The 71624-nt window shown below is 49.3% G+C and overlaps 2 protein-coding genes across 2 annotated transcripts; one reads left to right on the top strand and one right to left on the bottom strand.

Moving 5' to 3' along the window:
- The first annotated feature begins 50180 nt into the window (after nt 1–50180).
- On the top strand, nt 50181–52848 carry LOC136049800 (olfactory receptor 14C36-like). Its single transcript, XM_065738294.1, has 2 exons — nt 50181–50762; nt 52651–52848. Exons 1-2 carry the CDS (start codon nt 50181–50183, stop codon nt 52846–52848), a joined length of 780 nt encoding a protein of 259 aa, XP_065594366.1.
- Nucleotides 52849–60757: 7909 nt separating this feature from the next.
- LOC136049799 (olfactory receptor 14C36-like) lies at nt 60758–61336 on the bottom strand (the record flags this gene model as incomplete). Its single annotated transcript, XM_065738293.1, has 1 exon — nt 60758–61336. A coding segment is annotated over exon 1 (579 nt), but the record flags the coding sequence as incomplete, so codon positions are not given.
- Between the last annotated feature and the right edge of the window lie 10288 nt (nt 61337–71624).

Here is a 71624-nt window from a genome sequence, read left to right as displayed (position 1 = left end):
CCCGTTGCGCACCTCTGGTGGAGTGGAGACTCCCAGCCGCCCAGCGCTGTTTTGCTCATTTCTTGCTTGCTCAATAAATCTTTTCCTGTTGGTAACGATTGGTGTGTATTTTTCTTCACACCTATAACAATTTGGTGCCGTGACTCGGATCCAGGCGACTCTGCTGTGGAATTCCCACTCCAGGGGGGGCGCCCCGTCTTTGGATGGCCCCTGGGCTTGGTAATTCCTGTGCAGAGACCTATAGCTCCGAAATCTAAATTCGGTAAGCAAATGAAAGAAACTGCAGTACCCCATAATTTTTGTTCACAAAGTCCCGAAGGAAGACTCAGGATTGAGTAAGTATTTGCGTGAAGCCGTTCAGTTGGGGTTGGTATCCCAGAGCATGCCTGACTGAGACGTCCTGTAGGGGTGAAGCGAGTGTGGACCCCCTAGTAGTGCAGTTCCCATTGCCCGCAAAGGTGTGGGTCACGACTGAGGGGCGCAAGTGTGTGTGTGTGTGTGTGTGTGTGTGTGTGTGTGTGTGTGTGTGTGTGCTTCAGAAGATGGAACAGAGGCAGAGTAAGCCCTCTGAACCCATGGGTGGCTTGCAGGTGAAGCTACCAGGCATACCACTAGAAAGTCCCCTAGGTTTATGTTAAAACACTGGGGTGATTCTCCCTCTAGACGAGGAAAGAGTAAGGTAAAATGGTATATTATTGTATAGGGATATGAGGAGGAAAGCAGATAGGGGCAGATCAGCTATTCTGACCAGTATTTGGGTCCTTTGAGGATCGAATCTACCAGGCTCTAAATACTTATGTGAATGATACACTATCTCCCACCCCCCCCTTGTGCTCCCCCTGAACAGAATCCAGCAACTCCTCTGGAGCAAGCTGAATCTGACTCAGGAGACGAACCTGAACCCCTAGACCTCCCTAGGAAAAGGATCACTAGAAGGCAAACTAGGCAGGAGAGGGGTCAAGGAAGAAACCTTCTCCCTTTAAGAGAAATACCTGTAAAAGGAAATGGGGAATTTGATAAAGGATCCTTTAGGGGTCTCCAAGAGGCTAGATCAATTTTTAGGTCCCACTCTTTATACCTGAGATGAAATAAAGGCAATTTTGGGCGTACTATTTACAGCAGAAGAGGGATATGATCAGGAAGGCAGGTATGCAAATTTGGGATCAGCAACACCAGGCTGGTCCAGGAGCAGATATAAAGTGGCCTTTACAGCGGCCCAATTGGGATAATCAGAACCAGGAACATCACTCACATGGCAGATTTGCGAGTTATTATTATTCAAGAGAATAGAGAATCTGTCCTTCGGTGACAGAATGTTGATAAGGCTTCTAGCAAGTAAAAAAAAAGATGAAACTCCTACTGAGTGGTTAGAGAGACTATGCAAAAAGTTAGTTATATTCAGGATTAGATCCTGCTACCCCCCTGGGGCAAGCTCTCCTGAAAACGCAGTTTGTAGCTAGATCCTGAATATTCAAAGGAAACTAGAGAAATTGGGAGATTGGCAGGAGAGAGGATTAGATGAATTACTAAGAGAGGCTCAGAAAGTATACGTACGGAGAGAGGAGGAGACTCAGAAGAAGCAAGCAAAAAAATTCTGATAGCCGTGGTAAAAGAGGGAATATTCCTCGGTCAGAGAACGCGCTTTAACCTAACCAGATGAGACCCAGAGATATAAGGACAGTAGAATGCTTCTACTGTCAGAAAAAGGGACACGTGAAGAAAGACTGTAGAAAGAGAATTCAGAATGAGAGAATGTTTAAGAAGGACTGAGGGGGTAAGGGGTTTTATGTGCTGGGGACCCGGGAAAGAAAAGAGCCCGTGACGAAATTGAAATTGGGTCCTCAGAGTCAGGAAGTGGAATTTTTGGTAGACCCTGGTGCAGAAAGATCAACTGTTCAATATTTACCTCGAGGATGTTCTGTATCCTCGGAAAAGCTACTAGTAATCAGAGCAAAAGGGAACCTTTTATGGTACCTGATATAAAGCAGGTAGAAATAGAATTACCTAGCACCTATGGAATTGGGTCTTTTTATTGGTACCTGAAGCAGAATATAATTTGCTAGGGAGAGATTTAATTGTGGAGTTAAGAATAAATTTGGAAGTAAAAGATTAATTGTTAATCTATGTACTCTAACGATAGAAGATGAGGCTAGAATTAACCCAGAAGTTTGGTATACTCCAGAATCAGTAGGGAAATTAGACATAGAACCGTCTGAAGTGACTATAAAGGAACAAGAGATCCCGGATAGGATAAAACAATACCCCATTTCACAGGAAGGTAAATTAGGGCTACAACCTGAAATTGAGAGATTAATATCCAAAGGGCTATTAGAACCCTGTATATCTTCCTATAATACTCCTATACTCCCTGTAAAGAAACCTGATGGCACATACAGATTGGTCCATGATTTAAGAGAAATTAACAAGAGAACAATAACCCATTTCCCAGTAGTGGCAAACCCCTATACCCTGCTTAGTCAATTAAAACCAGAATTTAAATGGTATAGTATGATTGATTTAAAAGATGCTTTTTGGACCTGCCCTCTGAAGGTAGAATGTAGAGATTACTTCGCCTTTGAGTGGGAAGATCCAAACACCCATAGAAAACAACAACTTAGATGGACAGTACTTCCACACGGATTCACAGAAGCCCCTAACTTGTTTGGGCAAGCCCTTGAGCAGGTGTTAAAAACTTACGAATCAAACCCACAGGTGACCTTAGCAAAATACGTAGATGACTTACTATTAGCTGGAACAGATGAGGAGGCGGGTAGACAGGAGAGCATTAAACTATTAAATTTCTTAGATTCAAAAGGGTTGAAAGTTTCAAAGGCAAAGTTACAATTTACAGAAAAGGAAGTGAGATATCTGGGACACTGGTTAAGCAAGGGGAATAAGAAATTAGATCCAGAACGAGTAAATGGGATTTTATTTTTAAAGGCCCCAAGAAGTAAGAGGCAGGTGAGGCAGATCTTAGGGTTGCTAGGATATTGTCGGCAGTGGATCGAGAATTATAGTAGTAAGTGTAAAAGACAGAAACTGTTTTCCTTTGTCTCAAAGTTTGCTTCGAAAGGCCTTTTCTGGTGACAAGACTCTGACTGATAACTGCCGGTTATCTGGATGGGTGTTATGGTGCCATTGTCTCTGCTTATGGTTGTAAAGATAAGCAGAAATAGGTGCAAATAGTCTTTTCCTTGGGGGTACGGCTTGGAGAAGCTGACCACCACAAAGACAATGCTCCTGCATGGCAATGAAAGTGACATCCGCTGCTGGCTTATCTGTTGGGCCAGACATGTCACACAAAGAGAAAAGGAAAAAACATCAGAGAAATGAGGGATAAAAGGCCTTCACTGAACTAAGGATTTTGTGGTCAGCGCAGAGCTGTGAATTATATGCAGTCCTTAGAGCCCTACAGACGTTAAAAGGAAAATTGGAACCATCTATACAGATTGCATATATGCGTATGGGGTAGTCCATACCTTTGGAAAATATGGGAGGAAAGAGGATCAGTAAACTCACACGGGAAAGGGTTAATTCACGAGTTGTTAATAAGACAAACTAAGGGCAATAAAAGAACCAGAGAAAATTGCAGTAGTACATGTTGGCTCAAATTAGGAGAAATAATTTAGCAGCCTTATTGATCCTAAAGGAAATACAAGCTGATAGTCCCTGAAAAAATTTAAAAAAAAGAGGCTAAAAGCTTTACTATACAAGAGAAAGAAAGGACCAGTGGTACAACAGACACCACTAGATATGGCAATACACCAAATCAGTCCAGGAAATAAGGTTTTAGTTAAAACATGGAAAGAGTCATCTCTAACTCCTAGATGGGCGGAACCTTTTCTTGTTTTATTAACAACAGAAACAGCGATCCGGACAGCTGAGCATGGATGGACCCATACGAGCCGAGTGAAAGGATCAATCCATGCCACAGAACCCCAGTGGAAGGTGTCCAAGACTTTGGATGATCTAAAAATCACTCTAAGAAAAATGTAAAACTGTTGTTTTTCCTTTAAAAGATAACTCAGTCATTTCATCGCATGCTTTATATGTCTATTGTATATGTATTGTGCATTGTATATGATGAATATTGGTGAACTCACTCTTCCTATGAATACCTTTTAAGATAATTGGGAGATAGTTGTGTGAGCAATCAAGAGGCTAAAATTTAAAAAGGAATTATAGATAGAAAATGGGGAGACTTATAAGGCAAGGAAAAAGGAGGATCCCCTGAAGAATACGACTGCTGCCGAGAAGATCATACACCCCGCTGCTCTAAGCAAAAGAGTAGGCGAGGGAGGCAGAGGCGTACAGCGGTGGGGCTATGAGAATGACCTCCGAGGTGAAATCACCTTGACCTTTGTCTCCTAATCTGGAAGGCCACACGAAGCCATACTGAAAATGCTCACTGTATTCAGACTGTAACTGCTCACTGGATTCAGAACGTTCTCACTTAATTCAGATTGGCTATGGAAAAAAAAATATATATACATATATATATTAAAAAAAAAAAAAGGAGGAGAAAAAGGGGGGCTAAGAAAGAACTTGAAGATATTCATTCTGGAAAATGAGTACGCCAACAATACTGAATAAGATAATTGCAGCAATGTAAAACTGCTGGAACAATTGAAAGGAAAAGTACATATTTTACATCAAAATGCAGTGATATGGTCTGATGAACAAAATGAGAGAAAAGGGGGGATTGTGATAAAAATGAGTCCTGTATTTGTTAATCAAACCGACTCGAGACAGAAGTGTCAGTGTTTTTCGGTGTTTTGCTCTCTGAAAACTATGTCGTTTGTTGAAGTCTCAAAATAGGTGTATAAATGTTTTGTCTAAGAACTTTGGAATTTGTGCAAATTGGAGCCACAGCACTTAGTTCTAACAACTGGACAATGAACAACAGATAGCAGTGACCTTCTAAGAAACTGAAAAAAGAAAAATAAGTGGAAATCTCCTCTTAAGTGCACATGATCGAAGTTGAAGAGGCCTACGGCCCTGTACATCTCAATCACCAGGTGGCAGAGAACGACCCCACATAACAGCCAGTGCAGCCCAGGAAGGGAAAGATATGAATATATGAATATGCGAATGCAGAGATAAAAGACAATAAAAAGTGGGATCGGGAGGGCCCCGTTGCGCACTTCTGGTGGAGCAGAGACTCCCACAGCGCTGTTTCGCACTTTTATTGCTTGCTCAATAAATCTTTTACTGCTGGTAACGATTGGTGTGTATTGTTCTTCACAAGTATCACAATCCTGAAGGTGAGCCATCTTCTCTTTTGTATTATTTGTATACTATCTATATAGGAAAACTCAAAATAGACCATCCTCTATACTATTTCTTTGTGAAGAACTGTCCTTGGGAGTTATATATCTGACACTAACCCTAACCCTAACTCAAGCCCTAACCCTAACAAATACAGTAAATCTAAAACTACAAACCTAACACTAACCCTAAACCTAAACTTAACGCTAACAGAAACCGTAACCTTAACCCTAAACCTAACCCTAACCCTATCCCAAACCCAAACCAAACCCAAAATTTAACCCTCACCCTAACCCTAATCCTAACCCTAACCTATAACATAACCATACCCTTTATAAACAACCCCAAACCTATCCCCTAACCCCTACAACTAACCCTAACCCTAACAATAATCTAACCCTAAAATGTTACTTTAACCCTAACTGGAACCCTAATCCTAACACTAAACCGAAACTAACCCTACTCCTACCACTACCCCTTACTCCAAAACCAAACAGAACCACAAGCCCTATCCCTAACCCTAACACAAACTCCAACACCAACCACAAACGCAACAACAAACACAACCCCAACCCTAAAACCTAACCCCAAACCTAATATTAACCTTAACACTAAACCTAACCCTAACACTAACCTTAAACTTAATACTAACCCTAACACTAACCTTCACCCTAACCCTAATCTATAACCCTGAACTATAACCCTAACCCTGACCCTAGAACTTTCTAGAAATTATTATACTGGTTATTTAACTCTTTCAAATCTTTTCAAATAACCAGGTCTGAATGGAGGGCGAAAGTCTGGCTGTAATCGCTCATAACCGTGGAATAAGTTTGAAAAAATTTGTGTCTTCTACAGTTAAAAGGCAGAAAGCTTAATCAGCCGGCTGCCTTGCGCTGTAAAGCGGCTTAACTCCACTGCCAGATGAGGTCTAATTCCAAAAGTATAACGGAGGTTAAGAGACGGGCATCTCCGTTCATCTCCGTTCATCTCCGTTCATCTCCGTTCATCTCCGTTCATCTCCGTTCATTCCGCAGTTTACTCTTATAAGAGACTCCGTTCATGGTGTTTTTAGAAAAGATGGGCTTCCCGCCTAACATTAGTGAGGGGGAATTTTCTGTTCTCTGCCATCTCAGCAAGCATTTGCAAAGAATGATAGCATCAGACCTTCATTTCAGTACACATTTTCACAGTTTTTCTTTAACATTTCTTGATGACCTTCTAGATTCCTCAGAAACACAACTTCACTCAATTTTTCCTTTTCATACACATGGACATTACTGATTTCTTCCCCAAAACTGTATGCTCTTCTGAGGTTAGAAAAGGTGAATTGTGAGTGAAGCTGGCTTTTCTCGCAGATTCTGCTGTATGCAAGAGTGGATCGAATATTTCCCCAAAAAACTTCATCACCGGAGCATCGAAGATGAGTACGTACGAAACAGCCGAATCGGCAACGAACGTCACACTCGAATCGCTCTTAACCGCGGATTCCGCTTGAAACGCATCAACCGCGGTTTCTGCTGCTTGAGCCGCTGAAGAAAGACGCGAATCAGCGTGCCGCCGTTCGCTGAAGAGCGGCTTTAAGCCGCAGCGTGCTGCAGTCTGATTCCAACATATCAGTGATTACCTGTATGACAGACTCCGCTCCTGGCGTTGTCGATAGAGTTGGGGAGGACACTGAAGTTAGTGAGGGAGAAAGATTCTGTTCCCTTTCTGCTACGAAAGGTGAACATAGGATCCTGGACGTAGTTGTGTCACAGTGCAAACTGTTGCCATTCACAATAAGTCTCCCTCCAGCCCTGACGAAGTAGCAGTATTGAAGGTCAGTGTGCCGGGCTGGCAGCATAGTCTTGTGGCTTTTTATTTATATTGTTTTTTGTTTTTTTCAATTGGTTGATAATAGAAATGCTGAGGGACAGACAGACTGACTCTGTTCTTTCCCCTGCCATCAGAATGGTTCCAAAGAATGTTTATCAATCAGGTGATAGGCGCTTAATATATAAAAATATAAATATATATATTAAAAAAAATATTTTATTTTAAAATATATCCCTCAGCTCCAGTTCTGCTTACCAAAAGTGGCCCACTGAGCGCTCCCTTTCCACGGCCCGGCTCCACGCCAACGAGAACAGCGTCTTACCCATTTAAAGTTTGAGAATAGATTGAGATCGTTTCGAACCCTCTAATCATTCTCTTTACAGGGTAAAACTGCCCTTGCACAGAGAACACCAGCTATCCTGAGGGAAATTTCGGAGGGAACAAGTTACTAGATGGTACGATTAGTCTTTCACCCCTATACCCGGGTCGGACGACAGATTTGCACGTCAAGACCGTTACGGATCTCCACCAGAGTTTCTTCTGGCTTCACCTTGCCCAGGCATAGTCCACCGTCTGCAGTGTATGTCTGCATCAGACGACCCTTACCGTCCACGTATTCATACTTTTTCACTGAAATTTCTTGATGTCATTTTCTTTCACAACTGAATCATAGTCTCTCCCCGTTTATTTTTCAATCAACGAAAATTACTGATTCCTTCCCGATAATTGTATGCTCTTATTTTCTTAGCAATGTAGATGCGAAATTTGAGTGAAGCTGGCTCCTCTCGCAGATTCTCATTTCTGTCTAAGCGGATCAAATATTATCCAACAAACTTCAACAAAGGAGCATCTCAGATGAGCCCGTACGAAACTGAGCCGAGTCGGCAACGAACGTCACACTCGCATCGCTCTTAGCCTCGGATTCCGCTTGAAACGCATCAACCGCGGTTTCTGCTGTTTGAGCCGCTGAAGAAAGACGCGAATCAGCCTGCTGCCGAGCAATGAAGAGCGGCTTTAAAACGCAGCCTGCTGCGGTCTGACTCCAACTTAACAGTGATTACCCTAATAACAGAATCCGTTCCTGGCATTGTCGATAGAGTTGGTTAGGACCCCGATGTTAGTGTGGGGGAACGATTCTGTTCCCTTTCTGCTTTGCTACCGTCTGCAATATATGTCTGCTGATATCAGACGATCCTTTCCGTCCTCGTTTTCATAACTTTTTTCTGAAATTTAGTGATGTCCTTTTCTTTCACCATTCGAATAACCATCGTCTTTCCCCGTTTATTATTCAATCAACGAAAATTACTGATTCCTTCCCGATAATTATATTCTCTTATTTTCTTAGCAATGTAGAGGCGAAGTTTGAGTGAAGATGGCTCCTCTCGCAGATTCTGATTTCTGTCGAAGCGGATCAAATATAATCCAACAAACTTCATCAAAGGAGCATCTCAGATGAGCCCGTACGAAACTGAGCCGAGTCGGCAACGAACGTCACACTCGAATCGCTCTTAGCCTCGGATTCCGCTTGAAACGCATCAACCGCGGTTTCTGCTGCTTGAGCCGCTGAAGAAAGACGCGAATCAGCCTGCTGCCGAGCAATGAAGAGCGGCTTTAAAACGCAGCCTGCTGCGGTCTGACTCCAACTTAACAGTGATTACCCTAATAACAGAATCCGATCCTGGCATAGTCCATAGAGTTGGTTAGGACCCCGATGTTAGTGTGGGGGAACGATTCTGTTCCCTTTCTGCTTTGCTACCGTCTGCAATATATGTCTGCTGATATCAGACGATCCTTTCCGTCCTCGTTTTCATAACTTTTTTCTGAAATTTACTAATGTCTTTTTCTTTCACCATTCGAATCCTCATCTTTCCCCGTTTATTATTCAATCACACGAAAATTACTGATTCCTTCCCGATAATTATATGCTCTTATTTTCTTAGCAATGTAGAGGCGAAGTTTGAGTGAGGCTGGCTTTTCTCGCAGATTCTGGTGTCTGTCGAACCGGAACGAATATAATCCAACAAACTTCATCAAAGGAGCATCTCAGATGAGCCCGTACGAAACTGAGCCGAGTCGGCAACGAACGTCACACTCGAATCGCTCTTAGCCTCGGATTCCGCTTGAAACGCATCAACCGCGGTTTCTGCTGCTTGAGCCGCTGAAGAAAGACGCGAATCAACCTGCTGCCGAGCGGCGTTAAAACGCAGCCTGCTGCGGTCTGACTCCAACTTAACAGTGATTACCCTAATAACAGAATTCGGTCCTGGCATTGTCGATAGAGTTGGTTAGGACCCCGATGTTAGTGTGGTGGAAAGATTCTGTTCCCTTTCTGCTTTGCTACCGTCTGCAATATATGTCTGCTGGTATCAGACGATCCTTTCCGTCCTCGTTTTCGTAACTTTTTTCTGAAATTTACTAATGTCTTTTTCTTTCACCATTCGAATAACCATCGTCTTTCCCCGCTTATTTTTCAATCAACGAAAATTACTGATTCCTTCCCGATAATCATATGCTCTTATCTTAGCAATGTAGAGGCGAAGTTTGAGTGAAGATGGCTCCTCTAGCAGATTCTGGTGTCTGTCGAACCGGAACGAATATTTTTCCACAAACTTCATCAAAGGAGCATCTCAGATGAGCCCGTACGAAATTGAGCCGAGTCGGCAACAAACGTCACACTCGCATCGCTCTTAGCCTCGAATTCCGCTTGAAACGCATCAACCGCGGTTTCTGCTGTTTGAGCCGCTGAAGAAAGACGCGAATCAGCCTGCTGCCGAGCACTGAAGAGCGGCGTTAAAACGCAGCCTGCTGCGGTCTGACTCCAACTTAACAGTGATTACCCTAATAACAGAATCCGTTCCTGGCATAGTCCATAGAGTTGGTTAGGACCCCGATGTTAGTGTGGGAGAACGATTCTGTTCCCTTTCTGCTTTGCTACCGTCTGCAATATATGTCTGCTGATATCAGACGATCCTTTCCGTCCACTTTTTCTTAACTTTTTTCTGAAATTTACTGTTGTCTTTTTCTTTCACCATTCGTATCCTCATCTTTCCCCGTTTATTTTTCAATCACACAAAAATTACTGATTCCTTTCCCGAAACTGTATGCTTTATTTCTTAGCAATGTAGATGCGAAGTTTGAGTGAAGCTGGCTCCTCTCGCAGATTCTGGTGTCTGTCGAACCGGAACGAATATGATCCAACAAACTTCATCAAAGGAGCATCTCAGATGAGCCCGTACGAAACTGAGCCGAGTCGGCAACGAACGTCACACTCGAATCACTCTTAGCCCCGAATTCCGATTGAAACGCATTAACCGCTGTTTCTGGTGTTTGAGCCGCTGAAGAAAGACGCGAATCAGCCTGCTGCCGTGCACTGAAGAGCGGCGTTAAAACGCAGCCTGCTGCGGTCTGACTCCAACTTAACAGTGATTACCCTAATAACAGAATCCGTTCCTGGCATTGTCGATAGAGTTTGGGAGGACCCCGATGTTAGTGTGGGGGAAAGATTCTGTTCCCTTTCTGCTCTGCTACCGTGTTCAGTGTTTGTGTACATCAGACGTTCCTTTCCGTCCATGTTTTCATACTTCTTTTCTAACCTTTTTTATATGTATTTCTTTTCTCCCTAAAACATCGTCTCTCCCTGTTTATTTTTCATTCATAACTTATCATTTTATCAATATACTTATTATTTCCGTCATTACTTATTTTTTTCTAATATTGTATGCGCGAGAGCTCAGCAATGTATAAGCGAATTGTGAGCAAATCTGTCCCATCTCGCAGATTCTCGTGTCTGTCTCATCGGATCGAATATTTCCCTTATAATATTAATCACCCGAGCATCGATGGTGAGCCCGTACGAAACTGAGCCGAATCGGCAACGAACGTCACACTCGACTCGCTCTTAACCGCGGATTCCGCTCCAAACGCTTCAACCGCGGTTTCTGCTGCTTGAGCTGCTGAAGAAAGACGCGAATCAGCCTGCTGCCGTGCACTGTAGCCGATTCTGACATGCATAGCTAAAGAAATTAGACAAGATTGTATACCACTCTAAAAACATCTATAAACGTTGCGGAATATTATTTTTCATTTTTATTTAATTTTGAAAGTTTTAAAATTTGTCAGTACTTCTTTGTAATGTAGACTAAAGTTGAAATATGTTTTAAATTCGTTGTCAGGATCTTTTACATTCCAGATAGCATTTTTCTTTGACTGATCGTGTGACATTTTTAAAACAAGAGAAATGAGTACAGTCACAGATTAATTGTGTGTTTAATGAACAACACTTATGCGGAGCTTAATCTCAAGTGGAACAAAATGTCATGTTCTATAATATGCCGATTTGAAGCTCAGTATTTGCCCACACCCAAAATTGTTTTTAACAATAACAATAACATTCCAACTAATCCCAATCCAAAATCTATTCATAAAATGCAACAAACTCTGTCACTTACGCAAATATTAAATCAAATCCTAACCCTAACATAAAATCTATCCCAAACCCTAACCCTTACCATAAACGTAACCGTAACTTTAACCATAACACTAACACCCTAACCCAAACACTACAAGAAACCAAAACTCTAAACTGAGCACTATAGCAGATCATACCCCTATCCCTTACTCTAGGACTAAAAATTAACTAAAATCAAAGTCTCTCCCTATGACAAATACAAGCACTAAACGTGTCCAAAAAACAATTCCTTTTTTTGAACCTTAACCAATCACAGAACAAATAGAGGTCTTAACCCCTCTTTCACACTAACGCTCAAACTTACCGTACACTAAACAAGAAATTTAACACTACCTCTATTCTCAAAACCTAGCACTAACCCTATAACAAAAAACTACCCTAAAAATTAACCTAAACCTAAGCCCAAATCTAATGCTAACCCTGACCCTAACCCTAACATTAACCCTGAACCTAACACTAACCCAAACCCTAACCCTGACCCTAACCCAGACCTAAACAATAATGCTAGACCTAAACCAAACCCTAATCCAAACATTAACACTAACCCAAAATCAAAACTTTCTTCCTAACCCAAACCCTAACCCTAAAGCTAACGCCAAACCTAATCCTTACCCTAACCCTAATCCTAACCCTAACCCTAACCCTAACCCAACGCCAACAACTATCCCAACTCCAATCCCAACCCCAAACACCAGTCCCAACCCTATCCCTAACACCAATAACAACCCCAACCCAAACAATAACATCTAAAACCTAACGCTAACACTAACACTAACCCTAACCCCATCCCTAAACAAAACCCGAACCCAAATCCCAACCCCAAACCCAACCCTAATCCTAACCCTAACCGTAAACCGAAACCTAACCCTAAGCCTAAGACTAACACTAACTCAAGCCATAACCCTAACCCTAACCTTATACTAACCCTATCTCTAACCCTAACCCTAATCCGAACAACCCTAATCCCAAACCCAAACCCTAACCCTCACTCTAACACTAAAGCTTTGACTAACCCTAATCCCATACCTTAACCTTAACACTTACGCTAACCCCACAGTGGTCTGCACCCTAACCCTAAACCCTAAGCCTTACACTTACCCTAAACCCAACCCAAGCGCTAACCCATAACCCTAAACCTAACCCTAAACCAAACCCATACCCTGATCCTAATTCAAAAAGTAACCCAAACCCAAACACTACCATAAACCTAACCAAACTCCAACTGCAACCCCAACCCCAAACCCAACACCAAAAACACCTAATCCCTAAACATAAACCTAACCCACACCCTAAACTTAACACTCACCTATACCCTAACCCTAAACCTACCCCTATTCCTACCCTAACCCTATACCAAACCCTAACACTACACCTAACCCTGAACCTAACCCTAACATTAACCCTGAATTTAACACTAACACTAAACCTTACACTAACCAAAACCCTAACCCTGACCCTAACCCAGACCCAAACACTAATGCTAAGCCTAAACCAAACCCTAATCCAAACAACACTAGCCCTAACGCTAAATCAAAACCTAACCCTAACCCAACACTGACCCTAACCCTATACCTTAACCCTAACCCTAACGCTAACCCCAACCCTAATCCTTACCCTAACCCTAACCCTAAGCCAAAATCTTACCCCAACACAAATCCAAATTCTAAACATAAAAATATTACTAAAGCCAATCTGCACCGAAGCCACTAAAATTACCTAAATCCTTCCCTAACGCTGTAAGACTAATTCTTCAACCCTAACACTTACCCTAACCTTAACACTAAATCCAATTGTACACCCAACCCTATACAATAACATAAAACTTACTTTAAAACTAAATCTGTAAAACATCTGGAATCTGTAAACACTAACCCTAACAATAATCCTAACACTAATCCTAACCCCTAACCTAACCCTAACCCTACCCTATCCCAAAACATCTTGTTGTGGTTTGGTGGTTTTGATGCTGGTATTCCACATCAGAGCATCATGCAGCAGTTAAGGAGTTAATGCTGGGGGAGCAGCAGAGGGGAGGGGCGGAGCTCCGCACCGGATGCCAGGCGGCGCTGGGTCTGGGCGCGTTGTTCTGGACTGCCGTGGAGGTTCAGCACGTGTGCTTCCCCTGCAGGTCCTCCTTAACGTAAGCTCACAGCTTTTGGTGTGGAAATTTTTATCTCTCTCTCATTTGTTCAATTTTATTAGATTTAGTAAAGTTACCGTTCCTTCTCAGATCGTGCCGTTGTTTTCTTGTAGACCCATCTCTTCCCGCTGTTTCCCCCTCCCCCTCCCGGAGAACGGCTCTGCTCGGGCGGCCGCGCGGCCACTGACGCAGTTTCTTTTTCTCTCCCCTCTCCCTTCTCGGTTTCCCTTGGGTCACTGTCACGGACAACACCGTGACAATTATTGGTGGAGGATGCGGGCAATGAAGTATTTGTACTCAATTGTAAATCTGGTGCTAAGTGGACTAAGGTTTTTCATGTACCTTATAGCATGCTGGCGTTTTTTTAAGCTCTTCGTGCTCAGCACCGGAGTAATGTATGTATACAGCTACTTTAGTGTGCTGAGGGGGTTACATGCCTCCTGCATAAACTCCCTGGCTAACGTGACAGATTATGCGGCATTTGGAATGGTTTCCAGTTACTCTTTTCAGGTCTTTACTTATATTCAGGATGTCAGCCTGGCAACTGTGTTATCTGTTTTTCTGAATGCACTCTTGGCAACAGTAATTTACATCATGTGGAGGAAGCTTTCCTCAAAACCAGAGAGTGTTGAATGGCAGGGAAGGTGGAAAAAAATTAGGAAAGAAATTAGAAGCATGGGGACCCCCGGTGTTACGCAATTTTGATCTTGAGCACCTGTGGAATCCTGAGAAATTCAGTGAGTGTTTAGGTAAGGAGTCATGTGACTCAGGACGGTCTGAGAAGGAATGTATCGTTTGGGGTCTGGCTTGTGCTTATCGAGCTATAATTGATATTCTGGAGAGAAATGGTTTCCAAACCAAGGTCCAAAGCAAAAATGAAGACCTCCAAGTTAGACCTGACCAATCACAGGAAGCACCGGTATCAGTGTCGGTTGCCCCTGTGGAAGGCCAGAAATGGACACGGCCGTCCTCGCGCCTAGAACGGAAAGAAGAAGAAGCAGAGAAAAAAAAGGAAGATCCAGGCGAGGGGCCCTCCTCAGCACCACCACCACCACCACCTAAAAAGGCCACTAAGAAAAGTGAGAGACATGGAGAAGACAGTGATGATGATGGAGTCACTGTTACCACTACTCGTCGGCCCCTAAAGATGACTGAAATACAAGGTTCAAGAAAGGAGTTTGTACGGCGCTCGGGTGAATCTACTGTCACCTGGTTGCTGCGGTGTTGGGACAACGGTGCCAGCAGCGTGTCCCTAGATGGCAGCGAAGCCCGCCAACTGGGAAGCATTGCCCGAGACCCAGCTATCGACAGAGGAATTGGCAGATGTCTGAATGGAGTCGCTACCCTCTGGGAACGAGTACTAGTGGCTGTAAAGGATAGATACCCTTACAAAGATGATCTGGAGCCTAAGGTGGAAAGATGGAACACCGTGGAGAAAGGCATCCAATTTTTGAGAGAAACAGCTGTAGTAGAGATGCTGTATGATCCCAATTTCGTCCCTAACAATCCACACCAGGACCGTGATCCTGATAGAGTACGGTGCACACCTGATGTATATCGCAAGCTCTCGAAAACAGCACCAGAGAGGTACGCAAGTACACTGGTAGCAATGTTCCATAGATTCGAGGGTCAAGACAGAAGACTCCCAGTTGATGAATTGACTATTACACTCCAAAACTTTGAACAACAGTTTCCACCATCACGTGCTTCCATTGCAGCTATAGTAGCAGAAGAAGTAGGTGAGATTAAGGAGACACAGAAAACTATACTGGAGGAACTGTCATTACTGATGAATAGGGATGAACCTGTGTCAGTATTGGAAACACCTGATGAAGACGAGCATGACGCAAAGAATCTGATGAAGCAATTGATCAAACTGTTGAAAGTCTCGGCCACCAAAGGCAACCGCCCCTCTGCACGAGCAAATGACGGCAGTAACATCATGTCACGTGTGGCCATGTGGAGCTTCTTACGAGAAAACGGAGAGGACATGAGGAAGTGGCATAAAAAACCCACTCCTGCACTGCGAGCACGGGTGAGAGAACTACAGCAGAGATCAGCCACCAATGAAATTGCTCCCGTCACTGCAGGTAACCAATAGAGGGGCCCTGCCCTCAGCCAGGGGAGGGAAAGGGATAATAGGGTGTATTGGACTGTGTGGATTAGATGGCCTGGCACATTAGAGCCACAAAGATATAAGGCACTGGTGGACACTGGTGCACAGTGCACTCTGATGCCCTCGAGTTATAAAGAGACAGAATTGATTCATATTTCTGGAGTGACTGGGGGTTCTCAGGAACTGTCTGTGTTGGAGGCAGAAATAAGCCTCACCGGTAAAACCTGGCAGAAGCATCCCATAGTGACTGGACAGGGGGCTCCATGCATACTCGGTATTGACTATCTCAGAAGGGGACATTTCAAGGATCCCAAGGGGTACCGATGGGCTTTTGGAATAGCTGCTGTAGATGCAGACAACATTCAGCAGCTGTCTGTTTTACCTGGCCTGTCAGAAGATCCGTCTGTTGTGGGGGTACTGAAAGTGAAAGAGCAGCAGGTACCTATCGCTACAAAAACGGTGCACAGACAGCAGTACCGCACCAACAGGGATTCCTTGCTCCCCATTCATAACTTGATCCGTCAGCTAGAGAGCCAGGGAGTGATCAGCAAAACTCACTCACCTTTTAACAGCCCCATATGGCCGGTGCGTAAAGCCAGTGGAGAATGGAGGCTGACGGTAGATTACCGTGGCCTGAATGAAGTCACACCCCCACTGAGTGCTGCTGTGCCAGACATGTTGGAGCTGCAGTATGAACTGGAGTCAAAAGCAGCCAAGTGGTATGCCACCACTGACATTGCCAATGCATTCTTTTCTATTCCTTTGGCCACAGAGTGCAGACCACAGTTTGCTTTTACCTGGAGGGGCGTTCAGTACACCTGACACCATTTGCCCCAGGGGTGGAAACACAGCCCAACCATTCGCCATGGGCTGATTCAAACCACACTGGAACAGGGTGGGGCACCTGAGCACCTCCAGTACATCGATGACATTGTTGTGTGGGGTGATACAGCAGAGGACGTTTTTAAAAAAGGAGAGCGAATAATCCAAATTCTTCTGGGTGCTGGTTTTGCTATTAAACGGAACAAAGTGAAGGGACCTGCCCAAGAAATTCAGTTCCTGGGAGTAAAATGGCAAGATGGACATCGTCACATTCCAGGAGATGTGATTGACAAAATCACCAGTATGTCACCACCCACTAGCAAGAAAGAGACACAGTCTTTTCTGGGTGTAGTAGGTTTTTGGAGGATGCACATCCCAAACTACAGCCTCATAGTAAGCCCCCTCTATCAAGTGACTCGAAAAAAGAATAATTTTGCATGGGATCCTGAACAGCAGCAGGCCTTTGAGCAAATTAAGCAGGAGATAGCCCGTGCTGTGGCCCTGGGGCCAGTACGGTTGGGACAGGATGTGAAAAACATCCTCTACACTGCTGCTGGAGAGAACGGTCCCACTTGGAGTCTGTGGCAAAGAGCCTCTGGGGAGACCCGAGGCCGACCCCTTGGATTTTGGAGCAGAGCGTACAGGGGTTCAGAGGAGTGCTACACTCCAACTGAAAAGGAGATTTTGGCAGCATACGAGGGGGTTCGGGCTGCCTCTGAAGTAATTGGTACTGAGACACAGCTCCTCCTGGCACCTCAACTGCCAGTGCTGAATTGGATGTTCAAAGGAAAGGTTCCCCCCACCCATCATGCTACCGATGCCACCTGGTTTAAGTGGATTGCACTGATTACACAGCGAGCTCGGATGGGGAACCTCAACCGTCCAGGAATCCTGGAGGTGATCATGGACTGGCCTGGTTGGTTGTTCCCACTGCATGGTTGCAGCAGTGGGAACAGGACAACTGGCAACGGAAGGGTAAACCTATTTGGGCTGCTGAACTGTGGAAAGACATTGCTGCCCGAACAAAAAGGTTGGGTGTAAAGGTGCGCCATGTAGATGCTCATGTGCCCAAGAATCGAGCTACTGAAGAGCAGAGAAATAACCATCAGGTAGATCGAGCTGCCAAAATTGAGGTGTCTCAGATCGATTTGGACTGGCAGAACAAAGGAGAGCTATTTTTAGCTCGGTGGGCCCATGAGACGTCAGACCATCAAGGAAGGGATGCGACCTATAAGTGGGCTAGAGACCGAGGGGTGGACTTAACTATGGATGCCGTTGCACAGGTTATCCATGACTGTGACACATGTGCCATAATTAAACAGGCCAAGAGGATGAAACCCCTCTGGCAGGAAGGGCGATGGGAAAAGTATAAATATGGGGAGGCGTGGCAGGTTGATTATATCACCTTGCCACGAACTCGTGATGGTAAGCGTTACATGCTCACCATGGTGGAGGCGACCACTGGGTGGCTTGAGACATACGCAGTACCCCATGCTACCGCCCGAAACACCATCTTAGGGCTCGAGAGACAAGTCCTATGGAGACATGGCACTCCAGAGAGAATTGAGTCCGATAATGGGACTCATTTCAAAAATTCTCTTGTGGATATCTGGGCCAAAGAACACGGCATTGAATGGATCTACCATATCCCCTACCATGCACCAGCTGCTGGTAAGATCGAGCGCTACAACGGGTTGTTAAAAACCACGTTGAGAGCAATGGGTGGTGGGACATTCAAGCACTGGGAGAAGCATCTGGCAGAAGCCACCTGGCTGGTCAACACTAGGGGATCAGTCAACCGAGAGGGTCCTACACAGTCCGGCTCCCTACAGACCATAGAGGGAGATAAGGTCCCTGTGGTACATGTGAGGAGCATGTTGGGAAAAGCGGTGTGGGTCCTTCCAGCCTCTGGAAAGGGCAAACCCCTCCGTGGAACCGTTTTTGCGCAGGGACCTGGGTGCACCTGGTGGGTAATGGATAAAAATGGGGACGTCCAGTGTGTCCCACAAGGGAATTTGATGCTGGGGGAATGCAGTCTGTAATTACGTGTGTTTGTATGTATATATATACATGTTTCTATGTAACTTATGTTATTACTGTTTGGTTATGTATAGATGTGTGTTAAGCATGATGTGATGATGTGGAATAAGGGGTGGAATGTTATGGTTTTGTGGTTTTGATGCCGGTATTCCACATCAGAGCATCATGCAGCAGTTAAGGAGTTAATGCTGTGGGAGCAGCAGAGGGGAGGGGCGGAGCTCCGCACCGGATGCCAGGCGGCGCCGCTCTGTCTGGGCGCGTTCCTCTGGGCTGCCATGGAGGTTCAGCACGTGTACTTCCCCTGCAGTTTCCTTCTTAAAGTAAGCTCACAGCTTTTGGTGTGGAAATTTTTATCTCTCTCTCAATTGTTCAATTTTATTAGATTTAGTAAAGTTACCATTCCTTCTCAGATCGTGCCGTTGTTTTCTTGTAGACCCATCTCTTCCCGCAGTTTCCCCCTCCCCCTCCCGGAGCGCGGCTCTGCTCGGGCGGCCGCACGGCCACTGACGCAGTTTCTTTTTCTCTCCCCTCTCCCTTCTCGGTTTCCCTTGGGTCACTGTCACGGACAACACCGTGACACCATGGGGTCAGTGCGGATGGGACACAATGTAAAGAGCATCTCTACACTGCTGCTGGAGAGGAAGATTTCACTTGGAGCCTCAGGAGAGCCCCGAGGCCGACCCCTTGGGTTCTGGAGTCGGGCGTACAGCGGGTCTGAAGAGCGCTACACTCCAACTGAGAAGGAGATTTTGGCAGCATAAGAGGGGGTTCAGGCTGCTTCTGAAGTATTTGGCACTGTGACACAGCTCCTCCTGGCACCTCGACTGCCAGTGCTGAATTGGATGTTCAAAGGAAAGGTTCCCTCCACCCATCATGCTGCTGATGCCACCTGGAGTAAGTGGATTGCACTGCTTACACAGCGAGCTCGGTTGGGGAACCTCAGCCATCCAGGAATCCTGGAGGTGACCATGGACTGACCTGAAGGCAAGAAATTTGGAACATCCCCATCAGAGGAGATACCACGTGCTAAAGAGGCCCCACCATATAACGAACTACCAGAGAATGAAAAGACGTATGCCCTCTTCACTGATGGATCGTGTCGTATTGTTGGGAAGCATCGCAGATGGAAGGCTGCTGTGTGGAGCCCCACACGACGAGTTGCAGAGGCCACCGAAGGAGAAGGAGAGTCAAGCCAATTTGCAGAGGTAAAGGCTGTCCAGCTGGCCTTAGATGTGGCTGAACGGGAGAGGTGGCCAGTGCTGTACCTTTATACTGACTCATGGATGGTGGCAAATGCTATATGGGGTGGGCTTGGTTCCATGCCTAATGGGACAAGGGACCCACAGACCCATGGCCCAGGAAAGAGGAGGGGGGAAAAAGGGAAAGGACAGGGAGATGGGCCTAAAACCAAACAGCAGCAAGAATCTGAGGAGGAAAACTAATTTAATAAATATGATATCAAAATACAAAATAACACAACATAATCGGTATCAAAGCTAACAAATCAAACAAAACGAGAGTGTCCAAAGCTGAAGGCCTTATTCTGATGCTGAAGGCGAAGCGGTGAGGGAGCTCCCACAGCTGAGACAAGCAGCAAAAAGAGGACTGCGGGACTTGAGTGCAGTTTGATCTTTCCCTCTGGGTGGAAAGCTGGAACACCAAGTCCTCTGGGGCATGGAAGTTGTTCTTCTCAGAGCCAGATACCTGGAAAAATTCAGAAGTGCACAGAATTAGAGCATTTACTCTTTAACTCCCAGGGCCTTACACGATGTTATTGTGTGGAATACTGATAACAAAAATCCAAAAATCACAGAAATTAGAAGGGACCTCCAGAGATCACCCGGTCCAACCCCCTGCCAAAACAGGCTCCTTAGACCGGGTTGCACAGGTAATTATAAAACCTTGACAGTTAGGGTTCAGGGTTTTGGGTTAGGATCATAGAATCCTAGAATCACCAAGGGTGGAAGAGACCTCCAAGACCATCCAGTCCAACCGTCCACCTATCACCAATAACTCTCAGTAACCCATGTTCCTCAGCACAATGTCTAAACATTCCTGTTCTGCTTCTCCTCACATTGTCTCTGCTCTTCTCCCTGGAGAGGACTGGGGTTTGATAATTTAATGGTATAATGGCTTGTGGGGGCCGTCCTTCCCTGGCACGCTGGTGTGCATCTACTTCATCATCGTCTTTGTCTGAGGGAACCGTACCCTCTGATATCAAAGCTGTGTCCAGGCTCCCTCTGCCCAGTGCCATAGACTGCTCTAGCTGCACAGCACTGTGCAGATTGTTCTGTGTGTGTGTGTACGTGTGAGGACTGAGCTGAAGGATGGGGCCATCAGCTCAGAGCTCAGCACTCAAGTACGAGGGCTCATCTCCAGGAAGTTTCCTCAGTGCAAAGCAGAAACCACAGGCAGCCCTGTCCACGTCCTCCAAATGGAACCAAGTTCATGTCCTTAGTGCTTAGGATTAGGGTTTGGATTAGGGCAGGGTGAGGTTTAGGGTTATTAGGGGTAGGGATAGGGCTACGGTTAGGGTTTGTATTGGAATTTGGGTTAGGGTTAGGGTAGTTAGGGTTAGGACTAAGTTTAGGATTGGGGCTGGGTTTAGGATTAGGGTGAAGGTTGCAGTTCCTCTTGAGTTTAGAGCTGTGGTTAATATCGATATATACAGTTGGAATTGAAGGTAATCGATCAAATCAAGTGAGTGTCCAAAACCAAAGGCCTTACTCTGAAGCTGAAGGCGAGACCACGAGGGAACCTTCACTGCTGAGATGAGCAAAAAGAGGACTTGCGTGCAGTTGAATCTTTGCCTCTGAGTGGAAAACGGGAACGCAGTGTCCTCTGGGGCATGGAGTTCTCCTTCTCTTCTGAGAAGCAGGGCTGCAGTCCCTGCAGCACAGCACTACTCAGTGGACATGCTGCGCAACCAGCGGCACACTGCTGCACCCCTGGGCCTGGCGGGCAGCACGTCTTCCAGCACTCTGAGGATCAGCAGTGTCTGCAGCACCAGGCAGCGCACGGCCGGCTTCCTGTCCTCCTTCAGGCTCTGCAGGGCTGCGAGGAGCGGAGCAGAGATGTGTCAGTGCCCCAGGGAGAGGAGCTGTGTCACCACCCCTGCCCCGCACGGTGCCTCTCGGGGAGGACTGCTCACCATTGCAGATGTCCTGCACCTTCTGGGGGTCCTCACTCCTCAGCTGCCGCCCCAGGAGCCCTGCGCACACAGCACTGTCAGCACTCAGCTGGCAACGTGGTGCCCAGGGGCGCCCGTGGTGCCCCCAAAACCTTCAGAATTCCCATGGTATATATACCTAAAGTGCCCCCATCGTCCCCAGGGACCCTATGGTGGTGCCCCGGTGAACCTCAAGACCTCACACAGCACCTCGTAGACCCCAGTAATACCTCAACAACACGCAAGAAACCCCACGGTGCCCCAGTGACCCCCACCAACCCCAGTGGTGTCCCAGTGGCCACCACAGACCCTACACACTGCCACAGTGACCCCCATAATGCTCCAATGACCCCCGGGGTGCCCCAGCAACCCACAAGGACCCCAATAGTTTCCCCATGACTCCCCAGGACCACCCCCTGCTCACTGACCCCACAGCATTCAGCTGTGGGGGTCAGAGGGAGGGGGACCCACTGGGGCCGGGACTCACCCAGGAAGTGCACGGCCACCTCCCGCACAGATGCCTGGGGGCTGTGCAGGTACCTCATGCTCTGCTGCAGGTACTGCTCCATACCACTGCCTGCCTTCTGAACCTGCAGAGAGCACCAGGGTAGGGGTGGCACTCACAGAACACCACCCCCCACCTTCTGCCAGAGCTGGGGGATCCCACAGTGGGGGAGGTGGGGGTTGAGGGGTGGGCATCTTTACCAGGCACTCAGCGATCTCCCATTTGTTTGCCGTGCTGGCCAGGCGTCGCAGTCGCTGCCAGTGCAGGAGCTCAGCAGAGCGGGTCAGGGCTTCCTGAGCAGCCTGGGGAGCAGTGACACAGGGGATTGTCAGCAGGAGAGCCTGGGGACCCCTCCCACAACCCCACCCTGGGGGGGGGATCTGGGAGGACTTTCGTAACCTAAGTCTCTGCACTGGGCGTGGGGGGTGGGGGATGTGGAGGGCTGAATGGGTGGGACGGTGGAGTGGTTGTTCCTGGTGACCACAGACACCCTCCCCAGCCTTCGTGATGCAGTGAGTCAAGCGGCAGGCTGGGGTCACACGGGGTGACCCTGTGACCCCGTGACCTCAGGAGCTGCCCCCACCTCTGCCACTCTGGGGATGTCCTCGCTCATGTGGAAAAGCAGTGGCAGCAGATTTATCTCCGCATGCGGCAGCAGCTGCCCCCCGCCCGGTGCCACCAGCAGCTGTGCAAACAGCTCCATGGAGAGCCAGCGCAGCTCTGCGTTGTCCTGGGGATGGACAGGGACACAGGGGGTTGGTGCTGAGCGATGCACGGGGAGGGGTTCTGGGTGGTCTGCTCCCCGTCGCCCCACGCGCTTCACCTCATTAAAGCAGGATGTCAGGCGCACCGCCAGCTGGCCGAGCACATCCTGCACATGGCCGGGGTGCTGAGCCATGATGTCACACAGCAGCTGCATGGCCTGCAGCTTGACGTTGGCCCGTGTGTCCTGCAACCACGTCAGCACCTTGGGCAGCAATAGATGCATCCTCCCGGCATACAGTCTCCGCAGCCCTCGCTGCGCCAGCTCCCGGCTCTCAGGACGTTTGCTGTGGATGCGTTTCCTGAAGACCTTCTCAGCATGGCCATTCTCCTCCTGCAGCTCCAGGCATCTGTGCAGCTGTAATGCACAGAAGTGAGGGAGCAGCAGGGCGGGAGGGGGCTCGGCCCCCATCCCCCTGAGGGGACCACCGTGCCAGTCCAATGCCCACCTCTGTGTAGAGAACCATTGCAGGGACCTCCCTCCAGTGCAGCTGGTGGTACTGCAGCAGCTCCTGCACGTGGCTGAAGATGCGCACGGACTGATCCCGGCAGTTCCTCACAATCAACCTGTGGGAAGGGGCGGGGATTGAGCCCAGGTGGGAATCTGACCACACCGGCACTGTGCTGGGGGGGGAGAGCAGAGCAGCCTGTCTGTCATGGTTTTATGATTTTTGGTACTGGTATTCCACATCATAACATCATGTAGTGCATTTAGAGTTAAAGAGTTAATGCTCCAGCTCCATGGATCATCGATAGTTCCAGGTATACCTGTCTCAGAAGAGAAGAAGAACTCCATTCCCCAGAGGACTTTGCAATGCTTTGCGTTCTTATGTGTTTACGCTCAGAGGGAAAGATAAAAACTGTCTGCGGTCACGGGACACTCTCTTTCCTTGGGGATCGACTCAGCAGTGGGTGCTCGCTGCCGTCCGCCTTCAGCGTTAGCGTAAGGCCTTCGGTTTATCGGACACTCTCTCTTGCTCATTTTATTTGATTTATTAGCTTTAATTCCAATTATATTGTATTATATTGTGTTATTTTGCTTTCCGATATCTTATTTAGTAAATTAGCTTTTCTCCTCAGATCGTTGCCGCTGTTTTGTTCCTAGGCCCATCTCCCTTTTCCCTTCTCCCTTTCCCCCTTCCCCTTTCCTGGGGCGTGGGTCCGTGGGTCCCCCGCACCAATCGTCACAGAACCGGGCTGAACCTGCCCGTAAACCGTTGACACTGTTCCACCCCACAGCGTGGCTCTTCCCATCGCCCACCGCACCTCAGCACCCCCTGCACGGTGCCCGCGTTGTACCCTATTGCGGGAGGGCTGCATGTGGGGCAGCAGGGGCAGTGCAGTGTGGGGCAGTGTGGGGCAGCGTGTGGGAGGGCCGTACCTGGCGAGGGTGCGCAGGCCATCCCGCCACGTGGCAGCGCACAGCAGCCGCCCCCACAGCTCGTGTTCCTCCATGGCGTGCACCAGGTGGTCCATATCAGCGCACTGCAGCAGTTTGTGCATCATCTCCGCCAGGATCCTGCATGGAAATGGGGCAGCACACGTGGGGTCAGGGCTCAGTGTGGGGTCAGCACGGGTCGTGCCGTGGGGTTGGCGGCGGGCACGGCGGCGGTACCTCAGGGCAGAGGTGGGGGCGGATGAGTGGATCGGATTCTCCATGACAGCGATGACCTTCAGTGGTGTGAGCCCCCCAGATGGCACCATCTGGAAGATGAGTGCCACAAAGAGCTCCGGGAAAAACAAGCGCACCTGGGGGTCATACTGCGAGTGCTGCAGGATCTTGTGCAGTGCCATGACTGCCTGCGGGAAGCACCCAGGCAGTGCTCAGCACCACACTGCTCCCTCGGGGTTGGTGGGGGGGGGGGGGAAGATGGGTGAGAAAAGGGGAAGGGGTCTCCCCGGGGACCCCCAAACTCACAGCCAGGGAAAGGGTGCTGATCTCAGTCTCCTGGCCCAGTGGTGCCATCTCTAGCAGCCGCAGCAGCTTCTGCACCATCTGCAGCACCATGTCCATCGTACACAGCACCGTCTCCCACAGCTCCCATGTGTTCCTGCGGCACAGAGCTGTCCTCAGAGGGGGCCACATTGTGAGGGGGCTGGTGGACTCTCTATATGTGCTGGGGGTCCTTCTATGTGTGGGGCAGGGGGCCCACTCAGTGTGGGATGGAGGCTCCCCACTGCTTGGGGTGGGGGTCCTTCTACTTGTGGGCTGAGGATCCCTCTCTGTGTCAGGTGGGAGTCCCTATCCACATGGGGTGGAGGTCCTTGTCCATATGGGGATGGAGGTCCCTCTCCACGTGAGGAGCGGGGGGGGCAACACACTTATCACAGGTGAGGGAGCAGCTCAGCAGGCCTTGTGTCACTGCACGAGGATCACAGGCAGCCAGCCAGAGCAAGGCACACTCGATGATCGTCTGCGGCCGCTCCTCCGTGATCAGCTCCCTCCTCCTGTGGATGGCTGTCACAATCTGCTGCACCTGGATGGGACACAGAGACAGCAGAGTTTTTGGGCTGCCCCAAGAGCGGCCAAGCACCCTCAAGTCCTGAGTCAGACTGGTGCTGTCTGGGACAGCCCAACCCAACACTGCCTTCCTGCACCCAACCCTAACCAATAGCAGCCAACCCAACCCTAACCACCAGTGCTCCACCCAACCCAACCCTACATGGCCTTCCTGCACCCAACCAATCCAACCCCAACTCCCAAGACCCAACCCAACCCACAAGACCCAACCCAACCCCAACGCCAGCCCCCAGTCCCAACCCACCACGGGCTCAGTATCCCAGCAAGCAGCTGCCAGTTGCTCACATCATTAGGTGTAGGCTTGAAAGCGTCCATCAGGACAGCCATCATGGTGGCAGCCACCTGCGTGTTGTAGGTGCTGCAGTCCCTCATGCCCTGCAGTGCCACGAGGATGAGGTCGGTGTTCTCCGAAGAGTTGAAGTGCTTTGCAAAGCGCTGGGGGGGAATGAACACAGAGGGGGGGAAGGGACGTCAGATGTACTCCCCCCATTCCCGCAGACGCCTCGATCACGAATCCCACTGTGACAAGCCCTCCTCACCAGCACAATGTCCTTGATGCTGGTGGAGATGGAGAACTCCTTGTCATCTTCACACTCCTTGAGTTCCTCCTTCTTCTCCTTCTGCTGCGCTTCCCAGCCTGGAAAGGAGAGCAAGCCACGGGTGAGTGATCACTGAGTGCCCCCACCCCGAGCACGGGGCTGTGGGGCACAGCTCCTCGACTCCACAAGCTTCTGCTCCTTTGCTGCTCAGTGCAGCAGCCAACGCAGCGCCGTCCCTGCTCGCATCGCCTTACGGGCTCTCCCCAGGATGAAGGTGTGGAGGTGATGGAGAGTGTCGAGAGCAAAGCAGCGCGTCCTGTCCTCCTCGTAGGTGCAGCACAGCACCAGGCTTCCCACCAGCTGCCCCAGCACAGGCAGACGGAGCTCTTCGTAGCGGGCCAAGCTGATTTGTCCCAAGAAGCGACGGGGCTGTGTGCAGAGAACACAACGCTGAGTGCACCCCTCCCCCCATCGGTGGGAGCAGGGTGGGCAGAAAAGGAGGGATGAAGACCCCCACGTCAGAGGTGTCGGCCCCTTACCCCGGCCTGGCAGAACTGCACCAGCGATTGGCTCAGCTTCCAGATGCGCTCCACTGCCCTCCGCCGCACGGCCACACTCTGAGAGCAGGTGAAGGGCAGCAGCACCTGTGGGAAGAGGAGATGCTGCTCTGCCCTGTGCCCCCCCGGCTCACCCCAGAAGGTGAGGGAGGAGGGGGGGGGGAAGGAACAGCCCTCCTCTGTGCAGCCCCTGCGGCCAGAGCCCACCTGGAAGACGCTCTGCAGCTCCTCACTGACGGTGGCTGTGGGGTGGACGAACACCAGCGTGTACAGCATTTGGTCCAGAGCACTCAGGGTCTGCGGGAGGGATGGAAGAGGGGAGTAATAAGGGAAGAGAGGTGGAGGGGTAGGCACGGCGAGACCCCCTCCTGCAAGGCAGGGGGGTCCTGCAGCTTCCAGGCACCCACTCTTGTATAAAGACTGACGTCCAGGTCCTGCTCCGAGGGAAGCAGGAGGATGCTCTGGAAGCACGTGGTGAGCAGAGGAATCCTGTCCTCCAGCACTGCCTCCACCGGGCTGCAAAAACAGAGAGTGCAGCGCTGGGAGCACTGTGCTACAGGACAGGGAGGGGATCCCCCCATGGGCAGCGGCTCCACGGAGTGGGGGGAGAAGAGGGGAGGAACCCCCTCCGCTACAGAGATGTGTGGGGCTGAGGGAGTCCTGAGAGCTGCTGTGGTGGGGGTGGGTTGGGGTGTTGTAGGTTTGGGTAGGGGTTAGGGTTAGGGATAGGGTTAGGGATAGGGATAGGGTTAGGGATAGGGATAGGGTTAGGGTTAGGGGAAGGTTTAAGGATAGGGTTAGGGTTAGAGCTGGGTTAGGTTTAGGGACAGGGTTAGGGTTAAGGGAAGGGTAAGTGTAAGGGTTAGGGTCAACATCAGATCCAAGACCAAGCAGGGCTGCAGGATGTCCTCTGCCTGTTGGGCAGCCCCAGCAGGGGAGAGCAGTGGCCCAGTACCAACAGGACCATCCCCTGATGCTTTGGTGTGGGGCCATGCAGACACTGCGGGGCCACACAGACACTGTGGGGCCATACGGACACTGTGGGGACATACAGACACTGTGGGGCCGTACAGACACTGTGGGGCCCTCCCGGTGCAGGGCAGTACCTGAGGGCGGTGATGGCAGCCATGGCATTCTGCCGCAGCTCGGAGCACAGCTTTCCCCGTGGCTCCTCTGACAGCAGCTCCTGTACAGCACAGTGGGATGGCACCGGGCACCCCGTGCTCCCAGCACTGGGAGGACTGGAGCTGACAAATCCCCCCCCTTAAGCACCCACCACCCCTCACCATGATGTTCTTCACCATTTCATTCTGGTGACAGAAGATGTGCAGTCCCTGCGCTGTGTTCTCCTCCACTGCTGCATCACAGAGGGTGCAGATGCTCCACAGGAACCGCAGCTTCTGCTTCTCGTCCTGCAGCCACCGGAGAGTGAGAGGGGCCCGGGGGGGGACACAGCTCCTCCGCAGATGCAGGGGGTTTGGGGGGGATGGGGCTCTGCTGTCACCTTCTCTGTGCTCCGGACAAAGGCCACGATGGTGTCCAGTGCGCAACACTTGGCGGTGTCCACAGGCAGCACGGCGACATTGGAGTGGGGAGCTGGAAATGGGGGCAGGGGGTGGCACGGTGGGGTCAATGTTGGGGTGAGATTGGGATTCAGGTTGGGTTTCGGGTTGTGGTTAGGGTTAAGAGTGAGGTCGGGGTTGGGGTTTGGGTTAAGGTTCAGGGTCAGGGTTGGGGAAAAGGAGCCCAAAGCAGAGCGAGGAGAGGAGGGGGCTCTGCCCTCTGCCATCCTGCACAGCCCCAACACCGTGCAGAGGCCGCTCCCTCCTCCTATAACCCTGCGGGGACCCTCACTCACTGGATGGCACAGGGGTGGAGTCCTGCAGAGTCCTGCACTTTTCCTCGGCCTCCGAGGGGCAGGGGGGGGATCTCTCCTCCATCACACATGATGAGGGCTGAGCTTGGGCACAGGACATCGCCTGGGCAGCCAGGGGCGGAGGGAAACGCTGTGGATTGCTCCGAGCAGAGTCTCTCCAAGCTCCGCTGGCCAGCTCCTGCTCTGTCCCACCGGAGTCCGAATCGAAACTGGTGGGGCTGGGCCCGGGGGGGCACGGGGACGCATCACAATGGACCCCACTGTGACGCAGTGCCCCGCCCCTCTCAGCTCTGCTCAAGGCTGCTCAATCCCCCATTCTGTATTGGGGAATGGAGACGTTATTATAATTACTGTGTTACATCCTTCAAAAGGTGGGCAACAGAAGCATCAACCTCACACATCAGGAACGCGTGCTTCACACTGGGGCTGAGCCGCTCCAGGAGCAGGGTCAGGGCTTCCCTGATGAGTTCACCAGCAGAAGTTGGGGTTAGCATTATGAATGGGGTTGGAGTTAGGGTTAAGGTTAGGGTTAGGATTTGGGTTATGGTTAGGACTTGGGTTAGGGTTAGGGTTACTCTTGAGTTTGGGGTTGTGGTTAGTATTTGTGTCCGTGTCTGGGTTGGACTGTAGGGTTAGGGTTAGAATTGGTGTTAGGGTTAGGGTCTGTGATAGGTTTAAACTTAGGGTTAATGTCAGAAATATGTCCGCATTAGTTTTAGGAGTCAGGATCTCTGGCAAGGAAATACTGAATTCCCAATGTCAGTGGCGGGCATCCTGCGAACAGGAGCGCACACAAAGACAACGTTACATCATTTATGCCCCGACACTTCTCTTTCCTCCCCTGGTTCCTCGTTGGTTGAGGACTTCAGGTTCATCATCTTCCCAGCAATGAATCAAACATACATGTGCTGACCCAACGTCAGTGGCTGCTGGCTAAACATGTGCATCGCTCCTAAGTTGCTTCTTCTGCCTTTTTCACACAGGTCTTGTCTGTCCGCTGCCAACATTGAGCAATTTCCCCTGGCGAGGACTTTTGATTGCTAACAGCGTTATCACTGCTTGGGAGTGGGCACCCGGCTCATTCCAGGTGGCGGCACAGACAAGAGCTGCGTTCTTTGTACCCATAATTACTCCATCTCCTTTATTTCTTATCTCTATAATTACTTTGCTAACTGCTGAGGGTGAATCAATGTGGAACGCTCATCTAAAGCACGAGTGATAAAGACAATCAGAGGACCCCCACCCCCGATAAAATCAAAAGACCCCGCCAAAGACTGTCAGTACTGATAAAGGCCGCTAGATGACAGCAGAGACTATGAAATCAAAAGCTTCTCTTCATCCATTTGATTCATTCATTCGATGGTTGGACTAGGTGATCTTGTAGGTCCTTTCCAACCTAATGTATCTATGAACCTATCAATCCAATGCAAAAATGACACTGCATTTCTACATTTCCCCCCTTTTCTTTTTGTTCTCCGCCGTTGATTTCTGAAGTTTATATCATCATCATTTTCCTCTTCTTCACTTTCTTCACTCCCTCTCTCCTTCAATATCATCGTATTTCCCGAGTATGGTGGTGGACCCACTGGTGTTGGCTTCAGTAGTGCTATCTCCATGAATTGCTGTACCAGTGCCCTCATACAGGGAATAATAAAGCCACCAAAACTCCTGCTCCTGTAATCAAGGAAGTAAAAATGGATTCTAGCATCCCTTTCCATTTACCAAACCAGGACTCTAACCCTCCAGTGACCACCCCCATTGTGTCCCATGCCCCTGTATCTCCGCCTGCTCCTGTGCAGGCAGTGGGGTGGGTGTCTATGGGGACACTGTGTGGACACCGTGGAGAGGTATCTACCTCTGAACTTTCTGCCATCTCATCAGCAAGGGTAGGAGCCCTTGTCATGCCTCAGCTACTGTGCCATGGGATATTTCCCTTCTTGAGGGCAACTCTTTTCTGGCAGAGCGACCATTGTCTCTTCTGGCGTGTCACTACGATATGTCACTGGGCCATGGGGCTTCTGAAGTTCTTCCTTCAACGGAGATGAAGACAGACTGCTCCTTTGGCTGAGGTAGGCGACCCAAGGTGCCACAGTCTGAGCTTGGGCCACCCCTCTCTTAGGAAGGTGGATCAGACCTTTAACCCGCCCCTGAAGTAGCAGTGTTATCTCTACCGTATCTTGGCTGTTTGAGTGATTGGCTCTACCACCTGCAATGCACAATAGGCAGCCAAGAGCTGGTTCTCTCTTCTGCTCCTTGCCAAACCTGTGACCAAAACCTGATCAGGGTTCAAACGGAACTCTGGCATTGCCACAGGTCCCAACTGAAGCCGTCCAGAGTGGCATGAGCATCCAATTCAGCTGTGAGGGTAGGATCAAACCCAGCCTGGGCTTGTTTAACAGCCAGCTCTGCCTGTTGGGACAGCCTGCTGCTTCATCTCCCCTGCTCCCATAGTTGCCTCTTTTTCATAAGTCTATATATCAGCCTCAGCAGCTGCACTAAATGAGGTCTGAACACCAATATCCCAATACACCTAAGAACTCTGGGAGCTGCTTTGGTGTCACAGGGATTGGCAACGCCTGAACCATATCTGTGACAGCACTGTGTTGTACTTTGCTCACTCCTGACCAAACTACCCCCAGGAATTTCACAGCTAGGCATGGACCCTTCACCTTCCCAGGGTCTATAGCCCATCCTTCTCCCTGCAGGGAGGCGGTCAGTGAATCTAATGCCTTTCCTAATGCCTCTAGTGAGTCAGACATACACACGAGATCAGCAAGAGAATGATATCAGTTGACACAGCACGGTTTTTCCCAATTGGCCAGGTCACTTGCTGCCAGGTTGTGACAATAAATTGGGGAATGCAGGTCCCCCTGCGGCAGGACCTGCGTGGCCCACTGCCTGCCTCCCCACCTCAACACCCATTGGTTCTGTGATTCTTCAGCAGTGGGGATACCAAAGAATGCATTTGCCAAGTCTAGGACACAACGGGATGTTTTTACTTCAGACTGCTCCCTTTAATTTTGCTAATTAAGAGAAATAGAACAAAATTCAGGTGCAGCTGGAGGTGCCCGTTTGGGGGCAGTTAGTGGGGATGAGAGTGGATCGAATGGGGTGAGGGAAGTGCAGGTGAGATGTGACTTTCAAATACTGCTGGTTCCAAATCCACAATAAAAGGGCCACGCACCTAAGGGAAATTTAAGCACACCTTGAATGATTAAATACAGCATAACCAAGTCTATATCACCCCATCCCAAGACAGATGTTGAATAGCAGAAGGTCGCAGACTTTGAAAGAGACACAACCCAGTTCGACTGAGACGTCCTCCTGTCTGAATGGGACATTTTCAGAACTGAGTGAGGTGCCTACCGGCCACAGCAGCCCTTGGAAAAAGCAGTTTGGGTCCTTCCAGCTTCTGGAGAGGGCAAACCTCTCAGTGGAAGTGTCTTTGCTCAGGGACCTGGGTTCACTTGGTGGGTGGTGAAAAGGAATGGGGATGTGCAATGTGTTCCACAAAGGAACCTGATGATGGGGTAGTGCAGTCAGCAATTCCATACATATATATACGGTGTGTGTGTATTAAATGCATGTTAATCACTGTACCACTATGTATATCATGCATGCTGTAGTGATGTGGAATAAGGGGTGGAATGTCATGGTTTTATGATTTTTGGCATTGGTATTCCACATCATAATGTTATAAGTAGATTGACGGACTAAGAATCAAGGAGCCAATTATTGAATTTTATTAATCAAAGAGCAAAGAGCAAAGAGGCAATGCAGCGCTGGGCGACAGGGGACTCTGCGTTCCACCAACTGTCGCAACAGTTGAACCAATACCTGATCCTTTTATACAGTCCGTCTTCCATATTCGTGTCCTTTCATGTACTCTGCGCATGATCCATTTGTTGCTAGGGGGTCTTCTTCTGCCTCCTGGTGGTCACATGGGTTGAAGTAAGTAATCTTTCTCCATATCTCCTTCTTGACCCCTTCTGGTGGTTTTTACACAATCACTAACCCTTGACCATATCTGGGCAAGTTCCCTGTTTGCGCAAGCTTTCAGTAACGAGTTTGCGGGCGAGTTCCCTGTTTGCGCAAGCTTTCAGTAACGAGTTTGCGTTTTTGCATGCTAAGCTTATTAACTCTGGACAAACATTCCTGCCTCTTTAACAATTTCCCCCCTTTTTCTTTTATCGTTGAATGTTTGTCCTCTTTTCCTAATTGTGATCATAGGGTGGGATATTACACTTTCTCCATTTACAATTTCTCTATTTCCCTCTGCAGAGTCATTTGCGTCAAGATTAGCAATTTCATGGTGTCAAATCGCTTCTTTACCAATTGTAATAAACATTTAATTACACATGGTACAAATATTAATCCCAAAATAATCAAGATCAAGGGCCCAGCCAGAGCAGACAGCAAAGTAGTGAGCCATGGTGATACGTTAAACCAACCCTCATACCAGGATCTTCCAATTTCCCTATCCTTTTTTTCGTTGTTCCAATCTCTTACGAAGTTCAGCCATGGAGTCCTTAACTACCCCGGTGTGATCAACAAATGAACAACATTCTTCTTGGAGAGCTACGCATAGTCCCCCTTCCTTTAGGAATAGGAGGTTTCCCTGTTTGCGCAAGCTTTCAGTAACGAGTTTGCGGGCGAGTTCCCTGTTTGCGCAAGCTTTCAGTAATGAGTTTGCGTTTTTGCATGCTAAGCTTATTAACTCTGGACAAACATTTCTGCCTGTTTAACAATAACATCATGCAGTGCATTAAGAGTTGAAGAGTTAATGCTCCAGCTCTGTGGATCATGGGTAGTCCTGGGTATACCTGTCTCAGAAGGGAAGAGCTACATTCCCCAGAGGACTCTGCTTTGTATTTTTACATTTTTCAGCTCAGAGGGAAAGATAAAAATGTCTGCATGCCACAGGACAGGTTTTTTTCCTTTGGGATCCACTCAGCAGTGGGTGCTCGCTGCCGTCTCACCTTCAGCGTTAGCGTAAGGCCTTCAGTTTATCAGACACTCTCGCTCATTTTATTGGATTTATTACTGGATTTATTACCTTCAATTCCAATTATATTGTATTATATTGTGTTATTTTGCTTTCCAATATCTATTTAGTAAATCAGCTTTCCTCCTCAGATCGTTGTCGCTGTTTTGTTCCTAGGCCCATTTCCCTTTTCCCCTTTCCCCCTTCCCCGGGGCGTGGGTCCGTGGGTCCCCCACACCAATTGTCACAGTACCAGGCCAAACCTGCCCATAAACCACTGACCCTCTTCCACTTTCTTTCCTAGCGCCTCTACAGGAGTGGAGTGCCAGAAAAGAAGAATTTACGCGCTCTTTGGGATTGTTGTTTTTTTATTTTTTTAATTTTATTTTTTATGCCAATAAAATCTCAATCACACATCTGATGAAGTTTCAAAGGTCTTCCTGCTGACGGACATGGACATTTGGAAATTGGGTGGGATGTTGCTGCAGTGAGGAGAGGAATCTTTCCATCCCCCGGGCTCAGCCAACACGCGGACACCGATTCCTGGATATTGACCATCGCTTTGTGTCACTGCTCCTGTGTTCAGATCTGACAGAACATCATCCATATCCATCTGGAGATCACGAAGCACTGGAGGCATGGTTTTATCCCATCATCACCTGAAACTTCTTCCACCAGACCGGGAGGGACCAAACCTCTTGTGCCATCTGTCAGCTCTCCCAGAAACCATCCATCCCTATCCGTGTCTCAAGGGCTTTCTTCCTCTCTGCCTGCCCTGCAGGCTCTCAGGGCTTTCTTCCTCTCTGCCTGTCCTGCAGGCTCTCAGGGCTTTCTTCCTCTCTGCCTGCCCTGCAGGCTCTCAGGATGTGGAAGATGCCTCCTTGAGCTGCCAGAGGACGTGCCACAACTGCTCGATAAGGAGTCCAAGTGTACGCATCTCCTCGAGCCCCTCCACCTCCTTCGTCACCTCCTGAGAGCTGCTGCTCCGCAGCACTTCTCTCTTCTCTCCTCCAAGGAGGCTGCGTTGCCTTTGCTGGTCTTTCATATTCCTCTCTCTGCAGATGGGCTTCTCCAGCAGCTCCCTGCCTTCATGTGATCTGCTCTGCAGCCTGAACACCCCCACCCGTGCTACAGCTTGATGTCTGTCCATCCTTCCCCTCGTGTAGGGCCCTACAGTTGCGGCCCGGGCCCTTTGTGGGAGGCAGGTGGCCGTCTCATGCCCTGCTTCAGGATGTACTGCATGAACCATCTTCTCTGTGCCTGCAGCTCACACCGCATGCGCAGGACATGGGCGGCCTGCTGCTCATGGGACTTCCAGCAGAGCTGCCAGTACTGCTCCTGCACCTCAGAGACCTTATCATGCACTGTGCCACGCCTCGCCAGCTCCTCTGCCAGCTGCCTCTGCAGGGCCCAGGCCCGCTGCGTGGTGTCCCTGCGCTGCTGCTGCAGCTGCCTCTGCATCTTGCGGAGCTCGGCCTCCCTCGCCTGCATCACTTGGCGGATCTCAGCTGCCTGCTGCCTCTGTCTGCCTCAGCTCCCTCTGCCTCTGCAGCTCCATGATCTGCTCCTGCTCCCATGTGGGATCTGGCATCTGACCAGCCAGCAGCTGCCACTCCCGTTCTACCACCTCCTGCAGTTCGCGTCTCTTGGCGGCCCAGTGGCACTGCAGCTCCTGGCAGCGGAGCCACTCACCCTGCAGCTGGGCCCGCAGCATCTCCCTCCTGTGCTTCTCCATCTCCCTCCTGTGCCTCTCCATCTCCCTCCTGTGCTCCTCCATCTCCCTCCTGTGCCTCTCCATCTCCCTTCTGTGCTCCTCCATCTCCCTCCTGTGCTCCTCCATCTCCATCCTGTGCTGCTCCATCTCCCTCCTGTGCTCCTCTAGCTGTGCAGGGCTGGCAGGGGGCTGTGCCGGGTCCTGGCGTGCAGAGGTCCAGCTACATTTTGCCCGTCCCTGTCCCACACTGCTCTGCAACGTCACGGGCTTCACAGGAGACATACTCTTTTGGCCGAGAGCCACCAAAAGAGTTGATCTCCTTCCTGGGGGCTGCAAGGACTGCTGCCCCTGACCTCGGAGTGCCTGCTGCCTCCTGTCCCACTTGTCGTGTGGGCGCAGAAACTGCAAATGCTGTGGTGTGCTGTGCACCCGTGGCTTTATACGCCGGCCAGCACAAAATGGAGGGCGGGGCTGTGCCCTTTGGTGCTATTGGTGCAGCCTTGTGGTGCCAGCACACAGTGGAGGGCGGGGCAGGGGCTGTAAGCAGGCATTAGACACGTCACATAGATACATGAGGTCAGAAAGGATCTACGAGATCATCTAGTCCAACCATCCTCCTGTCACCATCCCTACCCACTAAACCACTAAATCAAATCCCTTAGCACCTCATCTAAACGCTTCTTGAACAGCGATGGTGCCTCATCCACCTCCCTAGGCAGGCCATTCCAGTACCTGACCACCCTTTCAGAGAAAAAACATCTCCTCAGATCTCATCTAAATCTTCCCTGGCGCAACTTGTGGCCATTCGCTCTCATCCTGTCATTATTTGTCAGGGAGAAGAGGCCCACTCCCTCCTCACCACAACCCCCCCTCCAGGAAGTGGGAGAGTGCGATAAGGTCTCCTCCAAGCCTCCTTTTCTCCACACTAAACAATCCCAGCTGGGTGGAGCCACCCTTCCATAGTGCTGGGCTGTAAGGACAACGTTATCACAGAACTGGACGGCTCGGAGTGGACCTCCACAGATCACCAAGTCCAACCCTCCTGCCAAGCAGGCTCCCTCCATCAGGACGCACAGCTCGGCGTCCACGCGCGTCTCGAGTGTCTCCAGAGAAGAAGACCCCCAGCAGCTCCCTAGGCAGCCTGTCCCGGTGCTCTGTCACCCCCTCCGTGAAGGAGTTCTCCCACACGTTTGTGTTCAACTCGCAATGCTTCGGTTTCTGCACATTTTCGTTCTTTAACTTCTGCAGTAAACAACACTGCTTCCATAGCTACACATGTGGTGACTGTCCGTCATTGAATGTCTTTCAGTGAAGATGTTTTATGGAGCAATGAACTCTAGCAGAAACACACCAGTAGTGTAAAAAGCACTGAATGAGATATGTCACAGTATTTTATCTTAGACGTGCTGGTGCCAAACAGCAACGGTAATCCTGCTCATAAAGCCCCTGCTTACCCAGTGCCCATCTCTATGAATCCCAGTGCTGAATCTTTGTCGATAGAATTCGTTAGTGAAGGGCTCACATGATTTCAAGGGCGAGTTGTAGTACATTTTTTTTGCTTGAGGGCAAAACTCCTGTAGTGTGGATTGGTAGTGGCTCTCAATCCATGCAGCGTGGTCTCCCTTCCTGCCTACAGACAATGCTTTTCCTCTATCAGCTCACTAACGAGGCTGCTAAACAACAGCAAGAGCACAAGGCACCGTGAATACGTTTGTCCTGGCAGTGTGAATGTGAAGCTGAGTCTGGCCAGTGAGATCTGCAGGTTGTATGCCAAGCAGACAAACGTCTGTTAAGCATGTGCTTTGCTCAGATATTGCAACCATCTCTCTCTCTCCAAGAGGACATAGGGATTTTTACCAGATGGTTCCCCGCTTTGGGAAGCGTCAGGTTTCTTCTCCTGTGTGATAAGGGTGTATTGAGGTCTGTTCGAGGAGCAAACCACAGACAGGGAAGCAGATCTTAGCCCTGAGAGCGCCCTCTGTAGCAACAAGCCCTCTCTTTGGCAAGAGGAACAGTCCCAGCTCTCCTTTGTTCCTTTCAGGTGAATGTTCTCTTGTTTTCTGGATGAGAAGCAAAGTCAGAGCTGATGGCATCAGTGAGCAATGTCTTTGATGTTTACAAAGCAGCTGCCCCTCTGCACGTAGGGGGGCGGAGGGGTGGGGGGCTGCTGGCAGCACACTGTGAGCTGTGCAGCTGTAGGGCCATTTATGGGGGTGTTTTTATATTTATAGGGATGTTTATGTTTATAGGGGTGTTTATGTTCGTAGGGGCAGCCGCAGAGGGGATCTCGTGGGCATTTGCCATAGTTTGCAGCAACCATGTGTGGTGGGAGCTGCTCCCAGATCCCGGTCCCACAGCACACTGCCCTATGGGGCATCCCCTTCCCTTCCTCCCCATGGGCACGGGGTCCTTAGGGAAGAGGACTGGGAGATCACCAGAGGGATAGGGAGCGCTTGGAAAGATGGCTCTGGGCACTGATAAACGGGGAACTACAACTTCTATTCTACCCAGAATCAATTATTATCTCATAAACAAACAACAGTCCAAAAGAAAAGCAAACTCAAGCGACGGACCGAAGGAATCCAATACTCTTCTGACACACGTGCCCAGTGCTGTGCCCACAGCCATGCCCACTCCTGTGCCCACTCCTGTGCCCACAGCCATGCCCACAGTCATGCCCACAGCCATGCCCACTCCTGTGCCCACTTCTGTGCCCACAGCCATGCCCACAGCCATACCCACAACCTCCCCTCCCCTCCCCTGCCCTCCCCTCCCCTGCCCTCCCCTCACTCCCTCCCCTCTCTCCCTCCCCTCCCCCATCCCGAACCCGCCCCCCACAGACCCCCACCCATCGCACTGGGGACTTGCTCCTGCTGAGGGGTAAAGGAGTCCAGGAAGCCTTGATGCTCCTCAAGATGGAAATCTTAAAGGCACAGGAGCAGGCTGTCCCAGAGTCCCGTAAGTCGAGCCGGAGGAGAAAAAGACCAGTGTGGATGAACCAGGAACTTTTGTTGAGACTCCGAGAGAAAAAGAGAGTCTATTTCCTCTGGAAGATGGGACAGGCTACTTGGGGTGACTACAGAGAACTGGCCAAGATTTGCAGGAAGGACATTAGAAATGCAAAAGCCCAGCTCGAACTTAGACTGGCTACTGCTGTAAAGGAGAACAGGAAACCCTTTTACAAATATATTAACAGCAAGAGAAGAACTAAGGAGAATTTCTCTCCTTTACTTGATGAGGCAGGGAATGTAACCACAGAGGATAAGGAAAAGGCTGAGGTTCTCAATGCCTTCTTCACATCTGTCTTTAATAGACAGAACAGTTGTCCACAGGGTACTTGCCCTGACCTGGAAGTGCGGGACAGAGCGCATAATGCACCCCCTGTGATCCAAGCAGAGACGGTCAGAGATCTACTCCTCCATCGGAACTGCCACAAGTCCATGGGACCACATGGGATCCACCCAAGGGTGCTGAGGGAGCTGGCAGAGGTGATTGCCGAGCCACTTTCTGCCATCTATCAGCATTCCTGGTTATCTGGAGAGGTCCCACAAGATTGGAGGCTTGACGATGTGACTCCCATCTACAAGAAAGGCCGTAAGGAAGACCCGGGGAACTACAGGCCTGTCAGCCTGACCTCGGTATCAGGGAAAGTTATGGAGCAGATGATCTTGAGGGAGATCACACGACACATGCATGGCAACAAGGGGATCAGACCCAGCCAGCTTGGTTCACAAAGGGCAGGTCGTGCTTGTCCAACCTCTTCTCCTTCTATGACTGGGTGACCAGACTGGTAGATGAGGGAAAGGCTGTTGATGTAGTCTACCTGGACTTCAGCAAGGCCTTCGACACGGTCTCCCACAGTATTCTCCTAAGGAAACTGGCAGCCCGTGGTGTGGACAGGTTCACTCTTCTCTGGGTGGAGAACTGGCTGGAGGGCCGTGCCCAGAGGGTAGTGGTTAATGGAGTTAAGTACAGCTGGCGTCCTGTTACGAGTGGTGTCCCCCAGGGGTTGGTATTGGGGCCCATCTTGTTTAATATCTTTACTGATGACCTAGACAAGAGGATTGAGTGCACCCTCAGTAAGTTTGCAGATGACACCAAGATGGGAGGATGTGTTGATCTGCCTGAGGGTAGGGAGGCCCTTCAGAGGGATCTGGATAGGCTGAACAGTTGGGCTGAGCTCAATGGGATGAGGTTCAATAAGACCAAGAGCCGAGTCTTGCACTTTGGCCACAATAACCCCATGCAATGCTATAGGCTTGGGGCAGAATGGCTTGAAGAATGTAGAGAGGAAAAGGACCTGGGGGTGTTGGTTGATGCTCGGCTTAACATGAGCCGGCAGTGTGCCCAGGTGGCCAAGAAGGCCAATGGCATCCTGGCCTGTATTAGAAATAGTGTAGCCAGCAGGAGCAGGGAGGTGATCATCCCCCTGTACTCAGCTCTGGTACGGCCGCACCTCGAGTACTGTGTTCAGTTTTGGGCCCCTCACTACAAGAAGGACATTGAGGCCCTGGAGCGTGATCAGAGAAGGGCAACAAAACTGGGGAGGGGTCTGGAGCACAAGTCTTATGAGGAGTGGCTGAGGGAGCTGGGATTGTTTAGTCTGGAGAAAAGGAGGCTCAGAGGAGACCATATTGTAGTTTACGACTTCCTGAAGGGGGGTCGTGGTGAGGAGGGGGTGGGCCTCTTCTCCCTGATAAATAACGACAGGACGAGAGGGAATGGCCACAAGTTGCGCCGGGGAAGATTTAGATTAGATTTGAGGAAAATTTTTTTCTCTGATAGGTGGTCAGGCACTGGAATGGCCTTCCTAGGGAGGTGGTTGAGGCACCATCCCTAGCGCTGTTTAAGAAGCGTTTAGAGGTGCTAAGGGAATTGATTAAGTAGTTTAGTAGGTAGGGACGGTGATAAGAGGATGGTTGGACTACATGATCTTGTAGGTTATTTCCAACCTAATGTATCTATGAATCTATGAGTCTATAAACTGCTCATCACACAACGCCCACCCTTTCTCAAGGGACGTGAGCAACACCTCATCACTGTGCTTCTTAAAACAGACACCTAACATCCATTTCACCAACCCACAGCATTTCCATGCATATAGCATCACTCTGCTTCTTCCCTCGACTTTGTTCTTCAGGCTATGGGAAAGATTTGCATCCTGAAGGTCAGATCACAGCTCCGAAGGGCCTCAGGGAGATGCATCCTAACAATGACCTCTCATTAAGGGAAAGCCAACTCTTTTCCAGCCTCACAGACTGCACTGCCCACATCTGCAGGCACTGCAGAGGGTGCCGGACACATGCTTGAGTAGATGTTCCTATGCTCTGAAGGAGCTCTGGCTGCAGAGGATCTAAATGCTGTGAGGGCAAAGGCATTTCTGGGTGGAGGCCTGCTCAGAAGAAGGTGTCCACGTTAAAGGCAGTTGTATGTCTTCTTCTGGGAAATTCTTCCTCTCAAAAGATTAAGCTATTATTTTTCTCTCATTCCCTGATCATATCTCTCATGCCTGCAGACTTTTCACCTGGAAAGTGTTTCCTCATCTTTTTTCTGTCTGAACCTACAGACACCAGCTCAGATGCAATGCATTCCTATTTGTTGATCAGAACCCATCCTGTTAGCAGGCACTGTGTAGGTGCATGCTCATGTTTGCAAGTGAGAAAGGGAACATAAGAGAATCTCAATTGGTTCAGCAAGGAAAATACATGCTCATAAGAACAAGAGAGACTGAAAGCATTTTAGGACTCTCAGCTGTGTGCTCAAACATGATATGTGATGTTCTGATTCTCACTTTACATCTTTACACTTCCCTACAAGCAGAAAATAGGAAACACAGCAGAAAATCCCAGTATTGGTCTTCCTTGTGGAAATTCCCCTTTGGTGCAGAGTAGCTGTGAGCTCTTTGCCCCTGGGCAGCTTCCTGGGCAGGCTGAGTGCTGAGCCTGGCAGGCAGCAGAGTCCCTACCCCGGCACGCAGCCCCTTGGGGCACAGCATTGACCCTGCTCTGCACGACAGCCCTGGGCACCCGGCTGCACAGCCTGCAGCCGTCCTGGGACAAGTGTGGCTGGGCAAGGCTGGGATGCTGGGGGAAGTTTTCTGCTGTGTGCCTTGCTTTCATTAGAGACATTCTTCTCCTGAGGGAAGGCCATTTGTAGCACCCATCTTGGTATATGGATGTGCACTTCTAGGAGCTGGTTTGGAAGGTGCTGATAAATTTTGTTCCCAAGGGGGTGCTCAGCACATGGTACAGCACGGGGAGCTGGAGATGGCAGGCTCGGGTGCTGGGAGCACTGTGAGGAACAGGAGTCGTCCAGGGATGGCACTTGGTATCTACAGGGAGACAGTGGCTTTGCACAGGAAAATCCAGAGGCGTTTACAATTGGTGGGAGCTGCCCCCTCGTATCAGAAGGATAGTCCTGATTAGATAAGGCCAAAGTGGAAGTTAGGAGGGGTGCTGGGGGCAGGAGAGGGGAGTTGAGGCTTTATGGAGAGAGAGAGAGAGAGAGAGAGAGAGAGAGAGAGAGAGGGAGAGAGAGGTTTGACCTACAGCTCTCATTACCTGAACACCTGGTAATTCCTGGTAAATTGGCTCACAGTGCTTTTTTTTTTTTTTTTTTTTTTTTAACTCTTTTTTCTGACTGCCAGACTTCTGTCTGGAACATGTAACAACTCTTCTAGACAGAAGCTTAAAACAACAGCTTTGTACAATAACATAGGACCATAAAGTGCTGTTACTGAAACAGCCCCAGACAAGGCTACAAGACTAAAAGAAGCTGAAGACAGGTCAGCTACTAGAAGCAGATCTTATTTATGATTCAAAGTAGCCATGAAACTTCTGTTTAAATAAAAAAAAAAAAACCACCACATCTGATGTAAGCACCTTTAACTTTCACAGCTGTGTCCTAAGTGCAGGGCCTCCAGCTTTTTGATAATACATCAGAGATTCCAAAGGGGCAGAGAAGTTCTTTAGTCACTCAGAACGGGAATAGCCTTGCTATTTATCAGTGAGCATTTATAAAGCGAGCTGTGTCCTGCAGCCTTCAGCTTAAGGTCAGTAGGAGCACTAGCTGCTCCAAAAGCTGCAGGACCTGGCCTGGGGCAGATAGCTGGCAGTGCAGCTCACTCAGACAAGCAGCTCTCAGGGCTGTGCTCTGATGCTGCAGCAGGGAAGCCCTCAGCTGGAGCAGAGGTTATTCCCTGTTGAAGAAACTTACAGTCTGCAGCCTGACATGCAATAGTATGTCCCAGATTTAGTGAACCCTCCAGGAAAAGTGGCTTCATTGCCTGCAGTGAGAGACTTACCTTGCCAAGGGCTGTGAGAATTGTTCCTGCGGTGAGCTCTCAGCCTGCTTATGTGCCACACAGCCTGAAAGCTCTCTTCCTTCTCTTCTCTCCCCTTCACGGGCAGTTCAAGTCCCTAGCCCTGCTGTGTGCTGCACGAGTGCTGCTCCTGGGCACAGCTGTCTCTCTGCAGCACTGCCCACTCATAGAAGCTCCATGTGTCCCAGGTGCCCCACTCAGCAGAGGATGTGATTTCTTCTTCCCAGTCATCTCCCCTGAGATGTCCTGGGGATTCCAGGGCTGACAGCTCCTGAAAGGCAGCGGGATCATCACTGCAATACATACTTCAAAGTCAGATCAGTTAATCACCACATGTCCACTAGATTCCAGGAGCATGGTTGGACACGTTTGCACATGAGAATAGCAGATGTCCAATCTGGAAACCTCTGCTCGTGGCATGTATGACAAAGGGGACAGATCAGGACAGGGAGGGGTTGGCTTCCCTTATACAGCCCAGTGATTCAGCTGAGGCAGTGCTGATTCAGCTGATATTGACACCTCCTTCCTGAGCATCAGTTGGAGCCAGAAGGAGGTATGCTTGGCCATCCTAAATGCCACCAGAACCCTGTGCCTTTTGCACCCATCCCCATGGAGCATGTAGTGTTATTCCACTGACCAAATGGATGAGCTCACAAAAGAAGAGCCGGATCTTCCTCTCTGCTCCATCTGTGGCATACTGGGGAGTTGAAGGCATTACAAAGCTATGACACATCTCCATTCTTTCTGTGATGACACTTGAGTTTGCTCTGGGCTCTCATTTTAAAGGCATCAGAAGAAGCCTAAGGATATGTCTGTTCCCAGTTGACAGGAAGGTGGCAAAAAAGGTTGTTCCAGTTTTAAAGAAGAGCAAGAAAGAAGACCACAACAATTAAGGACCTGTCAGTGTCACTTCAGTGCCAGGTAAAATTATGGTTAAAGTGATGTAGGGAGTTATTGAAAAACAGTTGTTTATGGTCACAGCCAACTCTGGTTCACGAGGGGAAGATCCTGTTTAACTTCATGTCCTTTGGTGACATGGTCACCCATGTAGTTGATCAAGGGAAGCCAGTTGATGTTATATGTTAGGATTTCAGTAGAGCATTTGTTTCCCACATTATCCTTCTAGAAAAATGGTCTGGCATATGGAGAGATAGAAATGCACTGTGATATGTGAGCGTTTGGCTGAAGGGTCAGTAAAATAACCCAGTGGGCTATTGTAAATGGGGTTCCATCAGCTTGGCAAGTGGTCACTAACAGGGATTCCCAGGGCTGTGTTTTAGAGCCACTTCACTTTGATGTTTTCATCACCGGCTTACATGAAGAACTAGAAGAGTTTTTCAGGAAATTTGCTGATGATTTTGGATCGGGTGGAGCTGTTGACTCCACTGAAGGTGCATAGGCCTTGCAGAGAGATGTGGATGACTTAGAGAGCTGGCCAATCACCAACCACTTGAAGTGAAACAAGAACAAGTGCCTGATTCTGCACCTGGGTATGGGACACTGGAGAGTGGTTCTGCTGACAGGGATTTGGGAGTCTTGATCAACAGCAAATTGAACGTGAGTCAGCAGTGTGCCCACTCAGCCAGGAAGGCCAACCTTCCTTTGAGGAGCAATGAGGACAGCAGTACTAGACAGGTAAGGGAAGCAGTTGCCCTGCTCTGCTCTGCGGTGCTGTGGCCTCACCTGGAGCATTGGTTGCACTTCTGGGCAATGCAAAGCATAAAGGACATAGAACTATTGGAGAGTGTTCAAAGGAGGGCACTGGAAGAGGCCTCCTAGGGAAGTGGTTACAGCACCAAAATTGCTGGAGTTCAAGAAGCAAGACAACACCCTCAGTCATATGGTCTGTTATTTTGGATGGTCACACAGAGCCAGAACTTGGACTCAATGATCCTTGTGGGTCCTTTCTATTGCAGGATATTCTAGGATTCTGTGATAGTGGATATGAGCACGGTGATGTTGGAGTCACTGTGCTGTCACAGTGCACAGGAGCTCAGTGACAAGAGCCATGTGACAACAGTCTTGGTGGTATGGACATCAGTGATGTCAGAATTACTGAGTTGTTGCAGTGGTCTGTATTACAGTGATGCCAGAGTCACTGGGCTGTCACAGCAGGCAGGAGTGTGTTGATGTTGGAGTTACAGCACAGAGATGCCAGAGTCACAGTGCTGTGAAGGAGAGATAAGGAGTGATGACACATCAATACAGACTGGGGGCTGATCTGCAGGAAAGGAGCTCTGCACATGAGTTAGCATCAAACATGGCATCCCCAGAGCCAAACTCTCCCAGTGAGGCTGTGGTGCCTCCACCTCGGGCCCGAGAGATATGAAGTTCAAAGGTTCATTGTGGTTGACTACTGCTTGTTCAGACTGGGCCCTTCTCACATCCAAATCCTGTGATGAGACACATTGCCCATGTGGGAACTGGGCCTCACAACATCTTGCACCCCACACAGAGAGCTGATGTCCGCTTGTCTTTCACTTGATATCACACAAACCTCCATCCCTATGCCACAGGAAGGTCCCTGAGCCAACATGAGGGACAGGATCTCCCTTCCAATGCTCTGGGGATCAGGGCTCGGCCTTTCTGCTTCGTGAGACAACAAAGGGTTTTCTCAGCATCACAGCCACCATCACAGTCCCTTTGTCAGCCTGTAACCATGACTTCCAATGATCTGCTCCAACAAGTCCCTGGCGAGGCTGTGTTGATAATGGCCCTCCGTGGGGCCTATTATTACTCCGAAGTCACTGCTACTTCTGACTTTAACTTCTTGAGCTCTTTCTGCTAACTTCTCTCTGCACTGGATGTTGATGGACTCAGCAGCTAATTTCCCCTGGGGCCCATTACAGTCTAAAGAGCCCTCGTGTGCCCTGTGCCTTCCTGTCATCTTCTTCAAGTGTTCAGAACTTGTACAGCAAGTTGGAGAAGTGTCTGGAGACAGTCTAAAGATGAAGAGGCTCATGAACATCTAATAGGCCAAATTGTTTATTTAATTACAGTCTGGCTTCAAAAAGAATTTGGAGCGGCACTCAGCAATGGATGTTGATCCAGGATGTCCCCGAATGTTCTGATACTGTGCAGACAAACATCCTCCTCAACTTTCCCACCCCATTTCTACTCACATTGGCCCCATAGGGAATGCATGCCTTTTCCTCTGAAGTCACCCTCTCAGTGTTAAACCTCCTTTGCACGGACTCCATCTTGCTTTCCTTAGAGAACCAGCTGCACATGGACAAAGAAAGATTTTTTTTTTTTTTTTGTGAACAAACAGAAAGGAACACGATGCAATTGAATGAACAGTAAAACAGTCTTCAACTGCATGCCATGTCCAAGCTGCATCTCATAAAGCTTGTCTTTCACAGGGAACATTTGTATAAGAAATGAGTTAGACAGAGATAGGAAGGGATAGATATAAATACAGTTAAGGAGTTGTCAGAAGAGTTCATTTGACTTTGGACAGATGGATGGAGCAAGTTCCAAACTCCCTGATGGTCACGAAGCAGCCAGGGAATTGGGAGGTATCTGAGTGAAGACCGAGCAAGGGATGGGGGAAATCTGGAGAGCAGTGGGAAGAGCATGTGTCCAGACGACCTGCTGAAAACATGCCCTGACTTGTGGTCTTTTTTTTTTTTATTCTTTTTTTTGCAGTGTTACTGACATTAGCATCTTTCAAAAAGGAAAGAAGATCCATTTGTGCCTTGCACAGAGCCTGGTGCCCCCAAAACATCCTGCCCAGAACTGCCAGTGGCAGCCCTCAGGGTTTGCACTGACTGAGTCACACTGTGTACTCTTTTCATTTCCTCAGATCTTGTTTTAGATGGTCACACACAGCACAGGATGCTTCATGCCCTGTAAACATCTGCTCTCTTCCCATCAGCAGTCATCCATAGGGTCCCAAGATAAGCCAGGCTGGAAGAGAACCTGGGGGATGTCTGCAGCCCAACCTGTCAGAAAGAGGGACACACCATGAACCTGATGAATTTTGCAAGCCTCCATGGGCAGAGACTGCAGAGCCTCATTGGATGACATGCACCAATTCTTGTATCAGCTGGGTGTGAAAAAGGTGCTTTTCTGAAGCACAGGCCAAACCTCTCTTTTATCTCTCAACACGCACCATGGGGAAGGGCCTGGCTTTGTGCTCTCCATCACGTCCTCCAGGTTCTGGCAGGCTGCAGTGAGATTCCATTCAGCCTTCCCTTCTCCAGGCTGGACAGGCCCAGGTCCCTCAGCCTCTCCTCACACGTGAAGTGTTCAAACCCAGTCCTCTTGTTTGAGCCTTCCCAAGCCCCGTTCAGCTTGCTGACATCTTTCTTGTCTCGAGCATCTGAAATGGGAAGGCACTACTCTGGGTATTGCTTTCCCCCCTTCCAACCCAAGCCATTCAAGGATTCTGTGATTTCTGTCAGTCTCTTCCAACTCTGGATCCTGTTTCCTTAGGAGTTCACCTCTTCTTGCATCAGCATTTCCCAACTGTCTCTGACATTTAGGCTACCAAGAGGCCCAATCCAACTGATAAACAGTGAGATCAGGAAGGAAATGAGTATCAGTGATTTTTCCATGTCCTGTCTCACCAGGTTCCTTGCTCCGTTCTACGGTGGGCCCACAGTCTCCCTAGCCTTCCTTTTCTTGCCTACACATTTCTTTAAGCTCTACCTCCCTTTGATATGCCTGGACACGTTCAATTGCAGTGGAACTCTAGCTTTGCTAAACTAATCTCAGCAAGAACACTGGGAAAAATCTCTGCATTGCTCTGTTTGGGTTTGATCAGGGCGATCTTCCCCATTCCTGCAGGACTTCTGACATTGCTGCTTGGCTTTCTCTTCCTTGGAATGGACTTTTTCTACTTGGAAGTTCTGGTCCTTAGGTCGATAACACCTTTTTTTATCCTATTCCCCTCAGAGCCTTACCTTGCCTTCCCGTACCCCACAGACATTTGAGGAAGCCAAGCTGTGTTCTGCTGAAGCCCAAAGTTGTGAGCTTCTCTTTTGCCCTCTCTACAGACACCTGAGCTCCACCATGCCATGGCCACTGCAGCCCAGGACGCCTTTGACCTTCACATTCCTCACAAACCCTCCTTGCTGGTGAGTATGAGATCCAGCAGAGCACCTCTTCTCTTTAGTTCTTCTTAGCTTGGTCATGAAGCTGTCAGCTGTGCTCTCCAGGGATCTTCTGGATGGCTTATGCCCTGCTGTGCTGTCTCTCCAGAAGATGCTGGAGTGAGTATAGCCCCTGACTGTGACAAGGGCCTCAAAATGTGAGGCTCCTGTTTGTCTTTTTAGGTCCCCTTCCTCTTGTTCTTCCTGATCAGGAAACCAGTAACATGCACTGCTGGTCTCCTCTTTAAGCCATTTCCATCAGTTCACAGTGGGATCCTCTGCCCTCTCCAGGCAGAGCTCAGTGTGCTCTCACATAGAGAGCAGTAGCCTATCCTTGTCTTCCTTGACCACCCCCTGTGAAGAGTCCTTATCCCTCTTTTTCATAGCTTCACAGGTGGGAACCATCCTGCCATGTTTCTGTGATCCAAGAAGATCCTAGGTCTGCAAATGCAAAAAGATTTCTAGCTCAAGGAGTTCATAGTTTTGGTGTTCTCCTTAGTGTAAAGACACTTTAGAAAGCTTTCCATTCCCAAAGCATCACTGGATGTATCCTGGCTGGATCCTGTGTCTACACAATGGTAGTGGTGCTCAGAAGGTGGCACGCGGGCAATAGAGCCATTGTGGGGCTTGGAGCTGTCCAGCCAGCACCAACACTCCTAGGGCATGGCTTTCCTGAAGGTGCTGTGCTGCATTTTGCCAGCTGGCTGTGGGTGTGCTGGAGACCCGAGGGAACTGCCATTCAAAAGAGAGCCCAGAACAAACTCAGGTGTCATCATTGAAGGAGCATAGGTGTGTCCTAGCTTTGTAATGCCTTGAACTCCAGAATATGGCACAGATGGAGCAGAGACAATGACCTGGCTCTTACGCTGAGCTCATCCATTCGGTCAGCGGTATAACTCGGCATGCTCCAAGGGGACAGGTGAAAAATGATACTCTCAGGTGTCCTAAAATCAGAGCTCTGGTGTCATTTAGGATGGCCAAGAATACTCCCATTCACATTTGGCCCCCAGATAATGCTCAGAAAGGAGGTGGCTATCTCTGAGGTTGTCTACCACAGCTTGCAGGCAGTGTTGCCCACATCTAGGAGCACCCCAGGCACCTTGTTCATCAGCAATTGTCTGTAAGTGAGCAAGTGACTCTCCTGAAATTTTTACACATGGATGGTGGTGAGGCTCTGGAACAGACTGCCCAAGGAGGTGGTGGATGCCCCATCCATGGAGGCATTCAAGGCCATGTTGGATGGGTTGTTGGACAACATGATCTGGGGGTTGGCAAGGCTGCGCATGGCAGGGGGGTTGGGAGTGAGTGACTTTAATGCCCCTTCCAACCTAAGCCATTCTACGTCTCCATTATGTGTGATTCTGTGATCATCCAGCAGCCTTTCAGAAGCTGTTGGCCATGGAGACTCATGGACATCTCCAGGGAGATGGGGAGAAGAAAATCACATCCTCTCCCGCTGAGTTGGGCTGGTCCCCTGGGACACAAGGAGCTCATACAAGCGGGCAGAGCTGCAGAGAAACAGCTGTGCCCGGGAGCAGTTTCTGTGCACCACGTATTAATGCTGGGGGCATGATCTGCAGGTGACGGGGAGAAGAGAGAAAGGAGAGGGAACTTACAGGATGTGTGGGATGTGAGCAGGCTGTGAGCTCACTGGAGCAGCATTACTCACAGCCTTTAACACAGTAAGTCTCTCGCTTCAGGCAATGCAGCTGCTTTTCCTGGAGGGATCAGTAAATCGGGGATATCTCATGGCAGCTCAGGCTGCAATCGCTCGTTGTTTCTTTCTCATGGAAAAAGACCTGCTCCATCTGAGGGCTTCCCTGCTGCAACGTCAGAACACAGCCCTGAGGGCTGCGTGTGCCAGGACGGCTGCAGGCTGTGCTGCTGGGGGTGCAGCCGGGTGCCCAGGGCTGTCGTGCAGAGCAGGGTCCCTGCTGTGCCCCAGGGGCTGTGCCGGGGCAGGGACTCTGCCGCCTGCCAGGCTCAGCACTCAGCCTGCCCGGGGAGCTGCCCAGGGTGCTGTGGGGAGACGTGTGGGCAGGGCAGGGGACTTCTGCTGCCACAGCTGCTGTCTGGGGCGGGGCATCACAGCTCCACTGCACCCCAGAATGTTTCCAAGGGTGCTTTGCAAGAGGAGAGACAAGGCAGGGATTTTCCATTTGCTGTTCTTAGGGAAGGGGAAAGGGTTGGAGGCAGGAATCTGAAAGGAGCTGGGAAATAGCAACACATCTCTGAGAATCCTGCATTGCTCCTTTCTCAATCTGCCGTTCTGTGAACAGTCTCCTAAGATGCTTTCAGCCTTCCCTCTCCAAACCTAATTGCACAGAGTTTGGAATGAGAGCTCTGAGTGCAGATGGGGTAATGGTATGGGATGTGGAAACTGATTGTCTCTGAGGATGGTCTTGATTTGTCATTATCTTCTGCACTCCTAACAGCAACTCCACGCCCAGGAACAGCAGAGCAGATGCCCAACAGCAGCTCCATCAGCGAGTTCCTCCTGCTGGCATTGGCAGACACGCGGCAGCTGCAGCTCCTGCACTTCTGGCTCTTCCTGGGCATCTACCTGGCTGCCCTCCTGGGCAACGGCCTCATCAGCACAGCCGTAGCCTGCGACCAGCGCCTGCACACACCCATGTACTTCTTCCTCCTCAACCTCGCCCTCCTCGACCTGGGCTGCATCTCCACCACTCTCCCCAAAGCCATGGCCAATGCCCTCTGGGACACCAGGGCCATCTCCTACGCAGGATGTGCTGCACAGGTCTTTTTCTTTTTGTTTTTGTTTTCAGCAGAGTATTCCCTTCTCACAGTCATGGCCTATGACCGCTTTGTTGCCATCTGCAAGCCCCTGCACTACGGGACCCTCCTGGGCAGCAGAGCTTGTGCCACCATGGCTGCAGCTGCCTGGGGCACTGGGTTTTTCTTTTCCCTGCTGCACACTGCCAATACATTTTCTATACCACTGTGCCAGGGCAATGCCGTGGACCAGTTTTTTTGTGAAATTCCACAGATCCTCAAGCTCTCATGCTCGCAATCAGACTACCTCAGGGAAACTGGATTTATTGTGGTAAGTGTTCTTGTCATATTTGGGTGCTTTGTATTCATAGTGCTGTCCTACGTGCACATTTTCAGGGCTGTGCTGAGGATGCCCTCTGAGCAAGGCCGGCAAAAAGCCTTCTCCATGTGCCTCCCTCACCTGGCCGTGGTTTCCCTGTTTGTGGGCACGGACTTCTTTGCCTACCTGAATCCCCCTTCCCTGTTCTCCCCATCCCTGAACCTGGTGGTGTCATTTTTGTACTCAGTAGTGCCTCCAACACTGAACCCCCTCATCTACAGCATGAGGAACCACGAACTCAAGGATGCAGTGGGGAAAATGATGGCAAGGACACATTTCAGGAGGGATTAACTTCTCATCTTTCTCTACAAATGACTCACTGTTGTTTCTGTAGCAGGCTCATATTATGCCTTTTCACCTTTAAAATGCTTATTTATTTCTATTAATTGATACATTTTTTTTTGCTGTTCATTTATATGTGTGAGCGTGTAATAAATATTATTGGTTATTATTCCTAAACATGCGTTTGGATTCTGTCTGCTTCTACTGAGGCATCACGCTGCTCTCTATCTCCTGGAGCCCATACGAATTCTGGGTCAGTGCTGACTCTCACACAGCCTCTGTTCTTATCTCTGTATCTATAGAGAAATGAGATGCCAGCAGGCACTGTGGAGGTGATACAGGCTGGATTAGCAAAAGGGATGCACGTTTTAGCCTACGGACCAATAGATTAGTTCATCAAAAGGAATCCAATTGTGCTTATCCTGAAACTTTTTCTTGGGTTGCATATAAATTGTTTTGACTTATAGTGCACCAAATTAGAAAGTTGCTCGTTACGTTATAACAAGCAATGGGAATTTGCCATACTGGGGAGAAAAGAGCTAGCAGGTCATGCAGAGGGCACTGTGTTGAGGAGGAAAATGAAATAAAAGGGAGGAAGTAGGTGCTGTAGGAAGGAGGATGTGAGGAGTCAGGGGCTGTGCTGAGGGCACACCTCCGTAGCCCTGCATGCATGCTGCCCCATGCGGTGCCTGCACAGAGCTCCCAGGGGCTGCCTGAGGGGTGGTGGAGCCGGGCTGTCCTGCAGAGGGGAATGGACACGGAGACACTGTGCTGAAAGGCTGGGGCCCCAAAATCACCCCGGAACTCAGCAACCCCAGATGTGCTGTGCTCACCTTGCCTGGCTCTGCTGCTCTCTCACTGCCCCTCCTCAACAGGACAGGGGGGAAATAAATTAAACAGCTCTCAGGTAGAGACAAAAAGCACCTTATTTTTTCCTTGCTTAGAGCCTAATGATAACAAATGTTGTGTATTAATGGCTGAAATGGAAGTGATTTGCTATGTTTGTATTTCAGTTTTGTTGTCTCACATCCTGACCTTTTCTTTAACATGGAACAATAATAACTTCCTAAATTAGCCCTGTGTACAAGTTAGTTATTGCTGTTCTTACTGTCCGACCCACACTGTTGTGTCACTGTAGAGCTGGGAACGATTCACCTCTCAATGCTTTGGACATCTGCTGAACTGCAGACACTGTCAGTCACAGTGCTCTGGATTCCTAAGTGAAGGTTGCTAAGTTACAGAAACACTCTTATCTACCAGGTGCCAGCTGCAGGTACTGCAAGGCAAAGAAACAATTTAATGAACAATTTAATTGTATGTGCTATAAAAAGATGTGTTTTACTGTAACACAACCTTAGTTCTGAGATTCACCTGTACTTCTGAAAGGCCTCTGGCATGGTCCCACATCACTTCCTTATCTCTATGAAGAGATATGAGAGATGGATTTGAAGGGAGGACACTTCATTGGATGATAAATTGGTTGGAAGGTCGCAGCCAAAGGGCTGTGAGAAAGGGCTCTCAGGTAAATGGTTTCCAGCAGCTAGAGGCCAATCACAAGGGGTGTCCCCGGGGGTCATCCTTGGGACCAGAGCTCTTCAATGTCTTTATCAGTGGCATGGATGATGAGATAGAGTGCACCCTGTCCAAGTATGCTGATGACAACAAGCTGAGTGGTGCAGTTTTAACAACAGAATTAAGAGATGCCATCCAGAGGGAGCTAGACAGGCTTGAAAAGTGAGCCCAAGGAAACATCATTCAACAAGATCATGTGCAAGGTTTTGCACTTGTGTGGGTACAGTCTCTGATATGAGTACAGACCAGGAGAACTCCTTGAGAGCAGCTCTGCAGGGAAGATCTTAGGGGTCCTGGTAGATGCAACCCTTAACATGAGCCAGCAGTGCACGCTTGCAGCCTGAGGCCAAGTGTACCCAATTATGCTCATCCTGAAACTTTTTCTTGGGTTGCTCTGGTTTCGCTTAGGATGGCCCTGAATACTCCCCTTTACATCTGGCCCCCAGCTGATGCTCAGAAAGGAGGTGGCTATCTCTGAGGTTGTCTGTCGCAGCTTCCAGACACTTTTGTGTAGGGGATCTTTGAAAAGAAGTGTAAGCAGTCCTTGCCATAACGTTAGCAGTTGTTTGAAAAGTAGCACACAAACAGAACAGAAACTGTGTAGAACAGCAGAAAGGCATTTACCAGCAAGAGGAAGATGCGTGCTTTGGCCACAGTCGCGACTAGATGAAACAACTGGAACAAACATAGCAGGTGCACGATCGTATACTGTGAACCAACCAGATCTTAGCACATATTGTCTTCCTGTGTATATATGTTTTGAGTTATTGCTTAATAAACAAACATTAGCTTGCAAAAAAAAAAAAAAGAAAGAAAAAAAAAAAGAAATAGCATCCAGCCCTCACAGTAACTGGTATTCCGTGTTTTTACTTATTGTTTTTTCAATTGTTGTATTGTAAATAACTTCTGCATGCCATAGTGAATGATGAAAAACATCTGGATTATCCACTGGATGGTATATGAGTAACAACACTGGTCATGGTATAACAAAAATGGGTGATTTTTCTGTGGTACCAATGTTGCCTTAAGAATTAGAATTATTAGATATTATTTAGGTTGCTGTGCGCTATTTTTTTTCTATTTTTAGTGATAGATTAAATATAAATTGTACAGGATTTATGTTTCCACTGCTGGAATCCACGGAAATAACTTTTTTAGTGTAGTCTTATCTTTTCATTATGATGTTATTAGCCTATCAATTAGCTTTTTCTTAGTTTGTCAAGGCAAAACCAGGAAAGGAATCCCAGACGAAACCAGGAAAGGAATCCCAGACAAAGGGATGACACTGTACTGTAGAATGATTCACTCTCTTTCATCCACTAATCAGAATTTTAAAAATATGACTATGCATAACTTGAGACAAAGACACACACTATCTTACTTCAATTTACCATATGATTCTAACAGAGAATGCTTGGGTATTGCCCAACAGATGTTTTAGTTCACTGATTCTTTCAATTGGCACCTATGTCAGGGGCCTTTAGAAGAACGATCTTGGGAAGGAACAATTACCTGCCATGAGAGAAAAGGTCTAGGAGGAGAAGCGGTTCACTGATTAAGTGCATGTTTTCTCCTTTGCCACAAGTGGACATGCCCTCTATTGCAATAGCAAGTAAAAAACCTTTGTTGCTTCACCAAGATCTTTGCCTGATAACAATTGATTGATTCTGAGCTTTTCTTGTGCAAGAAAACATGAGGGAGGTGTGGGGATAGAGGGGAGAGTGGAGACAGAGGGGGGAATGTGGGGATATGGGGCACAGAGACCCCATTCCCTCCCAAATGGGGGCCTCAGCAGAGCTTTTGGTTTCGCAGGACCCCAGTGCTGCCCGTTGGCTGAAGCCGTGGGTACAGCTCTCAGCACTTGGGGTTGGTGGGTGCCTGCTCCCATGGCGTGTTTGGGGCTGGCTTGCGGAACCTGGGACCTGGCACTGCAGTGGAGAGCGACTTCGTGTCTGAGCATGCCCTCCCTGGGCCGGAGGTTGTAGCCACATGCTAGGGAGGGCCTCAAGGACTCTGACTTTCCCTGTCTGGCCAAGTCTGGGGCAGCATTACGGCAGCTCCCATGGTGCTCTCGGAGCTCATTAAAGCTATTTTCAATTCGAGATAAACGTGGGGAGATTCTCCCATGGTCTGTCCCATACCGTCTGGACAGGCTGCTGCTGTCAGGCACACGGGATCCACGATCTGGCTCTGATGGTGCCTGGCTGGTGGTGCTGGAAGTACTGCTCTCTAGTGCCGGGGAGCCTTGGGATGGCCCCAGTCCCTGCTGGCTGGTGGTGCTGAAGTCTGTAAGGGAGGCAGGAAGATGAGCAGGATTGAACTCCTGCCTGGGGATGGGATTGACTCCCACCTCTCCAGGGTAAAGGGACATAAGCAAGGCCGCCCTGAGCATGCAGCACACAGCTGTTTGCCTCTTACTGGTGCCCTCTCCAGCGCAGGCATTGTACTCCCAGGTGGAGGTGCTCTCACTCAAGTTGGAGCAGCACCGATGGGTGCCCTGTGCAGCGCAGGAGTGCAGAGCAGCAGCTCCCAGGGCATGGGGAAACAAATGGGTTGTGGACATGAGGACTAATTGACCTGAGCCAGAGAGTGCCTGGCACGGCTCTGCTGCTCAGTCCATGCTCCCCAACCCTGCACTGAGGCTGTGATCCCATGCAGAGCCCCAGAGGGCTGCTGAGGTAACTCACCCCGCTCCCTCTCCCTGCTCCCTGCCATGTGGGTAACAGCACTCGCTGGCATTGCAGCGCTCGTGCCTCTCTGGTAGTGATGCATATGCATCATTGTCCTCCCACGTTGGCCTCCTGTCAGAGAAGGGAGGGAACGTCATGAGCACCCACTACGCCAGAAATAAAACTAATCCATGGCATCCCTCCTCCTCCACCCAATCCCCAGCTCCAGCTTCCCAATGATGCTGAGGCCTGGTTTAATGGCAGCAAAGGGCCAGGCCTGCCGGGGTTGTCAGTCCCTGGGCAGGAACATCTCATGTATCCTCACATCTTGGGAACTGGCTGAAAGACACCAACCTGACTGGGTTTCAGATCCCCAGGATGAGCATTTCTGCAATAAACTTGTCCCTGTCTCTGCAGAGGGGACACTGGAAGCAATAAATTCCAGCGCACATGGCCTGTTTCTGCAGCAGAAACACAAGTAGCATCAGCGTGAGCGGGACCTGATGCTGCTAAGCTCCCGCCGTTCCCACGGGGCAAGGGAAGGGCTCTTACCTGGACGCAGGCCCGGTGGGACCAGGTGTGTTTGCAGGATGGGCACACCATGGTGCCATATGAGCCACAGTCCTTGACAAATTCAGCAAGAAAAGAGAGATGCATAAGCAGAAAAAGAGCTGTACTAGCAGAAGAGCAAAAAGTTACAATTTAGGGTGAGGTAAGAAACTGCTTGCTGCCAACAAATCAGAGAAGAAACTTAGGTGCATGACTGCCTCATGCTAACCCCTTCCCAATTGATTATGGAGGTGTTACATGTGATTCACACCTGCAAACAATCAGGAGTATGCTTTGTATTCTTTAAGAGTTGTATTTTTTTCCTATAAACTGTCACTGTTATCACTCTGATAAAGTGGCAGAGTCCGTTCTTTTTCTGCTGACAGCACACGGCCATCCAGCAGCATCAGTAGGGCTGGCTGTTGATGTTCTGTTCAAAGTAGCGAGGAATGTGTCTTGACACCTCCCAGCAGCCTGCCAGAGCCAGAGCCAGAGCCTGGGGCTCCTTTGTGTTCCTCTGCCCTCCTCGCAGCACTTCTCACCTTGCCCACCCCTCCCATCTTCCCGCAGGTCCTTCTGCTGGGAGCACCGCCCGCAGCAGGCAGTGGAGGCAGTGCCAGTGCAGGACACCATGTGCATCATCTGCATGGACCCCGTGGGGGACAGCAGCTCATATGGCACCATGGTGTGCCCATCCTGCAAACACACCTGGTCCCACCGGGCCTGCGTCCAGGTAAGAGCCCTTCCCTTGCCCCGTGGGAACGGCGGGAGCTTAGCTTAGCCTGTCCAGACGGTATGGGACAGACCATGGGAGAATCTCCCCACGTTTATCTCGAATTGAAAATAGCTTTAATGAGCTCCGAGAGCACCATGGGAGCTGCCGTAATGCTGCCCCAGACTTGGCCAGACAGGGAAAGTCAGAGTCCTTGAGGCCCTCCCTAGCATGTGGCTACAACCTCCGGCCCAGGGAGGGCATGCTCAGACACGAAGTCGCTCTCCACTGCAGTGCCAGGTCCCAGGTTCCGCAAGCCAGCCCCAAACACGCCATGGGAGCAGGCACCCACCAACCCCAAGTGCTGAGAGCTGTACCCACGGCTTCAGCCAACGGGCAGCACTGGGGTCCTGCGAAACCAAAAGCTCTGCTGAGGCCCCCATTTGGGAGGGAATGGGGTCTCTGTGCCCCATATCCCCACATTCCCCCCTCTGTCTCCACTCTCCCCTCTATCCCCACACCTCCCTCATGTTTTCTTGCACAAGAAAAGCTCAGAATCAATCAATTGTTATCAGGCAAAGATCTTGGTGAAGCAACAAAGGTTTTTTACTTGCTATTGCAATAGAGGGCATGTCCACTTGTGGCAAAGGAGAAAACATGCACTTAATCAGTGAACCGCTTCTCCTCCTAGACCTTTTCTCTCATGGCAGGTAATTGTTCCTTCCCAAGATCGTTCTTCTAAAGGCCCCTGACATAGGTGCCAATTGAAAGAATCAGTGAACTAAAACATCTGTTGGGCAATACCCAAGCATTCTCTGTTAGAATCATATGGTAAATTGAAGTAAGATAGTGTGTGTCTTTGTCTCAAGTTATGCATAGTCATATTTTTAAAATTCTGATTAGTGGATGAAAGAGAGTGAATCATTCTACAGTACAGTGTCATCCCTTTGTCTGGGATTCCTTTCCTGGTTTCGTCTGGGATTCCTTTCCTGGTTTTGCCTTGACAAACTAAGAAAAAGCTAATTGATAGGCTAATAACATCATAATGAAAAGATAAGACTACACTAAAAAAGTTATTTCCGTGGATTCCAGCAGTGGAAACATAAATCCTGTACAATTTATATTTAATCTATCACTAAAAATAGAAAAAAAATAGCGCACAGCAACCTAAATAATATCTAATAATTCTAATTCTTAAGGCAACATTGGTACCACAGAAAAATCACCCATTTTTGTTATACCATGACCAGTGTTGTTACTCATATACCATCCAGTGGATAATCCAGATGTTTTTCATCATTCACTATGGCATGCAGAAGTTATTTACAATACAACAATTGAAAAAACAATAAGTAAAAACACGGAATACCAGTTACTGTGAGGGCTGGATGCTATTTCTTTTTTTTTTTCTTTCTTTTTTTTTTTTTTGCAAGCTAATGTTTGTTTATTAAGCAATAACTCAAAACATATATACACAGGAAGACAATATGTGCTAAGATCTGGTTGGTTCACAGTATACGATCGTGCACCTGCTATGTTTGTTCCAGTTGTTTCATCTAGTCGCGACTGTGGCCAAAGCACGCATCTTCCTCTTGCTGGTAAATGCCTTTCTGCTGTTCTACACAGTTTCTGTTCTGTTTGTGTGCTACTTTTCAAACAACTGCTAACGTTATGGCAAGGACTGCTTACACTTCTTTTCAAAGATCCCCTACACAAAAGTGTCTGGAAGCTGCGACAGACAACCTCAGAGATAGCCACCTCCTTTCTGAGCATCAGCTGGGGGCCAGATGTAAAGGGGAGTATTCAGGGCCATCCTAAGCGAAACCAGAGCAACCCAAGAAAAAGTTTCAGGATGAGCATAATTGGGTACACTTGGCCTCAGGCTGCAAGCGTGCACTGCTGGCTCATGTTAAGGGTTGCATCTACCAGGACCCCTAAGATCTTCCCTGCAGAGCTGCTCTCAAGGAGTTCTCCTGGTCTGTACTCATATCAGAGACTGTACCCACACAAGTGCAAAACCTTGCACATGATCTTGTTGAATGATGTTTCCTTGGGCTCACTTTTCAAGCCTGTCTAGCTCCCTCTGGATGGCATCTCTTAATTCTGTTGTTAAAACTGCACCACTCAGCTTGTTGTCATCAGCATACTTGGACAGGGTGCACTCTATCTCATCATCCATGCCACTGATAAAGACATTGAAGAGCTCTGGTCCCAAGGATGACCCCCGGGGACACCCCTTGTGATTGGCCTCTAGCTGCTGGAAACCATTTACCTGAGAGCCCTTTCTCACAGCCCTTTGGCTGCGACCTTCCAACCAATTTATCATCCAATGAAGTGTCCTCCCTTCAAATCCATCTCTCATATCTCTTCATAGAGATAAGGAAGTGATGTGGGACCATGCCAGAGGCCTTTCAGAAGTACAGGTGAATCTCAGAACTAAGGTTGTGTTACAGTAAAACACATCTTTTTATAGCACATACAATTAAATTGTTCATTAAATTGTTTCTTTGCCTTGCAGTACCTGCAGCTGGCACCTGGTAGATAAGAGTGTTTCTGTAACTTAGCAACCTTCACTTAGGAATCCAGAGCACTGTGACTGACAGTGTCTGCAGTTCAGCAGATGTCCAAAGCATTGAGAGGTGAATCGTTCCCAGCTCTACAGTGACACAACAGTGTGGGTCGGACAGTAAGAACAGCAATAACTAACTTGTACACAGGGCTAATTTAGGAAGTTATTATTGTTCCATGTTAAAGAAAAGGTCAGGATGTGAGACAACAAAACTGAAATACAAACATAGCAAATCACTTCCATTTCAGCCATTAATACACAACATTTGTTATCATTAGGCTCTAAGCAAGGAAAAAATAAGGTGCTTTTTGTCTCTACCTGAGAGCTGTTTAATTTATTTCCCCCCTGTCCTGTTGAGGAGGGGCAGTGAGAGAGCAGCAGAGCCAGGCAAGGTGAGCACAGCACATCTGGGGTTGCTGAGTTCCGGGGTGATTTTGGGGCCCCAGCCTTTCAGCACAGTGTCTCCGTGTCCATTCCCCTCTGCAGGACAGCCCGGCTCCACCACCCCTCAGGCAGCCCCTGGGAGCTCTGTGCAGGCACCGCATGGGGCAGCATGCATGCAGGGCTACGGAGGTGTGCCCTCAGCACAGCCCCTGACTCCTCACATCCTCCTTCCTACAGCACCTACTTCCTCCCTTTTATTTCATTTTCCTCCTCAACACAGTGCCCTCTGCATGACCTGCTAGCTCTTTTCTCCCCAGTATGGCAAATTCCCATTGCTTGTTATAACGTAACGAGCAACTTTCTAATTTGGTGCACTATAAGTCAAAACAATTTATATGCAACCCAAGAAAAAGTTTCAGGATAAGCACAATTGGATTCCTTTTGATGAACTAATCTATTGGTCCGTAGGCTAAAACGTGCATCCCTTTTGCTAATCCAGCCTGTATCACCTCCACAGTGCCTGCTGGCATCTCATTTCTCTATAGATACAGAGATAAGAACAGAGGCTGTGTGAGAGTCAGCACTGACCCAGAATTCGTATGGGCTCCAGGAGATAGAGAGCAGCGTGATGCCTCAGTAGAAGCAGACAGAATCCAAACGCATGTTTAGGAATAATAACCAATAATATTTATTACACGCTCACACATATAAATGAACAGCAAAAAAAAATGTATCAATTAATAGAAATAAATAAGCATTTTAAAGGTGAAAAGGCATAATATGAGCCTGCTACAGAAACAACAGTGAGTCATTTGTAGAGAAAGATGAGAAGTTAATCCCTCCTGAAATGTGTCCTTGCCATCATTTTCCCCACTGCATCCTTGAGTTCGTGGTTCCTCATGCTGTAGATGAGGGGGTTCAGTGTTGGAGGCACTACTGAGTACAAAAATGACACCACCAGGTTCAGGGATGGGGAGAACAGGGAAGGGGGATTCAGGTAGGCAAAGAAGTCCGTGCCCACAAACAGGGAAACCACGGCCAGGTGAGGGAGGCACATGGAGAAGGCTTTTTGCCGGCCTTGCTCAGAGGGCATCCTCAGCACAGCCCTGAAAATGTGCACGTAGGACAGCACTATGAATACAAAGCACCCAAATATGACAAGAACACTTACCACAATAAATCCAGTTTCCCTGAGGTAGTCTGATTGCGAGCATGAGAGCTTGAGGATCTGTGGAATTTCACAAAAAAACTGGTCCACGGCATTGCCCTGGCACAGTGGTATAGAAAATGTATTGGCAGTGTGCAGCAGGGAAAAGAAAAACCCAGTGCCCCAGGCAGCTGCAGCCATGGTGGCACAAGCTCTGCTGCCCAGGAGGGTCCCGTAGTGCAGGGGCTTGCAGATGGCAACAAAGCGGTCATAGGCCATGACTGTGAGAAGGGAATACTCTGCTGAAAACAAAAACAAAAAGAAAAAGACCTGTGCAGCACATCCTGCGTAGGAGATGGCCCTGGTGTCCCAGAGGGCATTGGCCATGGCTTTGGGGAGAGTGGTGGAGATGCAGCCCAGGTCGAGGAGGGCGAGGTTGAGGAGGAAGAAGTACATGGGTGTGTGCAGGCGCTGGTCGCAGGCTACGGCTGTGCTGATGAGGCCGTTGCCCAGGAGGGCAGCCAGGTAGATGCCCAGGAAGAGCCAGAAGTGCAGGAGCTGCAGCTGCCGCGTGTCTGCCAATGCCAGCAGGAGGAACTCGCTGATGGAGCTGCTGTTGGGCATCTGCTCTGCTGTTCCTGGGCGTGGAGTTGCTGTTAGGAGTGCAGAAGATAATGACAAATCAAGACCATCCTCAGAGACAATCAGTTTCCACATCCCATACCATTACCCCATCTGCACTCAGAGCTCTCATTCCAAACTCTGTGCAATTAGGTTTGGAGAGGGAAGGCTGAAAGCATCTTAGGAGACTGTTCACAGAACGGCAGATTGAGAAAGGAGCAATGCAGGATTCTCAGAGATGTGTTGCTATTTCCCAGCTCCTTTCAGATTCCTGCCTCCAACCCTTTCCCCTTCCCTAAGAACAGCAAATGGAAAATCCCTGCCTTGTCTCTCCTCTTGCAAAGCACCCTTGGAAACATTCTGGGGTGCAGTGGAGCTGTGATGCCCCGCCCCAGACAGCAGCTGTGGCAGCAGAAGTCCCCTGCCCTGCCCACACGTCTCCCCACAGCACCCTGGGCAGCTCCCCGGGCAGGCTGAGTGCTGAGCCTGGCAGGCGGCAGAGTCCCTGCCCCGGCACAGCCCCTGGGGCACAGCAGGGACCCTGCTCTGCACGACAGCCCTGGGCACCCGGCTGCACCCCCAGCAGCACAGCCTGCAGCCGTCCTGGCACACGCAGCCCTCAGGGCTGTGTTCTGACGTTGCAGCAGGGAAGCCCTCAGATGGAGCAGGTCTTTTTCCATGAGAAAGAAACAACGAGCGATTGCAGCCTGAGCTGCCATGAGATATCCCCGATTTACTGATCCCTCCAGGAAAAGCAGCTGCATTGCCTGAAGCGAGAGACTTACTGTGTTAAAGGCTGTGAGTAATGCTGCTCCAGTGAGCTCACAGCCTGCTCACATCCCACACATCCTGTAAGTTCCCTCTCCTTTCTCTCTTCTCCCCGTCACCTGCAGATCATGCCCCCAGCATTAATACGTGGTGCACAGAAACTGCTCCCGGGCACAGCTGTTTCTCTGCAGCTCTGCCCGCTTGTATGAGCTCCTTGTGTCCCAGGGGACCAGCCCAACTCAGCGGGAGAGGATGTGATTTTCTTCTCCCCATCTCCCTGGAGATGTCCATGAGTCTCCATGGCCAACAGCTTCTGAAAGGCTGCTGGATGATCACAGAATCACACATAATGGAGACGTAGAATGGCTTAGGTTGGAAGGGGCATTAAAGTCACTCACTCCCAACCCCCCTGCCATGCGCAGCCTTGCCAACCCCCAGATCATGTTGTCCAACAACCCATCCAACATGGCCTTGAATGCCTCCATGGATGGGGCATCCACCACCTCCTTGGGCAGTCTGTTCCAGAGCCTCACCACCATCCATGTGTAAAAATTTCAGGAGAGTCACTTGCTCACTTACAGACAATTGCTGATGAACAAGGTGCCTGGGGTGCTCCTAGATGTGGGCAACACTGCCTGCAAGCTGTGGTAGACAACCTCAGAGATAGCCACCTCCTTTCTGAGCATTATCTGGGGGCCAAATGTGAATGGGAGTATTCTTGGCCATCCTAAATGACACCAGAGCTCTGATTTTAGGACACCTGAGAGTATCATTTTTCACCTGTCCCCTTGGAGCATGCCGAGTTATACCGCTGACCGAATGGATGAGCTCAGCGTAAGAGCCAGGTCATTGTCTCTGCTCCATCTGTGCCATATTCTGGAGTTCAAGGCATTACAAAGCTAGGACACACCTATGCTCCTTCAATGATGACACCTGAGTTTGTTCTGGGCTCTCTTTTGAATGGCAGTTCCCTCGGGTCTCCAGCACACCCACAGCCAGCTGGCAAAATGCAGCACAGCACCTTCAGGAAAGCCATGCCCTAGGAGTGTTGGTGCTGGCTGGACAGCTCCAAGCCCCACAATGGCTCTATTGCCCGCGTGCCACCTTCTGAGCACCACTACCATTGTGTAGACACAGGATCCAGCCAGGATACATCCAGTGATGCTTTGGGAATGGAAAGCTTTCTAAAGTGTCTTTACACTAAGGAGAACACCAAAACTATGAACTCCTTGAGCTAGAAATCTTTTTGCATTTGCAGACCTAGGATCTTCTTGGATCACAGAAACATGGCAGGATGGTTCCCACCTGTGAAGCTATGAAAAAGAGGGATAAGGACTCTTCACAGGGGGTGGTCAAGGAAGACAAGGATAGGCTACTGCTCTCTATGTGAGAGCACACTGAGCTCTGCCTGGAGAGGGCAGAGGATCCCACTGTGAACTGATGGAAATGGCTTAAAGAGGAGACCAGCAGTGCATGTTACTGGTTTCCTGATCAGGAAGAACAAGAGGAAGGGGACCTAAAAAGACAAACAGGAGCCTCACATTTTGAGGCCCTTGTCACAGTCAGGGGCTATACTCACTCCAGCATCTTCTGGAGAGACAGCACAGCAGGGCATAAGCCATCCAGAAGATCCCTGGAGAGCACAGCTGACAGCTTCATGACCAAGCTAAGAAGAACTAAAGAGAAGAGGTGCTCTGCTGGATCTCATACTCACCAGCAAGGAGGGTTTGTGAGGAATGTGAAGGTCAAAGGCGTCCTGGGCTGCAGTGGCCATGGCATGGTGGAGCTCAGGTGTCTGTAGAGAGGGCAAAAGAGAAGCTCACAACTTTGGGCTTCAGCAGAACACAGCTTGGCTTCCTCAAATGTCTGTGGGGTACGGGAAGGCAAGGTAAGGCTCTGAGGGGAATAGGATAAAAAAAGGTGTTATCGACCTAAGGACCAGAACTTCCAAGTAGAAAAAGTCCATTCCAAGGAAGAGAAAGCCAAGCAGCAATGTCAGAAGTCCTGCAGGAATGGGGAAGATCGCCCTGATCAAACCCAAACAGAGCAATGCAGAGATTTTTCCCAGTGTTCTTGCTGAGATTAGTTTAGCAAAGCTAGAGTTCCACTGCAATTGAACGTGTCCAGGCATATCAAAGGGAGGTAGAGCTTAAAGAAATGTGTAGGCAAGAAAAGGAAGGCTAGGGAGACTGTGGGCCCACCGTAGAACGGAGCAAGGAACCTGGTGAGACAGGACATGGAAAAATCACTGATACTCATTTCCTTCCTGATCTCACTGTTTATCAGTTGGATTGGGCCTCTTGGTAGCCTAAATGTCAGAGACAGTTGGGAAATGCTGATGCAAGAAGAGGTGAACTCCTAAGGAAACAGGATCCAGAGTTGGAAGAGACTGACAGAAATCACAGAATCCTTGAATGGCTTGGGTTGGAAGGGGGGAAAGCAATACCCAGAGTAGTGCCTTCCCATTTCAGATGCTCGAGACAAGAAAGATGTCAGCAAGCTGAACGGGGCTTGGGAAGGCTCAAACAAGAGGACTGGGTTTGAACACTTCACGTGTGAGGAGAGGCTGAGGGACCTGGGCCTGTCCAGCCTGGAGAAGGGAAGGCTGAATGGAATCTCACTGCAGCCTGCCAGAACCTGGAGGACGTGATGGAGAGCACAAAGCCAGGCCCTTCCCCATGGTGCGTGTTGAGAGATAAAAGAGAGGTTTGGCCTGTGCTTCAGAAAAGCACCTTTTTCACACCCAGCTGATACAAGAATTGGTGCATGTCATCCAATGAGGCTCTGCAGTCTCTGCCCATGGAGGCTTGCAAAATTCATCAGGTTCATGGTGTGTCCCTCTTTCTGACAGGTTGGGCTGCAGACATCCCCCAGGTTCTCTTCCAGCCTGGCTTATCTTGGGACCCTATGGATGACTGCTGATGGGAAGAGAGCAGATGTTTACAGGGCATGAAGCATCCTGTGCTGTGTGTGACCATCTAAAACAAGATCTGAGGAAATGAAAAGAGTACACAGTGTGACTCAGTCAGTGCAAACCCTGAGGGCTGCCACTGGCAGTTCTGGGCAGGATGTTTTGGGGGCACCAGGCTCTGTGCAAGGCACAAATGGATCTTCTTTCCTTTTTGAAAGATGCTAATGTCAGTAACACTGCAAAAAAAAGAATAAAAAAAAAAAAGACCACAAGTCAGGGCATGTTTTCAGCAGGTCGTCTGGACACATGCTCTTCCCACTGCTCTCCAGATTTCCCCCATCCCTTGCTCGGTCTTCACTCAGATACCTCCCAATTCCCTGGCTGCTTCGTGACCATCAGGGAGTTTGGAACTTGCTCCATCCATCTGTCCAAAGTCAAATGAACTCTTCTGACAACTCCTTAACTGTATTTATATCTATCCCTTCCTATCTCTGTCTAACTCATTTCTTATACAAATGTTCCCTGTGAAAGACAAGCTTTATGAGATGCAGCTTGGACATGGCATGCAGTTGAAGACTGTTTTACTGTTCATTCAATTGCATCGTGTTCCTTTCTGTTTGTTCACAAAAAAAAAAAAAAAATCTTTCTTTGTCCATGTGCAGCTGGTTCTCTAAGGAAAGCAAGATGGAGTCCGTGCAAAGGAGGTTTAACACTGAGAGGGTGACTTCAGAGGAAAAGGCATGCATTCCCTATGGGGCCAATGTGAGTAGAAATGGGGTGGGAAAGTTGAGGAGGATGTTTGTCTGCACAGTATCAGAACATTCGGGGACATCCTGGATCAACATCCATTGCTGAGTGCCGCTCCAAATTCTTTTTGAAGCCAGACTGTAATTAAATAAACAATTTGGCCTATTAGATGTTCATGAGCCTCTTCATCTTTAGACTGTCTCCAGACACTTCTCCAACTTGCTGTACAAGTTCTGAACACTTGAAGAAGATGACAGGAAGGCACAGGGCACACGAGGGCTCTTTAGACTGTAATGGGCCCCAGGGGAAATTAGCTGCTGAGTCCATCAACATCCAGTGCAGAGAGAAGTTAGCAGAAAGAGCTCAAGAAGTTAAAGTCAGAAGTAGCAGTGACTTCGGAGTAATAATAGGCCCCACGGAGGGCCATTATCAACACAGCCTCGCCAGGGACTTGTTGGAGCAGATCATTGGAAGTCATGGTTACAGGCTGACAAAGGGACTGTGATGGTGGCTGTGATGCTGAGAAAACCCTTTGTTGTCTCACGAAGCAGAAAGGCCGAGCCCTGATCCCCAGAGCATTGGAAGGGAGATCCTGTCCCTCATGTTGGCTCAGGGACCTTCCTGTGGCATAGGGATGGAGGTTTGTGTGATATCAAGTGAAAGACAAGCGGACATCAGCTCTCTGTGTGGGGTGCAAGATGTTGTGAGGCCCAGTTCCCACATGGGCAATGTGTCTCATCACAGGATTTGGATGTGAGAAGGGCCCAGTCTGAACAAGCAGTAGTCAACCACAATGAACCTTTGAACTTCATATCTCTCGGGCCCGAGGTGGAGGCACCACAGCCTCACTGGGAGAGTTTGGCTCTGGGGATGCCATGTTTGATGCTAACTCATGTGCAGAGCTCCTTTCCTGCAGATCAGCCCCCAGTCTGTATTGATGTGTCATCACTCCTTATCTCTCCTTCACAGCACTGTGACTCTGGCATCTCTGTGCTGTAACTCCAACATCAACACACTCCTGCCTGCTGTGACAGCCCAGTGACTCTGGCATCACTGTAATACAGACCACTGCAACAACTCAGTAATTCTGACATCACTGATGTCCATACCACCAAGACTGTTGTCACATGGCTCTTGTCACTGAGCTCCTGTGCACTGTGACAGCACAGTGACTCCAACATCACCGTGCTCATATCCACTATCACAGAATCCTAGAATATCCTGCAATAGAAAGGACCCACAAGGATCATTGAGTCCAAGTTCTGGCTCTGTGTGACCATCCAAAATAACAGACCATATGACTGAGGGTGTTGTCTTGCTTCTTGAACTCCAGCAATTTTGGTGCTGTAACCACTTCCCTAGGAGGCCTCTTCCAGTGCCCTCCTTTGAACACTCTCCAATAGTTCTATGTCCTTTATGCTTTGCATTGCCCAGAAGTGCAACCAATGCTCCAGGTGAGGCCACAGCACCGCAGAGCAGAGCAGGGCAACTGCTTCCCTTACCTGTCTAGTACTGCTGTCCTCATTGCTCCTCAAAGGAAGGTTGGCCTTCCTGGCTGAGTGGGCACACTGCTGACTCACGTTCAATTTGCTGTTGATCAAGACTCCCAAATCCCTGTCAGCAGAACCACTCTCCAGTGTCCCATACCCAGGTGCAGAATCAGGCACTTGTTCTTGTTTCACTTCAAGTGGTTGGTGATTGGCCAGCTCTCTAAGTCATCCACATCTCTCTGCAAGGCCTATGCACCTTCAGTGGAGTCAACAGCTCCACCCGATCCAAAATCATCAGCAAATTTCCTGAAAAACTCTTCTAGTTCTTCATGTAAGCCGGTGATGAAAACATCAAAGTGAAGTGGCTCTAAAACACAGCCCTGGGAATCCCTGTTAGTGACCACTTGCCAAGCTGATGGAACCCCATTTACAATAGCCCACTGGGTTATTTTACTGACCCTTCAGCCAAACGCTCACATATCACAGTGCATTTCTATCTCTCCATATGCCAGACCATTTTTCTAGAAGGATAATGTGGGAAACAAATGCTCTACTGAAATCCTAACATATAACATCAACTGGCTTCCCTTGATCAACTACATGGGTGACCATGTCACCAAAGGACATGAAGTTAAACAGGATCTTCCCCTCGTGAACCAGAGTTGGCTGTGACCATAAACAACTGTTTTTCAATAACTCCCTACATCACTTTAACCATAATTTTACCTGGCACTGAAGTGACACTGACAGGTCCTTAATTGTTGTGGTCTTCTTTCTTGCTCTTCTTTAAAACTGGAACAACCTTTTTTGCCACCTTCCTGTCAACTGGGAACAGACATATCCTTAGGCTTCTTCTGATGCCTTTAAAATGAGAGCCCAGAGCAAACTCAAGTGTCATCACAGAAAGAATGGAGATGTGTCATAGCTTTGTAATGCCTTCAACTCCCCAGTATGCCACAGATGGAGCAGAGAGGAAGATCCGGCTCTTCTTTTGTGAGCTCATCCATTTGGTCAGTGGAATAACACTACATGCTCCATGGGGATGGGTGCAAAAGGCACAGGGTTCTGGTGGCATTTAGGATGGCCAAGCATACCTCCTTCTGGCTCCAACTGATGCTCAGGAAGGAGGTGTCAATATCAGCTGAATCAGCACTGCCTCAGCTGAATCACTGGGCTGTATAAGGGAAGCCAACCCCTCCCTGTCCTGATCTGTCCCCTTTGTCATACATGCCACGAGCAGAGGTTTCCAGATTGGACATCTGCTATTCTCATGTGCAAACGTGTCCAACCATGCTCCTGGAATCTAGTGGACATGTGGTGATTAACTGATCTGACTTTGAAGTATGTATTGCAGTGATGATCCCGCTGCCTTTCAGGAGCTGTCAGCCCTGGAATCCCCAGGACATCTCAGGGGAGATGACTGGGAAGAAGAAATCACATCCTCTGCTGAGTGGGGCACCTGGGACACATGGAGCTTCTATGAGTGGGCAGTGCTGCAGAGAGACAGCTGTGCCCAGGAGCAGCACTCGTGCAGCACACAGCAGGGCTAGGGACTTGAACTGCCCGTGAAGGGGAGAGAAGAGAAGGAAGAGAGCTTTCAGGCTGTGTGGCACATAAGCAGGCTGAGAGCTCACCGCAGGAACAATTCTCACAGCCCTTGGCAAGGTAAGTCTCTCACTGCAGGCAATGAAGCCACTTTTCCTGGAGGGTTCACTAAATCTGGGACATACTATTGCATGTCAGGCTGCAGACTGTAAGTTTCTTCAACAGGGAATAACCTCTGCTCCAGCTGAGGGCTTCCCTGCTGCAGCATCAGAGCACAGCCCTGAGAGCTGCTTGTCTGAGTGAGCTGCACTGCCAGCTATCTGCCCCAGGCCAGGTCCTGCAGCTTTTGGAGCAGCGAGTGCTCCTACTGACCTTAAGCTGAAGGCTGCAGGACACAGCTCGCTTTATAAATGCTCACTGATAAATAGCAAGGCTATTCCCGTTCTGAGTGACTAAAGAACTTCTCTACCCCTTTGGAATCTCTGATGTATTATCAAAAAGCTGGAGGCCCTGCACTTAGGACACAGCTGTGAAAGTTAAAGGTGCTTACATCAGATGTGGTGGTTTTTTTTTTTTATTTAAACAGAAGTTTCATGGCTACTTTGAATCATAAATAAGATCTGCTTCTAGTAGCTGACCTGTCTTCAGCTTCTTTTAGTCTTGTAGCCTTGTCTGGGGCTGTTTCAGTAACAGCACTTTATGGTCCTATGTTATTGTACAAAGCTGTTGTTTTAAGCTTCTGTCTAGAAGAGTTGTTACATGTTCCAGACAGAAGTCTGGCAGTCAGAAAAAAGAGTTAAAAAAAAAAAAAAAAAAAAAAAAAGCACTGTGAGCCAATTTACCAGGAATTACCAGGTGTTCAGGTAATGAGAGCTGTAGGTCAAACCTCTCTCTCCCTCTCTCTCTCTCTCTCTCTCTCTCTCTCTCTCTCTCTCTCTCTCTCTCTCTCTCTCTCTCTCTCTCTCTCTCTCTCTCTCCATAAAGCCTCAACTCCCCTCTCCTGCCCCCAGCACCCCTCCTAACTTCCACTTTGGCCTTATCTAATCAGGACTATCCTTCTGATACGAGGGGACAGCTCCCACCAATTGTAAACGCCTCTGGATTTTCCTGTGCAAAGCCACTGTCTCCCTGTAGATACCAAGTGCCATCCCTGGACGACTCCTGTTCCTCACAGTGCTCCCAGCACCCGAGCCTGCCATCTCCAGCTCCCCGTGCTGTACCATGTGCTGAGCACCCCCTTGGGAACAAAATTTATCAGCACCTTCCAAACCAGCTCCTAGAAGTGCACATCCATATACCAAGATGGGTGCTACAAATGGCCTTCCCTCAGGAGAAGAATGTCTCTAATGAAAGCAAGGCACACAGCAGAAAACTTCCCCCAGCATCCCAGCCTTGCCCAGCCACACTTGTCCCAGGACGGCTGCAGGCTGTGCAGCCGGGTGCCCAGGGCTGTCGTGCAGAGCAGGGTCAATGCTGTGCCCCAAGGGGCTGCGTGCCGGGGTAGGGACTCTGCTGCCTGCCAGGCTCAGCACTCAGCCTGCCCAGGAAGCTGCCCAGGGGCAAAGAGCTCACAGCTACTCTGCACCAAAGGGGAATTTCCACAAGGAAGACCAATACTGGGATTTTCTGCTGTGTTTCCTATTTTCTGCTTGTAGGGAAGTGTAAAGATGTAAAGTGAGAATCAGAACATCACATATCATGTTTGAGCACACAGCTGAGAGTCCTAAAATGCTTTCAGTCTCTCTTGTTCTTATGAGCATGTATTTTCCTTGCTGAACCAATTGAGATTCTCTTATGTTCCCTTTCTCACTTGCAAACATGAGCATGCACCTACACAGTGCCTGCTAACAGGATGGGTTCTGATCAACAAATAGGAATGCATTGCATCTGAGCTGGTGTCTGTAGGTTCAGACAGAAAAAAGATGAGGAAACACTTTCCAGGTGAAAAGTCTGCAGGCATGAGAGATATGATCAGGGAATGAGAGAAAAATAATAGCTTAATCTTTTGAGAGGAAGAATTTCCCAGAAGAAGACATACAACTGCCTTTAACGTGGACACCTTCTTCTGAGCAGGCCTCCACCCAGAAATGCCTTTGCCCTCACAGCATTTAGATCCTCTGCAGCCAGAGCTCCTTCAGAGCATAGGAACATCTACTCAAGCATGTGTCCAGCACCCTCTGCAGTGCCTGCAGATGTGGGCAGTGCAGTCTGTGAGGCTGGAAAAGAGTTGGCTTTCCCTTAATGAGAGTTATGATGTATCTCCCTGATGCCCTTCGGAGCTGTGATCTGACCTTCAGGATGCAAATCTTTCCCATAGCCTGAAGAACAAAGTCGAGGGAAGAAGCAGAGTGATGCTATATGCATGGAAATGCTGTGGGGTTGGTGAAATGGATGTTAGGTGTCTATTTTTAGAAGCGCAGTGATGAGGTCTTGCTCACGTCCCTTGAGAAAGGGTGGGCGTTGTGTGATGAGCAGTCGGTTCCTCTTCTCTCAGCAGGGTCTGGCTTCTTTGGAAGGCAACTTGTGAATGCACTTGCCTTCCATCTCCAATCTGTGCTATTTCACAGCAACTGGAAACAAGCCCATGAGCTCCCCTTATCCTGCACTAAGCAGCAGTGAATCTCTTTGCCTCTCAGGTCTCAATCACACTGAGTGTGATTTCACACTGAGCCGTTCACACTGGGTACAGCAGAAGTGCTCAGGATTTCTGACTTCACTGAACACCCTTTGGGCATCATGAGTAGGATGAAACCATGGGAGAAAAAGCATCCCTAAGACTTTGGTTTTCAACCCACACATTTCTTGTGTCAGTTGTACAGATGCCTACAAT

Source organism: Cyrtonyx montezumae, unplaced genomic scaffold (genome assembly GCF_038088225.1).
Source record: "Cyrtonyx montezumae isolate F1298 unplaced genomic scaffold, pur_monq_1.0 scaffold_22, whole genome shotgun sequence".
Taxonomy (NCBI): Eukaryota; Metazoa; Chordata; class Aves; order Galliformes; family Odontophoridae; genus Cyrtonyx; species Cyrtonyx montezumae.
Note: the sequence above shows the minus strand (reverse complement) of the source record. Positions and strands in the feature narration are given on the sequence as shown.

Excerpts from the sequence above, each read along its gene's own strand:
- LOC136049800 (XM_065738294.1), top strand. The coding sequence starts at position 50,181 with ATGCCCAACAGCAGCTCCATCAGCGAGTTCCTCCTGCTGGCATTGGCA. Across the intron at positions 50,763-52,650 it reads CGCAATCAGACTACCTCAGG|CTAGAGGCCAATCACAAGGG; the intron begins GAAACTGGATTT and ends GGTTTCCAGCAG.